Source organism: Canis lupus, chromosome 15 (assembly GCF_048164855.1).
Source record: "Canis lupus baileyi chromosome 15, mCanLup2.hap1, whole genome shotgun sequence".
NCBI lineage: Eukaryota > Metazoa > Chordata > Mammalia > Carnivora > Canidae > Canis > Canis lupus.
Window position 1 is genome coordinate 6,772,695 of NC_132852.1, and position 70,044 is coordinate 6,842,738.

Consider the following 70,044-nt stretch of genomic DNA (forward strand, 5'->3'; position numbering starts at 1 on the left):
AATAGGCGATATTATTACACTTGAGGTAGGATATTTATTCATTTGTTTTGATGAACAGAAACCTAGGGTTTGCTGAAATGTATGAAGTAGACACAGAGGTGACAACAGTGCTTAATTACCAATGGTAGTAACTCAAAATGGGGGAAGAGTAATGATGACGGTGGTCCTGGAGTTTTTTATTAACACACATTGCAGACTTATGGACAAATGGGGCACACTCTCTAGTCTCAAGGAACCTACTAGATCTTCAATGAAACAATTATGTATACTTCACTTCTATATTTTCTCCATATATAATTTTACTAAGCAAAGTTATTTGCTTTTAAAGAACCAAGGCCAATTGTGAAAACTGCAGCAAAGTATTTTCATCAAATGAGACAATGAAGTATGTAAGAAACATAGAGAATCCATAGGGGTTTCTCCAGTGAGATACCACCATACGACTATTAAAATGACTCATTGTAGGTTTTAGGCCTCCAAACCTGTAAAAAAAAAGAAAGAAAGAAAGAAATATTTTCTGTTGTTTTTAGTTACTAAGTGTATGGTAATTCATTACAGTGACAATAGGAAACTAGTGGAAAACTCAAGAGAACACTCTGGTGGGAATCCCAGGATGAGAGCCAAGAGACATCTCCATGCGACAGGGAGCAACATACACAGCTGGCAACAATATTGGTTGTGACACCTCAGAAATCTCTGAGACAGAGTTCTACAAGATGATGAGATTGATGGACATACCTGATCAGACTGAACTTTTTAAGAGGGTCGAACAAAAGGCAGAGAGCTTAGGATTGAAACACAGAAAAGGGGGAAACAAAATCAGATATATTAAAAAAGAGAAAAGAATGAGCCCTGGGGAGAATGTCACGTCGAGCAGGACAGGAACTCTGTAGCGCTCTCTAAACAGCACCAACTTCCAAAGCAAGCACTGACCACGGCTGTGCCTGAACACCCAGGGGATAAGGCTGGGGGCAGGGGTGAGGGGTGGGGAGATGTGCTTGTCTACTCTGACAGTTGGGGTTGGTGGTCCCTATTCATGGAGCTCAGGTTCCCTCCCCAAGTAGCTCTCCCTTCCCCTTTTATCTGCTCCATCTCTACTCCATCCTCATTTCAGGGAGTTAACTGGGCTATGCCTGGTTTTCCCTCTGAACGCCTCCTAGAAACCCTCTCCACATAGCAAGCTGCGGCCATTTCCGGGCATCCTTGGTCCACCAGAACCTCCACAAAGTTTTTAAAGAACACTTGGGGGCCCAGGGATCACTCGCCTCTGTGAAGATGATGGAGAAAGTTATCCTGAACTGAAGCATCCTCAGAATTATCTGCTTCAGCTCAGACCCTGAGAACTGATAGTGTCAAAACTTGAAATCCAACCAGGCTTCCCATGACCTAACTGAATCTCTAATAAAACTTTATGAGAGCTCCTGTAGGTCCAGATACCTCCTGTGATGAGCGGGAAGACATAGGGATTTTGTTCTTGGATGGCCAGAGTCGTCAAATGTTTTCGAGTCTACTTGGGAACCAAGGAGCAGCTCTTGTCTTCCTGGAGAGGTTTCAGCTGACACCTGCCCAAATATCCTTAGAATTTTGTACTTCAGCTCAGCGTCAGGGAACCACCATTGGACAATCTCAGCCAGCCTGAGTCCCTGGATATGTTTAAAGTCCTCTCGTTGTTCCAAAAAAGGGGAACTTGCCTTTTGAAGGCACCGGGTGGTGACTGCCCACCTACTCCAGCAACTTCAGCACTTCCTGGGTTCACCCAAAGGCAATATGAAACTCAGATGCTTGCCTTTGTCACCCCTGCTGGTCTGGTTGACAGAGGCTCACACTCCAACAGCCCAGAGCCTCTATATGCAAATATGGTTACCTGGACCTCCAGTGGTTGGATGGAAGAGGTGGAAGAAGGGCAATGGGATGCTAAGGCTAAGAAAATGCTGGGGTTTAGTGGGAGTCATAGCATGGTTCATGGACCCTGGCTGTGAGTCTGGCTCCTGCCTTCTCTGCATGCACCCTGGGCTGGCCAAATACTTGAAATCTGATGGGTATCATGTGGCTGGCCAGCCCCAGACAGCCCCCCTTCCACCTCCATTCTTTAAAGCTCCCCCACTGGTATGTGCACACAAGTTCCCAAGATCCCCCATTACCTGGACCTAGTTGGTTTGACTTTCTATGCCACAGGCTACCTGTTTTGGCCTTATGAAATAATTTTCTTGATCAGAACATGGGGCTCAGAGCCTGAGATACCCCAGGAAGAAGGTCCTGATATCTTGTGATTTGACAAGGAATTTGAGAAATATGTACCGGAATCTCCCAACTTCTTAGGTTTGTTGTAGGAGACTTGGCAGTATTAATTGCTTTAATAGCGTTAAAGTCACTGTGATCGTCCTCCAATCATTACATTGCTCTTGATTATTACTTTTACTATTATGTCTCTTATTATGGATTGTTCATGGGTGGTTGTTATAAAACACTGACTACATTTTCTATTCAAGAGGAGGGTCTGATATTTGGAGACCATTTCTGATTGTTCCCCAGAAGACTTTTACACAACGAGGCTACAGTTCTCCCACTCCACTGCTTGGTTTCCTTTCATGCGGAAACCCTCTCAGCATGTTCCACATTCCTCTCCTGAGGCATATACCCTCCATGAGGGCAGGGAAGCCAAGTGGATAATGTCCCCAGGTTGGCAGATCCTAGAAAAATGTACACGTTCCGTCCAGAGATCAGCACCATTCCCTGTAGACCTGGGAGAGTCACACAACCCTCCTTGCCTCACTAGAGCCCGCATAAAATTTCTAATGTCATTTGGGTGCCCTGCAACTGCTCTTGCAATCCAAAAATACTGGAAAACAAATTAGCAGGGGCCTGAGTACCCTCAAAATTTTGCCGCGGCCCGGCGGCAGGAGTGACCTGATGTCCTGTGTCCTCCCGTCCTCTGCCTTTCCCAGGGGAGCACCGGATCCTGGGCTGTGTCCCCCGGTGCCCTGGGCTCCGAGCCTGCCACACTGTGATTGACCTAAGTACAATGTAGCATTTAAAACCATCAGAGTCAATTTTGTGTGAAGTTAACTTATCCTTTATTACAATAAAACTCATAAGCCATTATACAGGTTAAAGGTTAAAGAAAAATGGAAAATATAGAAACAGTGAAATGCCAGGGGAGGGCAAGCCTCCGTTGGGCTGCAGCCACCACGAGCCCTGCGTTGGGAGCTGGGGCGAGCTCAGGGGTCGAAGCCAGTTGTTCCAGATGCAGGTGGCGGCTCTGGCACTCTGGGGACCCCGATTGCAGGTGCCGGGGCCTGCTCCTCCTCTGGGGTGGCCGTGGGTGCAGGGGGCTCCTCCAGGGCTGAGCAGTGAACTAGAGCAGTGACCACTATCTGCAGGGGCTTCACCTCCCCAGCGGGCGCTTCAGCGCGGGCCGAGCCCTCAGCCCCAGCAGCCGGGACGGCCTGGATCCCCGCAGGCCCCGACGGGGCAGCAGTCCCCACGGTCAGAGCTGGGACTTGCTCCTGAGCTGCTTCAGGGTGTTTTCCTTGGGCTGAAGCTGTAGCTCCAGGAAGGCAAAGTATCCCCATTAGGACGGACGTTCCACGTGCCTCCCAAGTCAAGACCACTCTTCCCACTGCTCCACGTGCGTGAGGGCATGAGCCCTGGGAGGTGTCCCCAGGCTGCAGCCCGTGGGGTGAAGTGTGAGCCCACCCCCTGCTCCCAGCCCAGCTGCATGGAGGCTGGATCGGCGGGGCCCACCCTGTCCCCAGCTCAGTCACCCCCAGGCCTCCTCACCCCCAGCCTCTGGCTCCACTGTATGGAGGCGTCTGAATTGCTGGAGGTTACGCCGGGCACGGAGTTCCACGTCTGAACCTGGCATGTGCTGTCTTACGAATTGCAGAATTTTCATAAGGGAGGGAAATTCGGGGAGCTGACAAAAGTCGTCCCCATAATAATCCAGCCATATTTCCAGCATGCAGGAGATGGCCCTGTGGAGGGACAGGCGGGCACAGGTGTCAGAAGACAGGGCTCTGTCACATGCAGGTGTCCCGGGGAAGCCGTGCAGGACCCGGGGACCCGGCCTCCCGTGCGGGGTGTCAGAGGCCAGTCCTGCTCCTTGTGCCCCTGCCACCTGGCGGACCTGCCTGCCACAGGCCTGCTCCCTGAGGAGGGGCTGATATGCAGCCTCTGTTCTGGGGAGCCCACGCCCAGCGGGGTGACCATCACCGTCTCTCCTGGGGAAGCGGGACTCCCTCCTCAGCCTGGTCCCTGCCCACCTGCCCCTTGAGTCCACCGGCAGGCGTCCGGGGACTGGGGGCGTCTGGCCTGTCATTGCCCTCACTGCACACACTGTCGCTCTGGGAAGCTCCAAGGCAGGAGGGCTCGGGCTCTGTGTCCTGCCAGGCCTTGCCAGGAGCCGCCCAGGACCGCCACCTTCCCTCCTGTGGCTCTGGCCTGCCTCCCTCCAGAGGGGCCCCCGGGGGTGTCCTTCCACTGACTCTAATCTCTCATCTCCCACAGGGTGGGGGCCGCCTGGTCTGGAGGCCTCACCAGCCCTCCTGAGCACCTGCTGTGCCCCCAGGTCCAGGTGCCACCAGATTGGGGAGTGCGATGCTCCCCACCCCCTCTGCTCTGGGCCCCAGGTGTGGGGCAGAGAGAGGGTTGGGGGGCATGGAGAAGTTCTCCTTAGGGGTCCCAGTGTCTCCCACCAAGACCGCACCCCATCCTGGCTCTCCTGCCCTCTTTTCCAGAAGGGGCCTTAGACCTTTACTCTGTCACAGGAATTGCAGATGTGTGAGGTGAGGGTGCAGCCGCCCCCCCGCCCCACAGCCCCTTCGCTGCCCTCCTGGAGAGGGAAGGCCCTCCTGCAGGAGCCAGAGTCACTCACAGTTTCCAACGCTGGACCGTGTCGTCGTCACCACATGCAGCTACGATGTACCCATATCTAGAGGAGGGCGGGGGCATCCCATGAATCGTCCTGTGGACGTGACCTCTCATAATGGGGGCTGTCACCCTCTGACCCCTGACTAGGCCGGAGCCCCGGGGGCCGTCAGCTCTGTGCGTGGGGCCACGGGCAGCTCCCGGAGAAGTGCCCGCACCTGCTGGGGCCTCCTGAAGGCTTGAGCATGAAAGGGCTCGGCGAGGCCCATGGCCCATAACCGAGTGGGCCCGGGGTGCCCCGGGGTCCCCCGGTCTGGTTGCCCGAGGACACAGACCCCCGATAGACTCTCAAACCTCCCTTTCAAATGGGAAACAGGCCGCTCAGGACCCTGGTGACGGGGTGGAGGAGGCCAAGGCCTCATGATGGGGGAGGAAGACAGCTGCTGAGCACAGGCACAGACCCTCTGGCTGACCCGGGGCTGCCCTCCAGGACCCCGCTAGGCCCTGGGGGACCCTGCTCCAGGCGGGGGAGCAGCCCGAGGCCGGGAAGCTCACTCCATCCCCAGCCTCCCCAGCAGCAGGTGGCACAGCCCTGGGCTGCGGAGGGGCAGGTGCTCACTCGGTGAACAGCAGGTCCAGCACCTCCTCCGTGGTGGCGAATCCACGATACTCGTCTAAGAAGCTGCAAATGGAGATGACGTCCCTGCGCTGCAAGGCGAGCAGCAGTTGTCGGTCTTCGTGCCCCAGCAGCTCCGTCCGGCTGAGCTTCTTCGGGACAATCTGATGCCCCTTCCCGGCCGCGGCCCCAGCACCCTGAGGTGGGACAGAGGGGACGTGCAGCCTGCAGGGAGCCGCCAGGAGACCTGGGATCCCGCCCCGGCAGGCCCTGCGCTGGGGCCCCGTGGGCTTGAGGAGCTGGGGCTCCCTCTCCCGCTCAAGCTCCCTGCTTGTCTCTTACACAAACAGGACCAACTATGCAATAGAGAAACAATCTCAGAGGATAAATGTTCAAAATATTTGGATCAATACGAGGACCTCAAGAGACACAGAGAGAGAGACCGAGAGAGGCAGCCACACACACGGAGGGAGAAGCAGCCCGTGCAGGGAGCCCAGGCGGGGCTCGATCCCGGGCCTCGGAGATCAGGCCTGGCGGAAGGCAGGCGCTAACCGCCGGGCGACCAGGCCTCCCCTGAGGGCTCTATTCTGATGTTCCCACAAATCTGTGCGCAGGGACTCTGCATCTGGCCCTGGCAGGGGCAGGGCCATGGGGGCAGGTGTGGGGAGGAGGGGATCCAGACTCATGTGGGAGCAGGAGTGTCGGGGGGCCCAGGGGGTAGCAGGCTGGCTTCTGGGACCCGGTGCCCTTCCTGCCACATCAGGGCCCGGGTGTCGGGGGTCCCAGCCCCTGCACTCACCCTGAGCCCGCGCTGGCCTCTGTTAGCTGCGCAGGGCACCTCCCTGCTCCTGGAGGCGGTGGGGCAGACGACCCCTTCCTCCCGCTCGCGCCCCATGTCCCGGGTGGAGCTCTGTGGAGACAGTGCCCCGCAGTCAGGCAGGAGGCCTCAGCGCCCGGTCTGGCCCCCTCGCCTGGGCCGCACCCCCAGCTGCCTCCACCCAGACACACCACAGCGCAGGCGGCACCCACCGCCCCTGGAGAGAGGAAAGGGATGTGGCTGCAGGGCCTCGGGGTGACTCCGGGGCGGGTAGAGGACCTCAGGAACCCTGTTTCCCCCCTGCCCACTGTGACATCAGGGTGACCCTGAAGGGATCCCCGGGGAATGTGCCGCCCTGCAGCGTCCCCCAGCCTGCATGGGACCTGCCCACACATTCCTGGTACCCTGAACCTGAGGAGGAGGGGATGAGGCTCCCAGGATGGTGGCACAGGGGGCCTGGCCTGGCCTGCGCTGTGTTACCTGACGGCGCCTCCGGATCACCGCCCTGACGCCTTGGTATCTATCCTGGAGCCAATGCCTACAGCATTGGAACAAGCGGCTCCCCCGGGGTTCCTGGGAGCCAGAGCCCCGAGAGGTGGGCCGGCAGCAAGAGAACATCCTCCAGTAGCAGATGTCTCCAGCCAAGTGAGCCTGAGCTGGGGCTGCACTGGATGCGGGTGCCTGGTTACGGGGGTTCCAAGTTCTGTTGGGCTCTGTGACACGGAAGTGACCTCACTCCCTGGGACCCCCTCCCTGACCCACTCCTGGAGGAAGCTGCAGGGGCAGTGCTCGTGCTGCCAATGCTTCCCCCCTCCCTGCAGGCGATGGCCTGTGCACACAGGGACACGACCGCAGCCCTGTCCACAGGCCCCAGGGAAGGACTGTGTGCACCCAGGACCCCAGCCTGGACACACGCCTGGGTTCAGACATGACTGTCCAGTCTTCCCCGGTTTGACACCAACAAGCCGTTGTGCCCATGGGGATGGTCGGCGTCTTGACTGTGGGACAGGGAGTATCCTAGCGGGTGCTTCCCCCAGATGTCCCCAGGCCACTGTGGCCTCATATCTATGACCTTGGAGGCGGGTGTCACCTGCAGGACATACCTCCACCCACACGTTCTTCCTTGGTGTGTACATGCGTCCAGGTCCACGAGGTCCTCTGTGCACACACGTGGGCACCGGTACCCTCATTCTGGAGGCCCAGAAGGTGACAATCGCCCCGGCCAGGGATGGGCAACAGCTTCCCAGGATCCTAGGCTCCTGAATCCAAGGCAAACCCTGCAGAAGGTGTCGTCTGGTCTCCTGTTGTGATTCTGAGTCTCGGGTTTTGGATTTGCTCCCGAATGGGACCCTCTGTGCCCTGTGACCCTGGGTCGGGTGTTCAAAACTGCAGCTATTTCAGAAAACCGATCTATTCCTCAACTTTCGATTCATGAGTTACACATCCAAGAAGACTGACTCCACACAAATTATTCCAAATTTAATGATATCTATGCTGACACGCATGTTCACTATCTCATGTGCTATTTAGAAGAGTCCAGAAGGGGGTGGTTGTCCTATGTCTTCTGGAACGCTTGCTTTCACAGAACTGAAGCTCCAGTGCAGCTCGTGTGCTGACTGTGTCACAGCAATGGGGAAGGCTATGGGCCATGGGGCAAGCGCTCAGGAGGACAAAAGATCAGGCTCTGGGCCAGGCCACGTGCAGACATGTTCATGACCAGGTTAATGGAGGACACTGTGGTGTTTGTCCAAATGGGGGCTCCTGTGTTTCCTTTTTCTCTTCTCTTGGACATGGAGCTATTCACCAGGAAGCAGCAGCCTTGCAGGCAGGACTTTCTAGGAAAGAGAGGAGTCAACATGCCTGTGCCAATGTCATTTTCAATGGATTTATTCACAGGCTAAGTCATTTGAAAACATGAGACAGTTACATTTAAAAACTACCATGTACTGGGCCAAGACAGTCCTGCCTTAGTAGTTTCTGTGAAATCAGGTGCAGAGCGGCAGGAAAGTCATCTCATCTCCTATTATGTGAAAGTGAATATGTGCATTGTGAGGAATGAGAAATTTCTAGGTGTATGATGGAGAGATGATGGAGGAGAGATGGATGACAGGGAGGCTCGTCAGCGATAGATGGACACACAGTCGATGGAGAAATAGATAGGGAGTAACATTGCTCTTGAGAGCTACTCCTCAGCCCTCCTTCCCTGCTTGGAAGGTCCTGGCCAGGGGTGAAGCAGGAGGACCCATTACTCGCAGGGCAATATTATCAGAAACTTCCTGGCACTTACAGGGTCACAACCTGATCTACTCTTTTCTAAACCAATATTGACCTCCCAGTAGGGCCCCCAGGCTTCCAATGAAAGCCATGGTTTCCCCAGGTGCAGGGGCTGCACAGGGGATGAGCAAGGACTGCGGAGCATTGGAAGCACAGCACAGGAAAGATTTTTCTCCTTTCCTCAGCAGGCAGTGTCCAGCTGTGGCAACATTAGAGTTGCAAGGTGGGAACCACGTCCCCAGACCTTCTGTCAATACTCATCGTGCCTCTGCAGCTCTAGCAAATGCACACGCTGCAGCCCAAAGTGTGGAGCTGCACACCTGCCAGCCTGAGCAGCTGCACAAAGTGGGGTCCTCCTGGAAGCCTAGGAACAACTTGGGCTGGCCAGCGTCGCCCTCTGCTGGTCTGAGCTCACGGTGCAAGGCTCCTTCCTGTGACCTCCCCTATGCAATGGGAATAGGTGGGTGGACTTGCTCAGGTGTGGATAGCACAGGTGGGAGAAGGTCATCCGGGAGGTGCTGGCCACAGCGTGCAGGGAGCTGAATGGATGATTCTGTGGGTTTTCATAGTGTGGGTTTGTGAGCGTGTGTGTGTGTGTGTGTGTCTGAATGCAGATGTTAATCCAGCAGAGGTTTGGATACAGAAATTTATACACATTGACTTGCATATGTGGATTTTTCTGTGGCTTTTTCCTTCATCATTCATGTGTCCTGCCCTATTGCCATTTCACTTAAGATTCCTGTCAGTTCAGATCAAATCAACAATAAAAGACACTTCATTGGATGTAGTCATTCAAAATCTAACTCCACTTTGTGAATTTAAACCCTTTAATTCCAAAAATACTTGTCAGTCTTCATTCATCTAGAATTCCTGGATCCAGGGCTGTAGAGGATGGTTGGTTTTCCAAAGCGGCTCCATCCAGAATGACTGACACAGGATTTCAGGGCACAGAGAGAACTATTTAGGAGGAGATCCACAGCCCAGGCTCAGAGTCACAACTCGACTTAGACATGATTGTTGTCGGAGAGAGAAAATTTCAGGAAGAGTGACAGGTCACTCATCACTAGAATTTTCAGGGTAGTTGGGGCTTTGGAGGACAGGGGTGTGGGATGGGCAAGGTCTGCTCTTCCTCCAGGTAGACCCTCTTTCCTGAAACAAACCTCCAACACACACAGATACTCAAAGAATACACACATCCATACATAAAGGAATGATTATAAATGCTGTATTAGAAAGTCAAATGGTTTTCCACATGTATTCATACCTCATTAGGTCTGGTGTCAATGTATTTTAACTTTTTGAAGCAAGTGACACATATTTATTTTACGTTATAAAAGAGAAGAGGATACTTTCTCTACATGTGTGTGGATTCCTCAGGATAGGAAAACCACCAGCTATGCCTGAGCATCCTCTATTAAATAAGCAAAGGTAGAGTCATCAGATCCTGCTACATCAGTTAAACAACAGTTGAGCAAGAAGCGTATTCTATATCCGATTTGAAAATTCCCAAATAGGATTCGGTGCATTTAACAGAAATTAGGAGGACGGTGGGCGTTCCGGCTTCCGATAAATGCATCCGTATCTACTGTTGGATTTGAAATAAGGTATTGTCATCCTCTAACCCTGTTCCTCTGCACATCATAAACTCAAAATTGATTCATCACAATACTTGTATTTTCATAATTACTTACTGAATATATTAGGCTTTGTGTATGTACCAACTCCCCGAGGAACCTGAGATAATTGATTATTGTTATCGCAAGAATAAATATATTTAAAAATTCAGTGAGCTCAACTGTGTAAAACACTGGCAAAATTACAATTGCAAAGAAATAAGATAGTGAAGGGGCAAGATTGTCGAAAACTGGGGACCTCCGCTCAGCTGGATCCTTGATGGTAGGTAGATGCTATCCGATCGTTGTGAAAAGGTAGGAATCCCACCTGACGTTTAATAAAAGAATTGCTGGAACTCTTCAGTAGAAAAGCGACCACCCTCTGCAAGGTGGGAGATGCGAGACGTGAATCCAAAGTGATATATCAGAAGGTGAATGGCAGGGCGGGCAGTTTACGCACCCCAGAATCGGGAAAGGGAAGGGCCACAGAGCCCACATTTCAATCTGCCTTAGCAATCTGATCCGGTGAGACACAACCTTGCCTGAAATGAGCTCAGGTGGTGAAATGGGCAGACACTACTCTGGACACAGTGTCTCAGAATTCTCAGAGTCCCAGAAAGAATGGGGGTGCCCACGGGGGTGGAGTTCCCAAGCCTTGGGGTGTGGACACTGGTCATGGCCAACAAGAGTGCAAGGTGCCTCACAGCTCAGTTGGCCCTAAAACTGGAACCACTTTGCCTAATCGGCTGACCACCCTCCACATGGGAATCCTGCAAAGGACAGGGAAGTGGGGACCCTGCCCCTTCCCCTGGGATAGGCAGAGAGTGTATGTGCACCACCGGGGGACAGCTCTCAGTGCAGAGACCCTGGAAGGAACAGTAACAGGGCAACCCTCTCTCTTTTGGCAGACTGGTCTGGGCGCCCACCACAGGCGTCTGCAGCATCTGGCACACCCCAGTGACTCCTGCTTGGCCCTGAGTGCTTACTGAAGAGCGGGACCCTGATCTTTCTGCTCTCAGGCTGGAGATCAGATTCCAGCCATTTCGTGTTGGTCTCCTAAAGAGGCACAGGGGGCTTTCAGGGAACAAAGCTACGCAGGAAAACCAGAAAGAGCTCACAGTGAGCCCAGCCCCGAGGCAAGGGGACGTGTAAACCGGACCAGGAACAGACCCTGAGCATCAGTGCAGCAGGCCCCTCCCCCAGGAGATCAGCTCACAAGATGCCATGAACACCATGTGTATGGACATCAAAGGGCTGCGTATTCCAGGTGGGGACAACACAGTATAGAGAATGTGACTGTTCATCTAATGATTCCTATATCTGCAGTTTAAAATTCCGTGATGCTTTTTTGTCTTTTTCCCCTTTTCCACTGGTTTCGTGTTTTCTCAACTCTTTGATTTTAAGACATTTGGTAACTTCAATTTTTTACACTCATATTTTATGGATACATTCTTTATGTTTGGTTCTTGTCACTGGAATGAATTTTATTGTTCTCCATATATAAGTTTTGCTTCTTGACAATTTGAGATTTAGTGTCTCAGGCTCATGGTATATCCATAACCTATGCCAGCTTGTCCAGATAACTCTGTCTTCCTCCATATCTGGATGAGAGTGGATTTTCCATTGGGAAGATAGATTTGGTCTGGTTTGCTTTGGTTTGGTGTTTTGATGGCAGGGAAGAAAAGACACGTGAGGTGACTAGAGGGGAGAGCACAGGCCTGCTCAGACCTTCTTCCGCTAGCCTTTCTCCCTGGTCTCCCTGGGCACATGGACCAAATCCCCTTCAAGCACATGAAGTGCCAGTTCTGCTGGAGAGCCCAGCCTGAAGGCCCTTTGCTCAAGCCTGCCTGCATCCTCACCCCTGTGCCCTATACACCTTCAGGTCCAAGGATCCTTAGGCTACTTCACTAGCTCCAATCCCGACATCCCCTGTGAGGATAGGCCTTCCTACCCTTGGACCCCTGGGATCCTCATAGGCTTCCAGAAAGTAGGGAATATTTCTGTTGTGGCATGCATCCCTTGAGTGCCCAGGAAGCTGCATTTTCCTCTGAAGCCATGAGGCAGCAATAGGGCAGCTTTCATGGAATGAGACAGGAGCCTGAGGCTCCAGGGACCAGAATCTGACCCGGGTCACATAATGATTGCATGAATGGGAGTTACTTAGGGCTTGAGGGTGGGAGAAGGATCCCACACCGTGGCTTCTCTACTGCCCTCTGACTTTTAAAAGCCTAGTGTGCACATCGAGGAGCTCCTCTACCCTCCATATGCACAGAGAGAGGGAACACCCTTGAACAGGAGCTCTGGAGTGAGGAAAGAGCAGTCAGTTGTTTTTCCTAAAAAAGAAATCCTCACGACACAACTATGGATGTGCTTTGGTTTGGTTTCGTTTGGGTTGGTTTGGTTTTGCTGAGTTTCATTTGGTTTGGTATCACATGGTGTTGTATTGTTTCCATTGGCCTACTTCAGAGATATGCCTGAGAACGAGGGACAGAGAGAGAAAGACAGACAGTCAGAGGGAACTACCCAGTCCTGGGTCCTGTGCTATTTGGACCATTACATGCCCACTAGTCAAACTTTGCCTTCTTAGGAAATCATCTGGAGAGAGATAAATCTCCATGCTCAGGCCTCTGAAAGGAAGCATCATTACCCAACATTGAAGTGGGTTTCAGGATATATAAAGAATGAAACTGTCAACTCATCCCATTACAGACCATGTGCGACCGCGACCCCATGTGGAGCACATGGCACCCATACTGGATGCTCAGGGATCCACATTGCCTGGCTAGTACTTCACGCAGAACACTGGGTGTGCAGGAGACCCTCAATGTCTACGTATCCCCTGAACCTATCAAGGAGCATGAGAGGCAGCAGGCTGTGGACCCAGGATTCCCATGCAAAGGAGCTGAGCAAGTGCTGATTCCCCATATCAGTCCAGGAGGGGCCACGTCCTCAGGTCCACAGTCACCCCCTCAGGGTGCTTGGGGTGGAGGATAATGTCCGAGGCCAGGAGCTGGCTCATTCGCTCTCACTGTCTTCTGAGGATGAGGACACCTGTAGGTCACCGTGGAGGACACTCCAGGAGCCACAGACACAGGCTCCGTCCGACAGGTGGGGGGCAGGAGGGCCCTGAGCAGGGCCTGGCTTCTCGGGAGGAAGGAATGAGGGAGCTGCGAGGAACCGGGAGCTCCAGCAGCTTCTGTTCAATCTGGTGAAGACCATTCTCAGGGGCTGAGTGGGGGCCCGCGCAGAGGGCGGCCGTGGGGGCTCGGTGCACGGCTGCAGCGTTCCCAGGTGAGGTGTGGCAGGTGTGGGCTGGGGGCCCTTGCTTGGATGGAGGGCAGGTGTCTTCCTGGTCTGCGGGGGCCGGGCTGTGCGTCCATGGGCACGTCTGCTTCCTGGAGGACACAGACTCCCCAATATCCCTAGAGGGGCTTCCTCAATGATCCTGCAGGTGTGCTGGGAGGGCCTCCATCCCGGTTTTTTTCGGGAGTTCTGGGACCTGTCTAGGGGCATCTGGGCACATTTCTTGCCTGGCGTCTGGAGGGGCATTTGGGAATTGTCTGCCAATGCGTTGCTGACAGCGGGACAGGTGTTCTCCTCAGGATACTTGGGTGGTTCCTGGGTGTGTCCCAGCCCATGGCCCTTGGAGCCAGCCTGGGGACCCTCAAGGGAGACTCTGCAGGGCCTCTTGGCTCTCTGCTGCACAACCAGGCTGTCAGCCCTGACACAGGGTTGGCGAGCCGGCAGAGGGGTGTCAGTGATCGGCACTTGCTGGGCACCCCGAGGTCCACCAGGTGGGCTGAGGCTAACTTTAGGGCTTCTGAGATGAGAGGTGGAATGGGACGGGAGTCTTATGTCAGGGGGCTGAGTACGTGGTTCCATCAGCAGGGCAGGCTCAGGGATAGAAGGCCTCCTGGTGGTGTAGACGGGCATTGGCATGTGTGGACACTGTGGGAAAAGAGAACACACAGGACTCCATGAGTTTGGCCCCGGCACCAAGGCAAAATGAACATTCAGGAAAGAAAGAAAGAAACCAACAAATGGCCAGGACCCTAGTAACCACCCCCTCCCCCGGAACAGGGAAAGAAAGAGTTGGGATCTGTTGACCTAGGAGTAGGGAATCTGGCTGCAGGGCTCGTCCAGAACAAAGGCCTGACAGGATGCTGTTGATGCCCTTGAGACATGGGGGGGACACGCAAAGTCCTGCCTCACAGCGATGCTTCCTCCATTGGACCAGCGCTTCCATCCTCTCTGCTCATGAGGAGATAGGAGTCCTGCTGCTGGAGAGTCATGGTGGGAGCTCCTGAGTGGGGATGGGCAGTGTGGGATGATGTGTCACAAAGGACAGCGGCCTGTTCTTCTCTGAGGTTGGTATGTGCTCCAGGAGTGCCCGCCAATGACCTTCACACGTCAAACAGCCAGTGTTCACACACATAGAAGGTGGGAGGCAACATCATGGGCACCAAGGGAAAACTGGGTGCAAATCCACCCTACTCAACTGCCACTGGTCAGAGAGGAAGTGGAGCCCCGCTTCCACCAGGAGGCCCATGGAGCCCAGGGAGTCCCCAAGGGCACAGCCCGGGAAGCAGCGCACACTCACCCTCACATAGTCACAAGATTCCGTGTCTTCCTTCCAGGTGTGCTTCTGCCCCTCCTGGGGTCTCCTGGGGAACCTGTGGAGCAGGGCCTTCCTCTGCTCGGCTTCTTGCCTGCACGAGAAATCAAAGCAGGGAAAGGAGTAGGAACTCCCTTCCCTGGCTTCCAGCCGGACACCTGCTTGGGGCTTGGGCCAACCTGGTCCTTTCCGTCCTCAGCCAATCTACGCCCACCTCTGCCCCTCGTCCTAACTACAGGGAGCTGAACAGGTCATCCAGGCAGTTTCTTACATACAGAGTCTGAAAGGGTCTGCCTTGGCATGTGCCAAGCTCCATACATTCACTGGTGCAGGGACACTGCTCCAGCCACAAACCCCACACCAAATCAGCAGGGACAGCTCCATCACCCAAATGTGGACCCTCTTAGCCTGGGAGCTCCTCTGGCTGCCTCGCCCTGCCTGGCTCTGCCCGCAGCCGCCCTGCACACTGTGCATGCACACGGACTCGGGGTCTGTCGTATCAGCCCTGGCGTTGGGGTCACAAGCCCCATTCCTCACCTTCGTCTCCCTGCCTTCTCCCTCTCAGCCTGGTTCAACAGCCCAGCCTGGTGCCGCTGGTCCCGCTGACTCCCCGGCTCCACATTCTCCTTCAGCCTCCTGGAGCCCAAGGCAAGGGGAAGGAAGGTTGCACCCCAGTGTGTTACCGGGCATCTGGTGCTTGGTGCCTTGTGTCCAAGGTCCCGCGGTCTTGTACAGGTAAAATGAGGCATATAAACACTGGATTTAGGATATAGACTCTTGTAGGAAAGGGAGTTTCAAAGGAATGTTTCCCAAAAACATTAAACCAGTGAGAGAATTCCTGTTGTGGTGGACCCGGGCCACACCAAGGCAGAAACTGGTATTCATCAAAACATTCACAATCTTTGTAGATTGGAATCATAGTCCAGAGAGATAGAAGTGGAGAAGCCAAGCAATGGATGCCATATTCCCAAATAATTGGTTTCAGCTACAAACATTCTGCTGGTGAGGAGAACGAGTTCCTATGTGATACCTGAGCTCCTTTGGGAGAGTGATCTTCCCTGTCCTAGAGCACTAACGTCTAACACTCCTTGGCTCCCTTGGGGTTACTCAAAGGAAAGGACATTCAAAAAGGTTTCCTCTGAACATAGAAACTCTGAACAAATTCTGTTGAGAAAGGTGCAGGGACAGTTGAGGTGGTTGAGAATAATCTGAAAGTTGCCTGTTGTGGGAGGCAAGAATAGGAGCTGGGCTGACCTGAATGGTCTCCGTCAGGGAGGGACCACACCCAAATCCCGTAATCCAATCAAGCAATTAGAGTGGATTAGAGGACTTTGTGCCTTATCCCAGGGCCCAAAAGCCATAAAGGTGGAGGTGAGGTTCACTATCTGCCATTTGAAAACGGCTCAGTGAGAGGAGCATCCCTTTGCGACCTGAAGCTCCTGGTTGAATGTATCTTGTGGACACTGTTTCTGCAGACATGGAGGCTGCCCACCTCCACCCCTCAGAGGAGCCTCAGTTCAGCGCCTCTCCCAAACCCCAGTCATACTGGTCAAGGAGAGGCGGTGCTGAAGTCCACCGAGGACCCTCTGTGCCCGAGAGGACATCTCCTGCATCAAAGACGCTCTCCTCCCCGACTGACCCGTTGGCTCCCGCATCAGCAGGGCTGCCTCTCACCAAGACGCCTCTGAGTTGGAAGAGCCTTTCCCAGGTGGGAGCCGGGCTTCAGAACATGGGCAACACTTGCTATGTGAATGCGACCCTACAGTGTCTGACCTACACAGAGCCCCTCGCCAGCTACATGCTGTCCCAGCAGCACGGGACCACCTGTAGGAGGCAGACATCCTGCATGCTGTGTACCCTGCAGGCTCACCTGATGCGGGTTCTCTGCCATCCTGGACGTGTGCTCCGGCCCCTGCCACTCCTGCTCGCCGCCTTCCACAGACACAAGCAGGAAGATGCCCATGAGTATCTCATGTTCATTCTGGATGCAATGCAGCAAGCGTGCTTGCCTGAGGACAAGCTCTCAGACCCTGAGTGTCCTCAGGACAGCACCCTCATCCAGCAACTCTTTGGGGGGTACTGGAGGTCTCAAATCCAGTGTCTCCACTGCCAAGGCATTTCGAGCACTCTGGAACCTTACCTGGACATCAGCCTGGACATCGGGGATGCTCACAGCGTCAGCCAAGCTTTGGAGCAGTTGGTGAAGCCCGAACTGCTGGAAGGTGAAAATGCCTACCATTGTAGTAAGTGTCTGGAGAAGGTGCCTGCGTCCAAGGTGTTGACTTTGCACACTTCCCCGAAGGTCCTCATCCTGGTCTTGAGACGATTCTCAGACTTGACAGGCAACAAAATGACTAAGGAGGTGCAATATCCTGAGCGCCTTGACATGCAACACTACCTGTCTGAGCAGAGGGCAGGACCCTTGGTTTATGTGCTCTATGCCGTGCTGGTGCACGCTGGGAGGAGTTGCCACAGCGGACATTACTTCTGTTTTGTAAAGGCAGGAAATGGCCAGTGGTATAAAATGGATGATGCTAAGGTCAGCGCCTGTGATGTGACTTGCGCGCTGCGCCAACCTGCCTATGTCCTCTTTTATATGCAGAAGACTGATCTGGAGAGAGACCTTGGGAGGGAGTCAGTCGAGGAGGGAGGACTCGCATCTCCCGAGGCAGACCCCACAGTGGTGGGTGAGGCCTCAGGAGAGCCGGCAACGGATCCCTCCGTGAACCTTCCTGAGTTGGAGGAGCGTGGGGAAGAGACCTCAAGGCAACAAATGACATTAGACCAGTGGAGATGCCGCCAGGAACGCAATCGACCTAAGCCTGAACTCAATGTCAGGGGAAGAGAAATTGCTCTTCCTGCGAACGCAGTCATCCTTCACCACTCCAAATACAGACCTGAGATGCCGAAGAATCATCCTCAGCAGACCGTCGACCTGCTCACCACTGCGGCTGGGATGCTCCCACCTCAGGTGGCCGGGGACGTGGCCAAAGTCCCGCGTGTGCCAGGGAGAGCCCGACCTACCAAGAGGACGAGCAAGAAGGGACAGAGGTCTGGGGAAGCAGTCCAGGGATGTGTCTCCTAACTTTGGTGCACATGGGCGCACACACCCACACACACAGCGTCACTCACTCACTCCAAACCCGAACACAGTCCCATACTGGAAATATTTTGTGTTATGTGAAGTGTGTGTTCTATATGTATGGAAGAACCATCTATCTGGTGTGTTCATGGGATATGGCCTTCAACTGAAACTTGAGGACACTGATATTTAAACCTGGTTCATTGTCATGATCTTTTATTGGGATAGTGTGGATTTCATATGGGGTGTATCGAGGAACCTGCCTCTCCTTCAGCCTTGGGGAGAGTGGGGGCCACTTGCAGGTGAGAGGCAGTGAGCAATCAGGGTTGAGAGTGGATATGATGCTGAGGACCTGGGGTTGAAGTCAGTATGTTTGACCCTTTCGTCATGCTCCCCACTTCCCAATGCTTTTCTTCTATTTATATTGAAAGAATATTTCTCCGAACATAAGTATGTATTGGGTCTTGCTAGCGATGTGTCTTGGTCATTGCTTGGAAATTGTAAGATGGAAATTAAGTGCTTATTTTTGGGGCGATAACTGCATCCAGACCTGATTGAACCACAGTGATTTTATTATGTTCCCTTCACTCTCTCCCACATTAAGACTGAAGAGAAGCAAACTAACAAGGACTCTTATTCCAAAGGGAAATGCCCAGCCTCCCACTGAACATAACTTTTTATGACTATTTTGCTACCGTCTACTCTGTGGCATCTCTTGACCCAGAAGAAGTGGACTCTGGATTTCAGACCAGTTCAAATTCAAATTTGGACCTGGGTTGATACCTCTGGAAAACAGTGCCAAGTTCATGAGTCTACCAAAGCATTTTGAGGTCAGGTTATAGGTGTTCTGTGTTATCATTGCATTTCTTTAGAAGAGTTTGACAAGTTCATTGTAGAATGGAAATTATTGCATGACCAGCAAACGCCTCTGAGTGTGACCGTAGATGTGCAGTTGTAACATCACATCATAATGTTATTTTCACTCTGTATTCAAACTTGGACATGCCACCCTTACTGGATAGTAAGGGACAATAGGATCTGTGCAGAAGAAATCAGGCTTTTTTGGAGATTTTCATGTACCTAAGACAGATTAGAGATCTAAGGTGTCAGGGTTTCTTTCATGTCTGGGAATTGTGTTTCTTATGGCCAATACAGTTTATTGTGTCGTAAAGAGTGAGGGAGCCTGTGTGCATGTCTTGCCAAGAGTTCCGTAAGAGGATCTGCAGGTATCCCCGTCCTCTGAAGACTGTCATAGGGAATGAGACAGCTCATGGACTCGGGGACTTGTCCTCCACAGCAGAGTACACTGAGGAGGTGTCTGTGGGAATGAGGATATGTCCCCACCTGGACTGATGTGGTGAACCAGCAATTCCCCCGCTGAACTGGATGAAAACCATCAAGTCCACCACGTGCTGAGTGTCCTGCTTTTGTGCGCCTACACATACACTCCCCCCACTACACAGATGTTGCAGTTTTTCTTTAGGTAAATCTATAAGAATGTCAAATCGTGCTTCCCAGTTGGAATGTCAGTTTGTCTTAGTGAAATCCATTTTCTAACAAATGTAGGGAAATCATCCTGGCAATTTGTAACTTGGTTGTAACAGAAATTAACAAGTTAATCTGAAATAGTTTTATAAATGTCTGAATTTCTGATTTAGAAAAAGATCCCATCCAGAGTTTTGCAAATTACACCATGTTTTCTCCTAGAAGACATTTTCTGTACTTGTTGATATTATTTCTCTGAAATTGTTATGTAAAATATTGCATCTGCTTTGTTTGTTTTTGCTCTAAAATGTTATTACAAAGTTGTGTGTTTTTTTATTCTTAATAAAAAATTCCCACATACAATTTGGTGTGCAGTCTTCTGAGGATGAGGACACCTGTAGGTCACCGTGGAGGACACTCCAGGGGCCACAGACACAGGCTCCGTTCAACAGGTGGGGGGCAGGAGGGCCCTGAGCAGGTCCTGGCTTCTCGGGAGGAAAGAATGAGGGAGCTGCAAGGAACCGGGAGCTCCAGCAGCTTCTGTCCAATCTGGTGAAGACCATTCCAGGGGCTGAGTGGGGGCCCGCGCAGAGTGCGGCCATGGGGGCTCGGTGCATGGCTGCAGCGTCTCCAAGTGAGGTGTGGCAGGTGTGGGCTGGGGGCCCTTGCTTGGCTGGAGGGCAGGTGTCTTCCTGGGATGCGGGGGCCTGGCTGTGCATCCACGGGCATGTCTGCTTCCTGGAGCACACAGATTCCCTGAATTCCCCACAGGCCCTCCTGGATGCTCCTGCAGGTGTGCTGGCTGGGGCTCCACCACGCTTTCTTTCGGGGGTTCAGGGTCCTGTCTAGGGGCATGTGGGCACATTTCTTGCCTGGAGCCTGGGGGGGGCATTTGGGAATTGTCTGCCAATGCGTTGCTGACAGCGGGACGGGTGTTCTCCTCAGGATACTTGGGTGGTGCCTGGGTGTGTCCGAGCCCATGGCCCTGAGAGCCAGCCTGGGGACCCTCGAGGGACACTCTGCAGGGCCTCTTGTCTCTCTGCTGCACAACCAGGCTGTCAGCCCTGACACAGGGTTGGCGAGCCGGCTGAGGGGTGTCAGTGATCGGCACTTCCTGGGCACCAGGCGGTCTACCAGGTGGGCTGAGGCTAACTTGAGGGCTTCTGAGATGAGATGTGGAATGGGACCAGACACTCATGACTGGATTGTCAGTACGTGGTTCCATCAGCAGGGCAGGCTCAGGGATAGAAGGCCTCCTGGTGGTGTAGACAGGCATCGGCATGTGTGGACACTGTGGGAATAGAGAACACCTGGGACTCCATGAGTTTGGCCCCAGCACTAAGGCAAAATGAACACTCAGGAAAGAAAGAAAGAAACCAACTAACGGCCAAGACCTTAGTAACAACCCCCTCACCCGGAACAGGGAAAGAAAAAGATGGGATCTGTTGATCTGACTCACCCTGGGAGTAGGGAATGCAGTTGCAGGGCTGGTCCGGAACAAAGGTATGACTGGATGCTTTTGATGCCCTTGAGACATTATGGGGGGACACGCAAAGTCCTGCCTCACAGCGATGCTTCTTCTATTGGACCAGCTCTTCCATCCACTATGCTCATGAGGCAATAAGAGTCCTGATGCTGGAGAGTCATGGTGGCAGCTCCTGAGAGGGGATGGGCAGGGGGGTAATGTGTCATGAAGGACAGAGGCCTGTTCTCTGAGGTGGTATGTGCTCCAGGAGTGCCCGCCAATGACCATCACATGCCAACCAGCCACGGTTCACACACATACAAGGCACAAGGCAATATCATGGGCACCAAGGAAAAAAAGGGTGCAAAGACCACGCTGCTCAACTGCCACTGGTCAGAGAGGAAGTGGAGCCCCACCTCCCCCAGGAGGCACATGGAGCCCAGGGAGTGCCCAAGGGCACAGCCCGGGAAGCAGCACACACTCACCCTCACATAGTAACAAGATTCTGTGTCTTCCTTCCAGGTGCGCTTCTGCCCCTCCCGGGGTCTCCTGGGGAACCCGTGGAGCAGGGCCTTCCTCTGCTCGGCTTCTTGCCTGCACGAGAAATCAAAGCAGGGAAAGGAGAAGGAACTCCCTTCCCTGGCTTCCAGCCAGACACCTGCTCGGGGCTTGGGCCAACCTGGTCCTTTCCCTCCTCAGCCACTCTCTGCCCACCTCTGCCCCACCCTGACTACAGTGACCCACCAGGTCATCCTGGCAGTTTGTTTCATGCAGAGTCAGAAAGGGTCTGCCTTGGCATGTGCCAAGCTCCATACATTCACTGGTGCAGGGACACTTGTCCAGCCACAAACCCCACACCAAATCAGCAGGGACAGCTCCATCACCCAAATGTGGACCCTGTTAGTCTGGGAGCTCCTCTGGCTGCCTCGCCCAGCCTGGCTCTGCCTGCAGCCGCCCTGCACACTGTGCATGCACACGGACTCGGGGTCTGTCGTGTCAGCCCTGGCGATCGGGTCACAAGCCCCATTCCTCACCTTCGTCTCTCTGCCTTCTCCCTCTCAGCCTGGTCCAACAGCCCAGCCTGGTGCCGCTGGTCCCGCTGACTCCCCGGCTCCACATTCTTCAGCCTGCTGGAGCCCAAGTCCATGGGAACAAGGGTCGTGCCCCAGTGTTTTATGGGGCATCTGGTGCTTGATGCCTTGTGTCCAAAGGCCCCACAGTCCCTGCACTTTACCTGGGGGTGGAAGGGGCAGGGGTCAGTGCATCCACTCAAATGCCAGTGAACCTGCCAAGCACATGAATGGGAGGCGGTCCTCATGGAGTGGCACATGGGATGAGGACAGGGGACATCCTATCTGGCTAGTGAAGTGTCAGTATAGTGAAGACCTCAGGATGCATCCTCTCACAGCCAGTGGGAGGGCGGGGCAGGGAGGAGGGATTGCAGGTGTCAGGTTGAAGACAGGTGGAAACATCATTAAGATTCGGGACAAACACAAGCGTGGATCTAATCTTATGGTGCCCTGAGACTGATGCTCAGAGTCTCTGAGTGTCCTAATGTGTAGACTGCTGGGATTCCAGCCCATGTCAGGATGGACAACAGGGTCCGGTCAATGATCTTCTGTGAGCCTAGCCTGTCGCAAGACTCCTGGCAGAGCTCCTGCTTCAAAACCCATGCCAGCCTCCCCACTCACCCTGGGAGGCGGGACAGGGGGTGGGGGGTCCGCTACATGAGAGGGGGTGCTGGCTGCAGATGGGGGGCCCCGGCTGGAGGATAGGTCCTGTGGCTGAGGGTCTTCTCTCTAGGGACTCCTGACGCTGTTGCTCTTTTTACAGGTTTGCTTTTATGTCCAACTCAGCCCATTGTGAGACCCTGGCACAACCTGGATGGCCCCAGGACCCTGTGGAGCGCTGCCTCCCTGTTGCATCCTGGACACAGCCACACTGGCCCAGGCACACGGGTCACACGTCCTTGAGGGGAGACGGCTTGGCTGTGCACCTCAGGAGGCCGAGGGGCCACTGTGGCCGTGCACGAGAGTGTGAGCAACAAACACTGGTGGCGTGATTTTAAAAACCCCAAACAAGAAAAAACTTAAAGTAGTGCCTTCCATCCTCCACGTAGGAGTAGCGCCTTCCACGGACCTTATTTCTTTGCCCTTTTGCAATGTGCAGGAATGAGTGAGTGGCTGCCTTCCGATGCTCTCTAGGGCAGACTCCTCCCTGGCACAAGAAATTACAGTCACGTGAAGCAAACTGCCCTTTGTCCTCAAAGAAATTGTTTCAAAAGAAAAGTTTTTTAAAAGATTTGCTTGATATTATCTGCCTTGTTCTTATTGACTTGAAATGTTGGCATTTTCTAACTGTGCCTTGTTGGCTACAGTAATTCATTATTCCTGTCAAAACTGAAAAGTGCCCTAATTGAATGTGTTTGAATGTTATCCTTGCAGAGTTCTTTAAATTGAGAGACAAAATGTTTTACCTCACTGTTGGACATACATTCCAAGCTTTTCAACTTTAGGAGAAAAAAAAAATAATCATGTTTTCCGGTATTGTAAATTTTAGACTATTTTGTATACATTGTATTAAAACTGCCACATCAATTTTAATGTAGAGATTTTGCAAATCCTAGGGGAGGTGGTGGCCCTGGTGAGCCAGAGCCTGCAGGAGGGAGAACGGGACTTCAAGGTGAAAGTGAGGTCCATCCTGTGCCACCTGCGCCACCAGCCCAGTTGGCCCCTGGAGGTGGTGGAGCTGTGTCCGAAGTACCAGCAGACTGTGGTGGCCATCGACCTGGCAGGAGACGAGACCATTAAAGGGAGCAGTGTCTTCCTGGGACACGTGAAGGGCTACCAGGAGGCTGTGAGGAGAGGCATCCACCGCACTGTGCATGCAGGGGAGTGGGCTCAGCGGAGGTGGTCAAAGAGGCTGTGGACACGCTCAAGACGGAGAGGCTGGGCCATGGCTACCACACGCTGCAGGACGAGGCCCTTTATGACAGGCTGCAGCAGGAAAACATGCACTTCGAGATCTGCCCCTGGTCCCGTTACCTCACAGGCCCCTGGAACTCTGACACGGAGCATGCAGTGTTCGGCTCAAACATGACCAGGCTACCTACTCCCTCAACACGGATGACCCACTCATCTTCATCCACCCTGGAACGGATTACCAGATGCCCAAACAGGGCATGGACTTTGCCGAGGAGGAGTTTAAGAGACTGAACACCAATGCGGCAAAGTTTAGTTTCCTCCCAGAAGATGAAAAGAAGCAGCTTCTTGATCTGCTCTCTAAAGCCTATGGGATGTCATCTTTGGATGCTTCATGGCAGCATCCCTGAAGACATTATGGCCACTTCTCCAAGCCCTCCCCCTGGGGATGGAGCCTCAGTTCCCTGGGTTGAACGACACTTACCTTTACTCTTTCAAGGAAGACGATGATGCCCATAGTCAACTTCTGCTGCTCTTGAAGCCATGTGCCTGTTTCTAGACACAGGAATACCTCAGCACACCACATCTCTCCTGACTAAGGGCCAGAGTCTGGTTGAATCTGAAGCCTCCCTCCTATAGTGATGCATGTGAAAATCTGGTGCTTAATAAAGAACTCAAAGGCTGGTATTGTTGGGGGAAAAAAAAGGAGATGATCATATTTCTTTCTTTTTTTTTTTTTGGAGGACTGACTTTGTTTATTAAGGGAACCGAGAACAGATCACGTACCCTGGAACCTGAGTTATGCAGGAAGGTAGAAAATATCTACAGTGACTGGGTGACAGAACGGAGCACAACACAAGGTCCCAGGCCAGCCCACCATGGGACACTGCCCCACTCCCTGCATGGAATACTAAAACCGAGTGGTTTTAGCAGCTGCCCCAAGACTCCAGTAATGATGCAATGGAACAAGGATTCTATACGGCTCCCCTCAGCTTCCCCGGAGAGAGTGGATGTGAACAGGTCAGAGGCCTGTCCGCGACAAAGTGGGGCAGCCAAGGCTGCCTCTGTCCTGGCCACTTGGGGCTGGAGCAAAGGCAAGCCTGGCCTCCTGCCCAGGGCAGATGGCAAGGCCAGTCGAATCCACAAGCTGCCTCATGGGCTGGGGGAGGTTGGAAGATGTGGCATCAGGGAAGCATTCCCACACCAGGCATCCATACCTCAGAACAGCTGTGGATCCACGGTGACCCCACTCACCCCACTGCCCCCACAGGGGTACGGAAGCAGCCCCCGTAGCCCACACTGAAAGTGTGGCAAGGCTGGAGGGGAAGGTGGGAGGCCAAGGAAGCCTGGGTGGTGGACCCACCGATAGTAGCAGAGCTCTGGAGGCTTCTGTGAAATGGGCCGACAAGTGTCCCCATTTCATGTCCACCCACAATCCCAGAACAGGCCCTTGTTTGGAAAAGCAATGAGGGTGACAGTGATGACACGGACCTGCAGATCTTCTGCGTCTCCTGCGGGCACCCTATCAACCCACGTGTTGCCTTGCGCCACATGGAGCGCTGCTGCCAAGTACGAGAGCCAGACGTCCTTTGGGTCCACGTACCCCACACACATTGAGGGAGCTACACGACTCTTCTGTGATGTCTACAACCCTTAGAGCAAGACATACTGTAAACGGCTCCAGGTGCTGTGCCCCGAGCACTCCCGGGACCCCGAAGTGCCAGCTGATGAGGTATGTGGGTGTCCTCTTGTGCGTGATGTCTTTAGCTCGCGGGTGACTTCTGCCTCCTGCCCAAACGCCAGTGTACCCGCATTACTGCAGGGAGAGGTTGCGGCTGCTGGAGTGGCCCTGGAGCGTGTGCACGCGTGGTACAAGCTGGACGAGCTGTTTGAGCAGGAACGCACCGTTCGCACGGCTGGGACTGACGGGCAGGATCACTGGCCCTGACGCTGCACCTCACGATCCAGCATGACCCGCTCACTCCCGAGCCGCGCTCCAGTGCTGACCGCTGAGCCTCACTGGCCCCGAAGTCCCCACGCTCTGCATTCCAGGCCCGGGAGCCGCCCGAATCCCCCGTTTGGCTGCTCTGCCATTCATCTGTTTCTCCAGTGGTCCCTGAGTTTCTCCCTGTGCCCACCCACCATTTGACTACCCCGCTGCCGGTATCAGAGGGTCTCAGGATTTTCTTCTGTCCTTGTCTGTCCCTCTGTCTCTCCATTCTCTGTGCCTGGGTGGGACTGTGCAGTTTGCTCACTGTTGCCTCCCCTCTCCCTGGTTTTGTTAATAAAATTTTGAAGAACCAGAAAAAAAAAATTTGATCTCTACAGGGATAAACTCTGTAAAGCCTGAAGCTCAATCAATTGATTTTGAAAACTCTCAAAGGGAGTAAAGGCTTGATCTGAATGGTCTAGAACATGTGCTGTAATTTAATAGAAGAGATGGTCGTCTTAATATTTAATGATTTAAAAGAACTTCTCAGTCCATGCGAAGAGTACAGTCCAAGGATAAATCAAATTTCTGAACGCATTTTATGCTACATATGTGTATACTTTGCAATCCTCAGGTGTTCGAGCCAAATATTCTCTTTCAATAAGTCCTTCTATAGGTTTCTTAATAACAACTGTACTTGGGAAGAATCGAGCCTTCACCTGCTGAGTTACCTCTGCTACTAACACACTGTGCTGCATCTTCTTTCTGGATTTCATTATCTGCAGGATAGCAGCTTCGATCTCATGTTTCCTGTCGTCATCTACTTTCTGCCTCGTTTCTTTCCTTTCTGGGTCAGATTCACCTTGTTTGGCAGCAACTGTTTGAGTCTTGACTCTGTGTACTTTGGATGTGAACTGATCATTAACTGTGAATCTGTGGCCATTTTCTGTTCCCTTGGACTTGGGTTCTTTTGTAAGAACCCGCTGTGTTGGTTTACCACAGGCGAGGGACTGCAGGGCTCTACCAAGTTCTCTTTCAGGGATATCTGTTTCTTGTTGAATTTCCTCAAACGTGTATTTTTCTCTGTATGATTTAATTCATACATCTTTTATTCTTCTTTTGGCAAACATCAGATAATATGAGCAAAACTATATTTCTTGCTCACTATAGTTACCTACATTCGTTTTTGCTTTATGTAAGTTTGTAAATATATGTTAAGTGGATAAAATTCTTGGCTAAGGACATACTCCAAAACTCTGACATATACTTTTCTGAGTTAGGGGAAAAGAAAGCTTATGAAACTTCCATTAGACCATAATCACACAGCAAACTAAATTAGTATATGCTGTTTTTAAATTAACATCTGCCATTTTTTAAAGACTTCAGGTTTTGGTTACAGCTAAAATGATTTTTATCTGAAGTTTATGAAAGAACAGAAGCTGACCACACAAATCTTACTCATAAGCATATTGGCCTTTTCAAAATAGAAAATAATAAAAATAAACCTATAATCAAGGAAATTCCACTCATCTTATTAGAAAAAAATAGCTACCAATGTTATTATAAATACAGATGGCAATTTGTAATAACTAGGTTTCATGATATTTGCTTTATTTCTTTTTTTTTAAATTTTTTATTGGCGTTCAATTTACTAACATACAGAATAACCCCCAGTGCCCGTCACCCATTCACTCCCACCCCCCGCCCTCCTCCCCTTCCACCACCCCCAGTTCTTCTTCTCTTTTGATTTTAAAGTAACAGATTGGGATCCCTGGGTTGCGCAGCGGTTTTGCACCTGCCTTTGGCCCAGGGCGCGATCCTGGAGACCCGGGATCGAATCCCACGTCAGGCTCCCGGTGCATGGAGCCTGCTTCTCCCTCTGCCTAGGTCTCTGCCTCTCTCTCTCTCTGTCTCTCTCTCTCTCTGTGTGACTATCATAAATAAATAAAAAAATAAAGTAACTGATTACTTCATAATAAAGGCAAGCCATTTAGCATTTTATAATTTAATTCTTTTATAAATTTCAGACCCCAAAAATTTCAAATCAAGTATTACAAAACAGCCAGCCTTCAGAATATATTTTGTTTGGCAGACAGAATGGTTTTTCTTCTTTTGAATTGGAATACATTCATGCAGTACTTAACTTGCTCTAAGCTGACCCATCCCTACTAGCTTCCCACATTGTCACCAGCTGGGCATGTGAGGCTGACACCCGTTTTTAATATTATAAAACTCAGTATTAACTTACAAAAATTAAGTTGCATGCATGGAGCAAAAATTCAAATATATCATAAACTTGATGCTAAATCTTAATACTCATTCCTAATTTGGGAAAAAGAGATCAAACCAAAAAGGACTCATCTTCATAATACTTAGTTACATAAAACATTATCAATAAGAAATGTTTCTATATATGGATACTGTCTTTTTAGAATAGTGTTAACAGTAACCTGAAATCTGAGATAGATAAATCATTCATATCACAAAGTATTATATACTGTCTTTCCTATACAGTCTTGGCTCCCAAACAGTGGGCTTCAACTTCATCCCTACATATAATATAAACATTCTCAAATATTTGAAATAAAGGAAAGGTGTCATTAATAAGGCTAACTAAAATTACAACAAAGGCTTTCTTCTAATCCTAGAGAATGAAACAAAAAGAGAGGTCTTGTAAGACACATTGGAAATGAGGAAGAATTTGAAGTCAAGTTGGCCCTGGACCCTTTTACATTGCTACTCCTTCTGTTTGTTCAAGTTAAAGAATAAGAGAGGCCACCAACTGCTCCTTAGTGGAACAGGCTGCAAAGAAAACAAAGCAGCTAAGTGATGATGAGGAAAACAAAGAATATAAAAAGTTGTAGTTATGAAGATGATCAATAAATAATGGAGCTCCTGGCTGGCTCAGTTGGTAAGGCATGCAACTCTTTATCTATCTCAGGGTCATGAATTCAAGCCCTATGTTGGGCAGAGAGATTACTTAAAAGAATTAAAAATAAAAGACATTAAAAAAACTGTAAAAAAATGATGGTAGTAATTCTATTCTGAAGTTTAAGAAACAGCAAGGAGTAACAAATAAATTAGAGAGACAGTAATCTCCCTATTTTTTTCTTCCATTCCCTTTTAATTTGAATACAAATACAGAAAGAATCATGTCGTCTGCTCATAACTCACTCTTTGACTATAGAATAAGTCAAAACTTGTAAATGCGTCATTGAAAACATATTAACACTCCATCTGCAGCCTTTGAGGTTTCAGCCATACTTCACTACCAGCGTTGTGTGAGCAAGCCATATAATTTCATGTCTCCTTGTGTCTCTTTATGCTGCTCTGCCTCAGAAACCCCTTTTTTCCTCTCCTGGGTAGCTCAGTGGTTGAGCACCTGCCTTCGGCCCAGGGCGTGATCCTGGAGACCCGGATCGAGTCCCACATTGGGCTTCCTGCATGGAGCCTGCTTCTCCCTCTGCCAGTGTCTCTGTCTCTCTCTGTGTCTTTCATGGATAAATCAATAAAATCTGAGTTGCTCAGTCGGTTATGCATCCCCCTTGATCTTGGCTCAGGTCATGATCTCTTGGTTGTCGGATAAAGCCAGATGCCAAGCTTTGCATGTTCGGCAAGAAGGCTGCTTGGAACGCTTTGTCTCTCATTCTGCCTTTCCCCCTGCTCGTACTCTCCCTCTTTCTCTCACTTTTTTTAAGTGTTAGAAACGTTTATTTGTCAAAATATTTTTTAAAAAGTGGGAGGAGTGAAATAAAACAAGGCTAAATTTCAGCTAATGCTGTACCACGATCACAGGTCAGACATAAAGCAAAACAAACAAAACAACAACCCCCACCCCCAAAACCCCAATGGTCCTAGCAGTTTCAGAAGATTAGCCTCAACGTTAGGGCCCAGAGCTAACAGAAGAGTAAAAGGTCTTGTGCCACTACATGGTCATTTTAAAGGGAAAGGAGATGTTGCAGGTAGACAGGGAGAAGGGCTCAATTCCTAAGGAAAGCAAGATAAGAGGGGGATCCACGGTACAGGAAAAAGGGGATGTCAGCATAATCCTTACCTAGGGCTGCTCAGAGGCTGAGAATATAAGGAACGGAGTGAAAGGCTACAGGGACTAGTATCAAGAGGAAAGAAAAGTCAACTTATAAGAATTAAATTAAGAAAGAAAACACAGTTGGTCACAAACTCCTTTGTTTACTCAAACATGAAGCAATGGAAACATCGTGGCAAGGGGACGCGCGGAGCAGGTTCTCATATATGACCGCAGCCCAGGGTTCAGTCCGCAATGATCCTACCTCCAGTTTCAAAAGGCTGAGCACCGTGCTCGGTCCACATGTGCTCCCGCTCACACTGGACCATGCCATACAGAGAATCCGTGCAGCTGCTGAGGCCTGCGGCAGCTCACTCTCTGGCCCATAACCATGGGGAGCACAGCTGTGGCATGACAAAGGGGGCTCCTGTCCCTTCCATAGTAGGACGAGGTGTTGGCAGCGGCAGCAGCCACAGAGCCGAAGTGGCAGCAGCCCCTGAGCTCGGCAACAGGTGTCTGTCGTAGGGATCAACAGAAGTGGGGTTGGGGTGACTGGTCCCAGCTGTGCTCTGGTCGTGAGGCAGATGGGACATGGACTGCTCCGCGCTTGTATGCAGAGGCTGCTGCTGCCGCCGCCACTGCCTCATAAGAGCAGACCCGGTAGCGCTTCTAAGAGTCGATGCTCCATATGCATCGTTGTAACATGTGGGTTCCCCGCAGCCCAGGGTGTACGGCGTGCGCACTGCTCCATACTGTCCGTTATGCTGCTCAGTAAAGTCCGCCACACGACCTGTGCGATCTACTGGACACTCTTTGGACCAGTGCCCCTCTTTCCCACGCCGATAGCAGCCACTCTGGTCTCCCATCCCAGGGGCAGTCCGAAGTCGGCTTGTGGATAACTGCACGTGCATCCTTTTGTCTTGAAACTCTGTGTTGTCAAGGCCCCTGATGGCCTCCACTGGAGGCCCGTTTGACACCTTGAAGCTTAAATAGGAGTTGTTTGAGGAGACCAGTGTGTGCCTCTCAGTTCCACTGGCTGCTTGTGGTCTCCAGGGGAGGTGGGATTTTACTTATTGAGTACCTCCTGTAGGGCCAGCATTATGTATCCTGAGAAGCAAAATGAGCGTCTGGCCATGATCTGTAATGTTGGAACACCAAGGAGGACAAGTGGTGTCCCAGGGAGGCCTTGCATTGTGGCCTTACTGCATGTGGGGACATCTGTGATTTTGATTTATATTTGGGGTATCTCTGAGGCAAGAGTGCCCTGAGTTCCTTACCCTAAAAGGAACAACTCTTAGACAGTGGCCCAAGAGTTTGTAAGAGGTGCTGATGGAACCATTTGCTGACCAGGGCATCCAGAGCTAAATGGCAGCCTAAAGCTTGGCTTCTACTGCTGACTGTTGGGTGGGTTGTGTCCTTTATTAGGGACATAAATATTCCACATGAGCTCCCCCCCTGTAGCATGGTGCTCATACCATCCATAAAGTAGACAAACTCCATTGCAGTTCACTCAGTTGATGTCATGGGGGCTCCCTACATAGCCAAGGGGACTGGGGAAGGCTGACCTTCTCTGGTATGGTGGCATCCAGCAAGGGACTGAGGAAGAACAGGGGAGACCTCCCCTGCAGGTGGGATAAGCCCGCGGCCTCAAGTTCGACTCTCTCCTGCATTGAGGAGACCTCAGTAGCTATGCCTCCCAAGGCTCAATGGACAGCTGGATGTGGACGGTCACACGCCAGTGTCTATAGGAACCTCTCTTTCCAGGAGAGCCCAGGATGTGGCAGCAGTTGTTACTTGGTTGGTGTATAACATAGACAAGGACGATATTTTCTTGCATCTGAGGGCCTTGGGCACTGTATGTCCATTATGGATATGTGGTCCAGAAAAAAAAAAGGCAAGTCCATTGCTTGTCATGGGAAACAAGTCCGACCTAGAGGAGCGGAGGCAGGTGCCCATCGAAGAGGCAAGGACTAAAGCAGAGGAGTGGGGTGTGCAGTACGTGGAGACATCAGCTAAAACGAGAGCCAATGTGGACAAGGTATTCTTTGACCTAATGAGAGAAATCAGAGCCAAAAACATGTCCGAGAACAAAGACAAGAACGGCAAGAAAAGCAGCAAGAACAAGAAAAGTTTTAAAGAAAGATGTTGTTTACCGTGAAAGCCAAGATGGCGGATGAAGTCAGTCGCCACTAAGGACATGGGGCGGGCTCATTAAGAGAAGAGTATAGTTGACGCCTTGATGTGTTCCTTGCTCTCCCCAACCTCATTCACACATACTTCTTTAAAAGGGGAAAATATTTGTGAATCAGTGGCTGGCAGGAGAAATAAGCCCTTGTCCATGCATTGGAATGGCTACTTTGTTGGGAGGCTTTGGAATTTCCTTCTTCCCTTCTCCTTCCCAAAAGTTTTATCACATACGTAGTGCTATAGGTAAGAAATAAGTGTTAACTAAAAAGAAGTGTACTGTCATAGCATCTTATTTCCCTCCCTAGTTTTATAATATCACCATCTTTTGTTTTGAAATAAAAATGTCTAATTAGGTTTGGGGAAGGGAGTAGGATAAGACTCTCCCTAACTCTTATCAGCTTAACAGAAGTATTCAAATAAATCCATTAAGCTCTAATAAAAACTGAGAGATTTTTGGGATAAGTTTTTTGGCAATACCCCATGGATCTGAAGCACGGTGGATAAAATAAAAATAAATATGAATTGGGCCAAATAGGTCAGTAACAAGCTCACAAACCTTTCACACATATGAAAAATGAAAGTTGAATTCTTTGTATTTAAATATTAGCCAACTATAGCCTGTGTTAGCTATTTCTCTCCTGTAGCATCCTGATTTTTGTGTAGAAGCTTCTTTTTAGCAAGTAAGTGAAGACTCAAGAGTAATATACTTTACAAATGACACAGTTTTCTAACCAGGTCAAGACTATATCTTTGGATACACCATCTCCTAATTGCCAGATCGTAGGCTCATCCTTCTCTGTTGGTAACCAATGTATGTCCTTCTGGTCAACCTCTGCATGCAGAGGTGAAGAGAGCCTCTTTGTGTGTTTCTTTTAAGTATAATGAGTTCTTCTGAAGAATGTGATGAGTTGAAATTGTATTTTCAAATCATGAAGCCAGAGCCTGTGCCAGACCTTCTGCTACCTCTCATAGATTTGCTCTAATTCTAAATGTAAAATTAGGAGAAGTGGAAAAGGAGAAGATAAGCCATTGCCTTTTTACCTCTAGGAATTGGCTGCTATTTCTATGTAATTTTCTTCTGAGACAGCCATAGAGTTGGTTAGAAAAAGGCTTTTACTGATGAGATATTGTTAAGCATTCTTGTATCAATATTCTCAATTTAGCAACCAGAACATTTTTCCTCACGAAAGGAGTACTGTGTGATGAAAACCCAGTATTCAGCATATTTTCCCCCTTTTTTTGGAAGTGACATTTCACACACAGGTGCCAAAAGTGAATTGGGGTGGGGAGAGTGAGAAACTTTCAAATTTATAGTTATTACAGAAATTGTGGAAATTATGATCTGACTGGAAAGCAATCTTGTATCACCTCCCAAAGAATCATGGTCATTTTTAAAATAAAAAGCAGACAAAAAATTGTTGTTTCCTGCCTTGTTAATGTTCTCCATTCTCACTGGTGTGAGGTGGGATCTCATGGTGGTTTTGATTTGTATTTACCTGATGGCCAGTGATGTGGAGCATTTTCTTATGTGCTTGGTGGCCATGTCTATGTCTCCCTCTGTGAGATTTCTGTTCATGTCTTTTGCTCAATTCATGATTGGATTGGTTGTTTCTTTGCTTTTGAGTTTAATGAGTTCTTTATAGATCTTGGTTTCTAACCCTTTATCTGGTGTGTCATTTGCAAATATCTTCTCCCGTTCTGTAGGTTGTCTTTCAGTTTTGCTGTGCAGAAGCTTCTTATCTTGATGAAGTCCCAATAGTTCATTTCTCCTTTTGTTTCTCTTGCCGTCATGGATGTATCTTGCAAGAAGTTACTGTGGCCGAGTTCAAAAAGGGTGTTGCCTGTGTTCTCCTCTAGGATTTTGATGGAATCTTGTCTCACATTTAGATCTTACATCATTTTGAGTTTATCTTTGTGTATGATGTAAGAGAATGATCCAGTTTCATTCTTCTGCATGTGGATGTCCAGTGTTCCCAGCACCATTTATTGAAGAGACTGTCTTTTTTTCCAGTGGGTAGGCTTTCCTGCTTTGTAGAATGTTAGTTGACCATAAAGTTGAGGGTCCACTTCTGGATTCTCTATTCTGTTCCATTGATCTATGTGTCTGTTTTTGTGTCAGGACCACACTGTCTTGATGACCACAGCTTTGTAGTACAACCTGAAATCTGGCATTGTGATGCCCCCAGCTATGGTTTTCTTTTTCAATATTCCCCTGGCTATTCGGGGTGTTTTCTGATTCCACACATATCTTAAGATGATTTGTATCAACTCTCTGAAGAAAGTCCATGGTATTTTGATAGGGATTGCATTGAATGTGTAAATTGCCCTGGGTAGCATTGGCATTTTCACAACATTAATTCTTCCAATCCATGAGCATGGAATATTTTTCCATCTCTTTGTGTCTTCCTCCATTTCTTTCAGAAGCGTTCTGTAGTTTTTAGGGTATAGATCCTTTACCTCTTTGGTTAGGTTGATTCCTAGGTATCTTATGCTTTTGGGTGCAATTGTAAATGGGATTGACTCCTTAATTTCTCTTTCTTCAGTCTCGTTGTTAGTGTACAGAAATGCCACTGACTTCTGGGCATTGATTTTGTATCCTGCCACAATGCCGAATTGCTGTATGAGTTCTAGCAATCTTGGGGTGGACTCTTTTGGGTTTTCTATGTAAAGTATCATGTCATCTGCGAAGAGGGAGAGTTTGAATTTTTCTTTGCCAATTTGAACGCCTTTTATTCCTTTTTGTTGCCTGATGGCTGAGGCTAGGACTTCTAGTGCTATGTTGAATAGCAGTGGTGAGAGTGGACATCCCTGTCCTGTTCCTGATCTTAGGGGAAAGGCTCCCAGTGCTTCCCCATTGAGAAAGTTGCTGTGGGGTTCTCGTAGATGGCTTTTAAGATGCTGAAGAATATTCCCTCTCTCCCTACACTCTGAAGAGTTTTGATCAGGAACGGATGCTCTATTTTGTCAAATGCTTTCTCTGCCTCTATTGAGAGGGTCAGATGGTTCTTGTTTTTTCTCTTGCTGATATGGTCAGTCACATTGATTGTTTTACGTGTGTTGAACCAGCATTGCATCCCGGGTATAAATCCCACTTGGTCATTTTGAATCGTCTTCTTAATATATTGTTGGCCTCTATTGGCTAGTATCCTGTTGAGAATTTTTGCATCCATGTTCATCAGGGATATTGGTCTCTAATTCTCCTTCTGGGTGGGGTCTTTGTTGGGTTTTGGAATTAAGGTGATGCTGGCCTCATAGAAGAAGTTTGGAAGTACTCCGTCTCTTTCTGTCTTTTATACAGCTGTAGTAGAATAGGTACGGTGTCTTCGTTAAGCGTTTGATAGAATTCTCCAGGGAAGCCATCTGGCCCTGGACTTTTGTGTCTTTGGAGGGTTTTGATGACTGCTTCAATTTCCTCCCTGGTTATCTGCCTGTTTAGGTTTTCTATTTCTTCCTGTTCCAGGTTTGGTTAATCGTGGTTTTCCAGAAATCTGTCCATTTCTTCTAGATTGCCTAAGTTATTGGCATAGGCTGCCCATAATAAGTTTTTAAAATCGTTTGTATTTCCTTGGTGTTGGTAGTGATCTCCCCTTTGTCATTCATGATTTTATTAATTTGAGTCTTTTCTCTCTTCTTTTTAATAAGGCTGGCTAATGGTTTATCTTACTAATTCTTTCAAAGAACCAACTCCTGGTTTTGTTGATCATCGCACAGTTTTTCTGGTCTCTATTTCATTGAGTTCTGCTCAAATCGTTTTTAACCCTCTTCTTCTGCTGGGTGTAGGATCTATTTGCTGTCTTTTCTCCAGCTCTCTGACAATTGGCTTTCTGACATTGAATTGTAATCCAGATTTTGTAACTCTGTGGGAGAGAGGACTGTTTCTGATTCTTTCGAGGTGAGGTTTTCCTTCTAGTCATTTTGCTCAGTGCAGAGTGGCCAAAAACAAGTTGTATTGGGAAAAGGAGAAAAAGAGAGGAGAGAAAGAAGGAAAGAAAAGAGAAAAAGAAAAAAAAAAAAAGAAAAGAGAAAAAGGAAAAAGAAAAAAGGAAGAAAAAAGAAAAAAAAGAAAGAAAAAGGAATAAAGGGGAAAAAAGGTGGGGGAAGCAAACAGAAATCAAAAAGCAAAACAAGGAATCCCTGGGTGGCACAGCAGTTTGGCGCCTGCCTTTGGCCCAGGGCCCGATCCTGGAGACCCGGGATCGAATCCCACATCGGGCTCCCGGTGCATGGAGCATGCTTCTCCCTCTGCCTGTGTCTCTGCCTCTCTCTCTCTCTGTGACTATCATAAATAAAAAAAATTTAAAAAAGGCAAAACAAAAGAAAACAAAACAAAGCAAAACAAAACCACGGGGTAGTATCTTCTGATTCTGTATACTTTAAGTCCCTTGAATTCCCCTGGAAGTTGTCCGTCTAGGTGGTCTTCTGGGGGAGGGGCCTGTTGTGCTGATTCTCAGGTGTTAGCACTTGGGGGAGCTGCTCTGCCCCCTGCCTGGTGCAGGGCTCAGTGGGGGTTGTTTACCCCGTGAGGCCCCTGGAGTAACAACCGCAGGGGCGGAAGCAGGTCTGGAGCCCTGGAGTCAGCTCCTGCAGTAACTACAAAGCTCTTGGTCTGCAGGGCCTTGAGGCTCCAGGGCGGGGCCGCTGATCTGCTCAGCCTGGGGCAGGAGAGTCTTTGCTGTCCTGGGCCCTCCGGGCCTCTGCCTGTCCCAGGGGAGGCCAGATCCTGGGCTGTGTCCTGGCGCCCTGTGCTGTGGGGCCTGCGCTGTTGGATTTGCGCTCCGGCCCCGCAGACCCCTCCGCGGAGCCTCTTCCTCTGCCCTAGCCCCTCCAAGCTGCTCCCTCCATGCAGCCCCCTCCGCGGAGCCCCCGCCGGAGCCCCCCCAGCTGCTCCCGCCCCGCAGCCCCCTCCGTGGAGCCTCTTCCTCCGCCCAAGCCCCCGAGCTGCTCCCGCCCTGCAGCCCCCTCCGCTGAGCCGCCCCCAGCCCCTCAGAGCTGCTCCCGCCCCGCAGCCCCCTCCCCGGAGCCTCTTCCTCTGCCCGAGCCCCTCCAAGCTGCACCGCTGCGCAGCCCCCTCCACGGAACCACCGCCCGAGCCCCCCCGAGTTGCTCCCGCTCCGCAGCCCCCTCCGCAGAGCCTCTCCTCCGCCGGGGCCCCTCTAAGCTGCTCCAGCCCCGCAGCCCCCTCCCCGGAGCCTCATCTTCTGCCCGAGCCCCTCCGAGCTGCTCCTACCTCGCAGTTCCCTCCGCGGAGCCGCCCCCAGCCCCTCCGAGCTGCTCCCGCCCTGCAGCTGTCTCCCTGAAGCCTCTTCCTCCGCCCAAGCCCCTCCAAGCTGCTCCCGCCCCGCAACCTCCTCCCCGGAGCCTCTTCCTCCGGCCCAAGCCCCCCAGCCAGCTGCTCCTGCCCCATAGCCCCCTCCGCAGAGCCACTGCCTGAGCCCCTCTGAGCTGCTCCCGCCCCCGCAGCCCTCTCCCCGGAGCCTCTTCCTCTGCCCTGCCCCGACCCCAGCTGCTCCCGCCCCAGCAGCCCCCTCCACGGAGCCGCCCCCAGAGCACCTCGGAGCTGCTCTGGGTCCCGCCCTGTGTGCTTCAGCACTTAGGGAGCTCAGCGCACTCTCCCGGGGTGCAGGTGTCTGTTAGTGTCTCAGGGAGCCCGAGGGCATCCCCGACCTCCTGGGTCTTGCTCTAACTCCCTGCGAGCCCCTTTCCTCCCGGGAAGGTTGGTGCAGCTCCTGCTCCTCCAGGACGGGGCTCTCCTGTCCTGGGGACACTCGCCCCGGCCTCAGCCCGGCTCCTCGCGGGGCCCCTCCCCCTTGGAGGCCTTTTGTTTCTTTATTTCTTTTTCCCCGTCTTCCTACCTTGATAGAAGCCGAACTCTTCTCACCGTAGCACTCCAGCTGGTCTCTCTTTAAATCTCAGGCCTAATTCGTAGATTTTCAGGATGATTTGAAGGTTATCTAGGTAATTTGGTGGGAACAGGTGATTTGGGGACCCTACTCCTCTGCCATCTTCCCTTCCTTCGATTTTTTTTTTAATTAGGAAAAAATCAGGCAATAATGTGGGGTGTGACATACAAATGTCCCCACCCCCCGGGAGCTGAAGAAGCAGCAAGAAGGGCCCCCCACCCCGCTGTGCCCCACTTAGAGGCCTGCGCCTTGCTCCGCTCTATCACTGTCTGCAGGGCAGAAAGTTGGGGCGGGAGGAGCAGGACGGTGCTGCAGACGGGACATCCCACGTGGTGGCGGGACAGGCTGATGTGCGCTGAGGACACAATCCTGCGGCAAGGCTTTGGGGCTATCCGCGCAGTTAAAACTTGCTTGAAAGGAATAAAAAGCTTCTGGCTTCTTTTTTTTTTTTAAGATTTTATATATTTATTTGGCGGAGACCAAGCATGAGCAGGGGGCGGGGAGGGCAGAGGGAGAAGCAGACCTTCTGCTGCGCGGGACGCGGGGCTCGATCCCAGGACTCTGAGGTCACGGCCTGAGCCCAAGGCAGACGCTTCCCGCACTGAGCCCCTGGGCGCCCCAGCTCCTGGTGCTGAGGGGGTCCCACGTCCCGGAAAAGGCCCCGATGCAGCCGCGCCGGCAGGTGCCCGCGGCTCACCATGGAAACTGCACGGTCTCCGCCTCCATGTCCTCGTCCCACAGCGGCCTTGAGCTGCGGCTCCATTTCGGGGCAGCGGGCGGCCGTGCTGGCCACAGGGTCACCTGGCATCGTGGGCCCCTGCAGGTGGAGCAGACCCAGGTGGACACACCTGCCGAGAGCAGCCTGATGCCTCCAGGAGCCCCAGGCCCACGTGCTCCTCTCCTGAGTGGCCCGGCACGTCCCCGGGCTAAGCCCCGCCGGTGCCTGAGCTCGAGGGTGTGGGCCTCTCCTCGCCCCGGGGAGCTCCCACGCCTGCACCTCCCTGGGCCGCTGCCCCAGGTCCCGCCGACCGACCCTGGAGATCGAAGGCTGGACCCACGTCACGCTCATTTCTCCTCTGCGGATTATCCACGGTTCTTTGCTGCGATGTCCTTAACCGAGGGATTTTAAAGGAAGGCCGTCTCGAAGGCCACTCGCTGGGATTGTCCCCGAGGACCAGGATGTGCTGGTTCTGCTGCCCCTCCGGCCCCTCTCGTTCTCAGAAGCGGGTTCAAGCCTCAGCCGTGCCCTGTGGGTCCCCGCAGCCCCGCCAGCTACCTCCCCACAACGGCGTCCTGGCCACGGGCCTGGACTGTGGTCCCCCCCTCCACCCAAAGCCTGTTGCAACCGCTCTCTGCACCTCACCCCTTCTGCTTCTCTCCGTGTCACTTGTGCGGACCCTTGGTGCTCAGACCCGGGGGCCCCAGGAGCCTCCTAACCGCAGGAGCTCCTGCAGCATCTCGTCAGCGCTCGTCCCCCCGCGGACGGGATGCTCTGTGCTCTCGCTCTTCTCCCAGGCGAGCCCTTGAGGGTGACACCTTGTCCCCACATCCCCGTCCTCCCTGTGGTGGGCACAGCTCCTGCCCGGCCGGCGGCTCCCTCCTCGGCTGAATGAAGGCACCACCAGCCCAGGCTGGGGCCTGGTAGAACCTGTGCGGCTGCGATAATTCCACTGCATGTCCCCTTTCATGTGCCTAATGAGGCAGTGCTGATGTTTGGGCTCCTAAGGACTCAATATCCATTCTCGGGTGTCATTTAGCTTTTGATTTATTGTCTGTCTCTCTCTCTCAGCGTTTTCTTTTCTTGCCATTTCCTCTCTCTCGAAGGAATGGGAAGCCAAGTATTTTCTCCACCTGGAGCTCACCTGGGGAAGCGATCCCATCTTATCTGTTAAACATCTTCAGCCTCGAAGAGGTTGCAAATTGCCAACTGTCCTCTCCAGCTGCAGCGGAGCCACAACACTTCCTTGCAACGGGGGACCGTCTTTCTATGATTCCCTCGCATCCTATCATTACAAGTGCCTGTGCTCAGATTCAGTATCATTATGTCATTTGCAATGCGGCAGCATGATGAGAACCAAATGAGAAAACACCACTTCCCGTCAAAACCGCAAATTGTAAACATGCATTTCTCTTTGAGTCTCGGAGATTCCGTGTATTTACCACCTGAAAATCCATACTTTGAGAGCTCTTTCCCCAACTTGTTGGAAGGTTAGAGAATATAAGAATGTTGAAATGTTAGGTTTAGTGATGGCACGTTTGATAAAATGCCACAATGTCCCCAATGGCTGGGTTCAGAGAAGAGCAAAACAAAAAACACAATGAAAGAAAACAGAAACACAAGACTTCTGGCAATTCTCACAGCTCAGTGCACATTTTCCACGACTGTGGGACCACAGCCGGGTCGTGAGTTTTGCCCTCTGAGCATTCATGGCGCTTGATGAGGGGTTCCATTTCCGGCGGTGGAGAGACGGGGATGACAAATGGACAGTCGTGTCTTTAGCTGTAGGCATCTTGGCGTTCGGTACGTCCATTCCCAAGAGGACTGCAGGGCAAGAGGAAGCCCCCTCCCACGGGAGCCTCGGTGATGGGAGAACAGTGAACAGGAGGGTAGCAAGGGCTCGGCCGGGAAGTCTTCTGGAAAGAGAGAGGTGATGTTTCTACAAGACCCCGTTTTAATTCACGTCCCGCCCGAGGAGTGTTCTGTGGACCCACTGATTTCTGGTAGTCAGCCCAGCTTCTTCCCAAGAGAGCCCCCGCTTCCCTCCTCAGGTTCACACGACCCCAGAGAGGAAAGCCCGACTCTTACACGCGCCCCTGGGAGTCAAATGCATACTCAGGACGGGATGTGCATCCTTTCCAAACATCGAGCTTCTCCACGCACGTCAACCTTATAAAGAGGACATCGTGGGAGAACCCAACGCCCCCCCAAGTGTACCAGCAGCTACTCAGACATGGTGGCAGGGGCGTGTGGATACAAGCCCCAGATCACACCATTCCCAGGCGTCAGCATGGAATTGGAATGACAACACGGCCGGAGGACAGATATTACGAATACGAATTTTGAGAAGTTCTCTTTAGGGATGAAATGTCCCCATCTTTGTACTTGTTCACCGATACTGTATTAGTCCCGGCGGAGGCAGCGAGAGATCAGGGCTCTAGGCTGGTCTCTGGCCCAGGGCAGCTGTCGCACACCCGCACCTCGGACCGAGGGTGCAGGAGATCAGGAGCGCGAGCTGCAGGATCCCTCCAGGGACCCCGTGGCCGTCCCACGATGCTGGTCTCCCGGGAAGATGCTAGGCGGGGACTTTCCCTGGGCCCCCTCACACCTCGGTTCAACCAGGGGCTCCGGTGCTTTGGACGCACGTGAGACAAGCTCAGCTGTCCCTTGTCTCAGACGACCCGCCTTGGGAAATCCCTGCGAGGATGACACAGGATGATGAATATAAAGCAGAGGACACTTATTAACTCCACTTCTGCCAGTTTCCTCCTGCCGTCGCTGACCGCCCTTGTGGCTCCTCGCTGACTTGGGAGCTGATATGGAGGCGTTTTACGGGAGGACAGACCGACCGTGGGCAGGAAGCGCAGGCCGGGGTTCCCCGATCGTGCACACACGCTTCTTCCCTCCAATGGCAAAGGACAATGTTTGCAACAAGGAACACATCCCCCTCCTCGGTCCTGGCCACCGTCCTTAACGGTAGTTTAAGAGTGATTTAGAAGGACGTCCAGGGTCTTGTCCTTGCACGGCAAAGTGGTTTTCAGCAATAAGAATGACTCGATGTTTCAGGGAATAAAGATGAGTTTTTTGTTGTTGTTGTTCTTTTTGCTTTTTGTTGTTCTTTTTGTTTTTGTTTTTGTTGTTGTTGTTTTTTTTTTTTTTTTTTTTTTTTTTTTTTTTTTTTTTTACCTCTTCGTTTGGTAATAAAGGCAAAGATGATGGTTGAGAGGGATTTTTTCAGTTTTTTTTTATATAAATTTATTTTTTATTGGTGTTCAATTTGCCAACATATAGAATAACACCCAGTGCTCATCCCATCAAGTGCCCCCCTCAGTCCCCGTCACCCACTCACCCCCACCCCCTGCCCTCCTACCCTTCACCACCCCTAGTTCATTTCCCAGAGTTAGGAGCCTCTCATATTCTGTCTCCCTTCCTGATATTTTCCAGCATTTTCTGTCCTTTCCCCTTTCACTATTTTTTATATTCCCCAAATGAATGAGACCATATACTGTTTGTCCTCTGATTGACTTATTTCACTCAGCATAATACGCTCCAGGTCCATCCACATCGAGGCAAATGGTGGGTATTTGTCATTACTAATGGCTGAGGAATATCCCACTGTATACAGAGACCACAGCTTCTTTATCCATCATCTGTCGATAGACACCGAGGCTCCTTCCACAGTTTGGCTATTGTGCACATTGCTGCTAGAAACATTGGGGTGCAGGTGTCCCGGCGTTTCATTGCATCTCTATCTTTGGGGTAATGCCCCAGCAGTGCAATTGCTGGGTAGGGCAGATCTATTTTTAACCCTTTGAGGAACCTCCACAGAGTTTTCCAGAGTGGCTGCACCAGGTCACATTCCCAACAACAGTGCAGGAGGGTTCCCTTTTCTCTGCATCCTCTCCAACATTTGTGGTTTCCTGCCTTGTCAATTTTCCCCATTCTCACTGGGATAAGGTGGGATCTCATTGTGGTTTTGATTTGTATTTCCTTGATGGCAAATGATGCGGAGCATTTTCTCATGTGCATGTTGGCCATGTCTATGTCTTCCTCTGTGAGATTTCTCTTCATGTGTTTTGCCCATTTCATGATTGGATTGTTTGTTTCTTGGGTGTTGAGTTTAATAAGTTCTTTATAGATCTTGGAAACTAGCCCTTTATCTGATACGTCATTTGCAAATATCTTCTCCCATTCTGCAGGTTGTCTTTTAGTTTTGTTGACTGTATCCTTTGCTGTGCAGAGGCTTCTTATCTTGATGAAGTCCCAATAGTTCATTTTTGCTTTTGTTTCTCTTGCCTTCACGGATGTATCTTGCAAGAAGTTGCTGTGGCCAAGTTCAAAGGGTGTTGCCTGTGTTCTCCTCTAGGATTTTGATGGAATCTTGTCTCACATTGAGATCTTTCATCCATTTTGAGTTTATCATTGTGTATGGTGCAAGAAAGTGGATGTCCAATTTTCCCAGCACCATTTATTGAAGAGACTGTCTTTTTTCCAGTGGATAGTCTTTCCTCCTTGATCGAATATTAGTTTACCATAAAGTTGAGAGTCCACTTCTGGATTCTCTATTCTGTTCAGACTTTTTGGTAAAACTAGAATCTGCATTCAAAGCTTTCATATTTGCATCTTTACCTAAATTCACTAGAAATGGGTTCCTTCTGCAAGCACTTGCTTCTCCTTTTATATAAAGAAAGGGAGGTGTAGCAGCCTTGAGAGAAATGCTACTGTTAACTCATCACCAAAGAAGAGGATCTTTATCACATAAGCAAAATAATAGCCCCAGAATGGCCTAGAACAAATCTATGCACAGAGGAAAATAAATTCTCAAATGGTAAGTCAGGAAAGTTTGGGGAACACTCATGGATGGATCTTTTCTCCCCTCTTTTTTATAACCTTTATCAAATGGGAGACAAAGCACCTTCGGAGGTCCCTAATTTTATCCTGGTGTCTATCAACCCGCACATTTTCAGAAGCTAGGAGAAGAATAACTACCTTGTTGTCCATGTTAACCATTGCATCATTGGGGGGGGAGAGATTTTTAAATATGGTAAAATATAAACAACACCAAATATGCCATTTTATCCAATTCTAGCTGTCAGAGCTTCCATGATAGGGATAGACCATGTTTTGTTTATACATTCATCTGTGGGCGGACACTTGAGGTGCTTCCACCTTCCTGTGAATGGCACACAGTTACTTTTCAGTGTTGGTCGACAGTCCAAGTCCTGACAAACTAACGAATTTAAAGCAATGTATTATATTAATCTGATTAAAATCTGAGAAAGAGGGCACCCCGGGTGGCTCAGCAGTTTACTTCCGCCTTCAGCCCAGGGCCTGATACTGGAGACCCGGGATCGAGTCCCACGTGGGGCTCCCTCCATGGAGCCTCCTTCTCCCTTTGCCTGTGTCTCTGCCTCTCTCTCTCTCTCTCTCTCTCTGTGTGTGTGTCTCCCATGAATAAATAAATAAAATCTTAAAGAAAAAAATGAGAAAGAGACAGACTCTGTGATGCACGTGAGACCTTGGCCCCCAGTCTACCACTGAAGAACATGCTCCTCTCGCTGGATGCAGGGCACAGCCTGGGGTTCTCCACTGGCTCACCCAGGAAGCACCTCTCATCCCCGTCGGGAGCACCCTGCTTCCTCCAGCCACATTTGCTTGACCTCACAACGACAGCACTCGGCACTCTTTGGATTCTTTTTCGTTTCCCCAGCACTTCTGGGAACTGTTGTGTCCAGGGGCTCCTGTCTACACATGGAGACGTGGAGAGGATAAGTGGCTGGTTTGGGGCTTGGATGGATGCGAGGCCTCTTCTGTCTCTGTGTCCTGGGCCAAGAGCCCGTTCAGATTGCGCTTCCTCCGGGATGTCCTCCCTATCCCAGCCTGTGACCCCCCAAGAAGTGTGGCTCTCACCTCTCCTGCCCATGTGCAAGACACCTTTAAGCTCTTTAAAGGAGAAACCATCTTTCATACACGTTTATTTTTTTTAATTTTTATTTATTTATGATAGTCAAACACACAGAGAGAGAGAGAGGCTGAGACATAGGCAGAGGGAGAAGCAGGCTCCATGCACCGGGAGCCGATGTGGGATTCGATCCCGGGTCTCCAGGATCGCGCCCTGGGCCAAAGGCAGGCACTAAACTGCTGCGCCACCCAGGGATCCCTTTCATCCCAACTTGGAAAAAGGGAGATGTGTGTACTGCAAACAAAGGACATCCAAACATACACTTTTCTCCTCAGAAAAGTGCGAGTGCACGGAAGGGTGACAGAATGCCCGTTACCCTCTGACCCACTGCGGCATTTAGCAAAAAGCCTTTCACACACACACAATAATAAAAATCTGGTAAATTAAGATGTTGAATGAGACAATAACTACATACACACAGTTCCCATCTTTGTGTCTAACCCGAAGGATTGGTGCGTTACAGAGTGCTCAGGCTAGGTCAGGCATCCCAAAAGTCAGACAGACGAGGTGAAATTCTGTGCCCTAGGACCGTCTGCATCCTGCTTGCATGTAAAGAGAGTGCATTTGAGTTCCCAGAGAGGTCAAGCTTGCCTTTCTATGTTTCTGTGGGCCACCAGAAAGGGAATCCGTGAAAGGTTATGGTGAGCGACCCTGGATTTAAAGAGTTGTGCCATGTGGGCGGGACCATCCCGGGAGACATTATGACCCTCTCCGAGGGAAATCACACAAAATCACAGAACGTGGGTTCTGGAGCACCGAGGGTGCTCTCCCATGATTCTGGTTAAACAGCAGCGCTCCCGGGATTGTCGGGGAGGTGGCCACACGCAGGCAGGGGAAGGAGCCAGGCATGCCTGCTGTTCGTGCAATGCTACCTCGTCACGTTTCTGTCCTCATTTGGATGGAAAACATCACAGAGTTGAAAAAGACACCCAGAGTTTAAACAAATGTGAAAAAGAAAACAAAGATGTGACATCCATGTTTCTTTTTTTGGGTGATAAATAAGACAGGCAGTCAAGATACTTTTGCTACTTCAGGAAAGCAAAAAAATAGTAATAATATAGTAAAAAAAAATACCTGCCACTCATGACTGTGAACAGAAATTCATAAACTGTTCTGCATGTAACCACAAGGGTCCCAAATCAAGGGAGTGCCCACTCTGGGGCGGACCCAGACAGAACAAGAGATACACGAGGCAAGGGCAACAAGGACCCGGGACCAGAGAGCGTCATCCAGCACCACCGATGAAGTAATCTACTAGTTAGAATCATATCATCCTTTAAGACTTTTCATATTTATGTCCTTTGACATATCAATTGATACTAGAAACCTCTTAAACCACATGTAATGATGTCTCCTCCAGATCCCTATATTTAAGCACCTAGCAGGCTTATCTTAATGGATATTCTTAATTGATCTTGTTGGGTTGTTGTAAATTCAGTGAAGGAATCACGTGCACCCTCTGTCTCCCGCGCTTTACGTGAACACGAGGGCCAGTTGATAAGCACTTGCCGAATAACAGAGTGGATCCGAGTGGCTCTCACGCATAAGGTCCATGTCCCCTTCCTCCCAGATTTTTGCAATGATTAAATGATATATATGAAAGTGCCAACCCAGGATTGGGCACATGAAAGTTCATTTTGCCACACGAATGCTCAGGATCTAGACTAAACGTCAGGTACCCTGGTCCTGAAGTTGTAGGCCGATGGCGCTGAGTCTCCTGCTGGTTGTGGCAGCAGGTAGCACGGCAGCCCAGGAGAGCTGTCCACCTGTCATCTCCTGGTGCAGAGGAACAAAGTGGCAGGCGTCAGCGCCCGTGGTGGAAGTGGGACAGCGTCCACACCGCAAGGCGCTGTCGCAACTGCGTGCCACAGGACACTTGCATATGTTCCTATATCTACTTTAGAAGTCTCATCCAAATGAATTCTATCAGCAGCATTTATCAGATTCAAAGAAAAGGGGTCTGGTCCACGTGGGCTGTTAAGTATTGATGAAAGACATTCCTCCTCTTGCAAGCCAATCAACATCAAGGGTGCTTATTTTCTCTCCGACTTCAAAATAACTGCATTCCTTTGTGGGTTTCACGTATATGTCAGGGCACTTTTCCTTTTCCCTAAGAAAAGCCTTCTTTCGTAAAATAAGCTGTATTTATCCTGTTTCAGTAAGGTTTGTCTTCACTGAATAAAATATTACTTTGTTCTCCTTTAAACTCAGTGAGATGGTTGTGGGGAAGTCTCCAAGCAAATAGCAGAAGCTGAGACTTGAAAGATTACTTCTAGGTAACTAGGTCAAAGAGCCCATTATGGGAAGGGGCGAGGGTGCGCTCCCGAGGGAGCAGCATGCACGCAGACCCCATGGTAGGAAATGGTGTAACTCAATCAAGAAATAGAAGGGCCACGGGACTGTCCCATGAGAGCAAAGCCAACACCAAGAGTCAGCTGAGACAAGGCTGAACAGATGGCTCAATTCCATTTAGGGCATGTGAGTCCTGCGGAGGACGTCAGTACCCATCCGGGGATGGAGCAGGGTGACTGAGGAGTACGCAGAAATGCAAGATGCTAAGGTCTTCATCCTGATGTGGACTCTGGCAAGCGTGGCGAGGAAGCCAAGGCAGGGGTCACACAGTAGACGCATCCAGGGATAAACGTCGTTAAGAGTCTGTTGTCTGGTGTGTCAAAACGGAGAGAATAGAATCCGGTGGAAAGTCAGAATGCAAAATGGAAAGTCATTTGTAATGAACCGGATGCTGTGGTGGGCAAGAGGGAGAACCGTTCTTCACATCTGAGGTACAGAAGTGACTCAATAAAACAGAAAGCCCTCAAGAGGACCCGAGTTGGGAGGGAAGATGAGGCATTTGGCTGTGGAGAGGGTGCACTGGAAGGAAGCTTCAGGATAAGTGACTGATATCAATCAATGAATTCCTTTTTTCTTAATCCAGTTTGACTTACGTGCTCGGGTTGTATTTCTGTGTGATGCACCACCCCGGAGTCCGGACAGTGAAACAGCAACACTAGTCGTGCTCACAGACTCCGTGTCAGGAAGCCAGGGGGCTGCAGCAGGGTGGCTTGCTTCAAACCCACAATGCCTAGGGTCTCGGGCCCAAAGAAAGCCCAGAAGTTGGGGTCCCGGACCCCTCCAGGGGCACATGGGCTGGAGGGACTCAAGAATGGCCTTCCTGCCTTTATAGAAGCCTATAGTCACAGGGGCGGGCCTCGGGACACTGGGACATCTTTTCTCTGGCTTTCAGGCCAAGTGCTAGGATCCCAGGGAACAGGTGCCACCCGCATTGCCATCTCTGTCATAGGCCCAGGAGTCAGACAGCATCTCATAACATTTCTTTTCCAGAGACTCACGAGCCCTCTGTCCCAGCTCCGCTGCCGGAGGCACAGCCCTCACTTCTTGGTTGAGGAGCATCAAGGCCATGTCGCCGAGGACCAGGAGAGATGGAAGGTGCTGCAGGCATCTGTGGGAACCACCAGGGGCCACTTTGCTTCTGTGCCTCTTGCAGCCAGAGCCTGGGCAGCCGGAAGGGCAGTGTCTCCTCTCGCGCATCTTTTGTTTGGCGCCGTCCAAGACGCTCTCTTTCATACCAACGAAGCAGGTGTTTGCAGAAACGCCGAGCCTGTCCTCTCTCCCCTTCTGGTTTGTTTCTTGTTCTTTTTCAACTGTGTATCACACGGTGCAATTTATAGGAAAGAAGCATAGGACAGAACATCGGCAAAAAGTAAACATGCAAAGAACTCATGTAAAATATTTCAATCTAGAGCGAATCGCTACGGATAATTTGATGGACATTGGACCTTTGAGAGATCCCTTCTCGGGCTTCCTTCTGAAGTCAAATTCGGTTTCCTGCAGTGGTTACATCCTTCTCCTCTCCTTCAGCGGTAGGTGAATAGTCATGCGTGTCATTAAAATGGCTTCATGAATACGATTTTTAAATAACATGTGGTCAGAGACCTACAACAAGAAGAGTTCCTTACATACAGAATTAAAACCATAAAGAGGGAATCGGTCAAATGCAGAGAGAAACACCTCTTGCACGCAACGCATGAACGGAGAGGGACGTCCAATCCCGGATGCTTGGTGACCGGATCATGGGGAGGATGAGAATTGAACTTGCTTCCTTTCCTGCAGGTGCAAGAAGGGGTCACGCTGTGTCCGAATGCTGGTGGTTGATTTTGGAGACACAGGGGATCGTCCCTTCTGTTTCTTTATTTCAACCATCAGAAATACACATATTTAGTACCTTTGTTTTCTGAAAGAAGCCATAAAGTGAATATCCACTTTTTTTCTAGAAATCATCCATAATAATGAAACAGTTGCATGAGCCAATCTATGCCGCTGATGTGCTTTTGTTACATCTGATTTCTCTCCCAAGATTTCCCTCTGAGCAGAAACAATGCCTCAGTCCCAACGTCCCTAAAGACCACATGGCCTCAAGGTGCAATCTGCTGCAATCTGTCAGAGGCGTATTTTTCATCTTGTTGTAAAAAAATCCGAACATTACATTTTTCAAATCTTTAGAAAATACATTAAATAATAATTTAAAAAACCCTCTAAATATGAATTGGGGAAGAAAAAAGTTCTTGATCACAAACAGATACCTGCTCTTGAGAAATACGGGAAATTCATTTTAACTAGAAGAATGTTAATTTAGTTTCATTAGAAGAAAAACAAAACAAAAAAAAGAAAAGAAAAGAAAAGAAAAGAAAAGAGCATTCAATTTCTTTAAGGAAAGTAACTTCCAAAGAATTTAACGAACACAGAAAGGGAATCGCTTAAGATTTTAATGTATTGGAGTTGTTAGGGGTTGAGTGGCGTCCCCCACAATCCTTATACAGGAGTTCCAACCCCCTGAGAGCTCAGAGATGAACTTGTTTGGAAACAGGGTCATGGCAGGTAGAGACCCAGGCAGAGGGAGAAGCAGGCTCCATGCAGGGAGCCCGAAGGGGGACTGGATCCCGCGACCCCAGGGTCACTCCCTGAGCCAAAGGCAGGCATCTGCTCAACCACAGAGCCACCTGGGCATCCCAATTTTACATCTTTCTAAAGGGGCTTCCCTTGGTCAGAATCAGAGACCCTGCAGGGTCCAGCCAGACCCCAAGAAGTGAGCAAATAAAGGGGAAAGTAAGGTCATTAGAGACCGAAAGCTGACGAGACCGGACCGCGCTGGGTCTCGCGCTGAGCCTGCAGGATGACCCACCTTTCCCGCACCCAGTGCAGCACCCACAGCAGCGGGACAGATGCAGGGTGGGGGTGGCTTCGCCTCCATCTTCCTTGTTTCTCTTGCTCCCTCCCGTGGGCCGATGTCGGGGAGCACCAGCTCCCCGTTCCCCGCGGGCATCGCGAGCACAGGGAAGCCCCCCAGTCTCAGTCGCCTGCTTCCCCCAGTACCTGGGTGGCAAGACCTTGGATCAGGCGACCCCCACTAGAGCTGAGTGCTGGAAGGAACATGGGGGACGAGGCCGGGCCAAGGCGACCCAGGAGGATGGAGGCGGCCTGGTCCACCCCGAGCGACCCCTGGAACGTGGGGCAAGGGCAGCCGCCGCTCTCAGGGCCGCGATAGGTGTCCCGCACCCAGCACGATGCTTCTCGGCCCTGGCGTGGAGGCGGCACGAGGTTCCCGGGTCTCTCGGGAGCACCTGTTTCCTGTGAGCCCCACGGGACCCGCCTCCACGTCCCCGGAGGCCGTTCCCCGGCCTAGTCCCTGTGGGGCCCCCGACCCTGGGCTGCGGCAGCTTGGGCGGCCTGCCCCCCGCCAGCCCCGCGCTCCCACAGGCAGCCCGGAGGGGGCCGCACCATCGTGCCCTTGAACACGAACTCAGCTCCGATCTCTTCCTCCCTGCGCTGCTGACCGGTGCAAGCAGCAGCTCCTGATTCTTTTTTTTCTGGAATTGTTTCTTAAACTTCTGCTTCTGCCCACCAGGCCCCCTTTACCTAAGTTTAGCAAAGCTGAAAAGGAACCTGGAGCAATATCGTTTTCAACTGAATAAATTCTTGGTGCATAATGGTGACACTTTCTATGGTTTGTACGTGTCTCTAAGTGTGTGTGTGTCCAAGTCACACGTGCGTGCATGTGGGTGTGCGAATGTAGCACGGTCACGGCCGTGATAGCGTGCCCTTTACCCGCTGGGTGAACGGACTAATCAGCAGGTGGTGTTGTCTGGAGAAAATGAAACATCGCTTGGTTGCAGAAAGACCCTAGAGCCAGGAGGTGTGTCCTCTGGAGCAATCCCCTCCACAGGTGCAGAGGGGCCCGGCTCCAGGCCCGCGGCCCCCACGACCCCTCCTCCTTCCCTGGGACACGAGGCCGCGCTGCCCGCTGCTTGCTCAGCATTGCCTCAGGGCGCGGGAGCACCTGTCCCCTCCTCACGCACCACCCGGGACCCCAGCTCCTCCGAGGACACTTGTCCGGGGCTTTGACCCCATCATCTGTTTGCTGAGCCTCTGTGTGTGTCGTGCCGCCAAACTCCTCTGGGTCAACGATGCCCAAAGGAACGTGATCCGCACCCCCGCTCCCTGCACGGCCCGGGTGGGGACCGCCTCTAGTTCTTGGTCCCTGCGGAGACTCACCGGGCACCGGGCGCCGACTGCCACCACGGGGCTGTAGGGGAGATCTGTCAGGGTTAGGGGGAGATCTCATAGTCTCCCATTTTTATTAACAGTCTTTCATTTCTATCGATTTTTTTTATTCTGTGAATACCAAAATCACTTCAACATGAGCCGGAATCCAGTCTCACTACGATAGACAAAGCACAGCAAAGTCTCCAAAGACGCCAACTGTGCATGTCGTGCCTTATGCACAAAACGAGTTTTCTCCGAGGTGATGCTGTGAGCAGCCTGGCCGGGTGGGAGCCGTCCCCAGTGGCGTGCGCATCTGTCCATGCACTACGCTGCCTGTGTCCACGGGGTGATAAACTTGCTGTCAAAAAAAATGTTTTTTTGCCTTCCCAAGATCTAGAAAGAACTTATTAAACTCAAAAGCAAAGAAACAAACAACCCATTCAGGAAATGGACAAAAGACATGAACAGAAATCTCACAGAGGAAGACATAGACGTGGCCAACACACACATGAGAAAATGCTCCACATCACTTGCCATCAGGGAAATACAAATCAAAACCACAATGAGATCCCACCTCACAGCAGTGAGAATGGGGAAAATTGACAAGGCAGGAAACCACAAATGTTGGCGAGGATGTGGAGAAAGGGGAACCCTCCTGCACTGTGGGTGGGAATGTGACCTGGTGCGGCCACTCTGGAAAACTGTGTGGAGGTTCCTCAAAGAGTTAAAAATAGGTCTACCCTATGACCCAGCCATTGCACTGCTGGGGATTTACCCCAAAGATACAGATGCAGTGAAATGCTGGGACCCCTGCACCCCGATGATTCTAGCAGCAATGTCCACAATAGCCACACTGTGGAAGGAGCCTCGGTGTCCATCGACAGATGATGGATAGAGAAGCTGTGGTCTCTGTATACAGTGGGATATTCCTCAGCCATTAGAAACGACAAATACCCACCATTTGCTTCGACGTGGATGGACCTGGAGGGTATTATGCTGAGTGAAATAAGTCAATTGGAGAAGGATAAAGATTATATGTTCTCATTCACTTGGGGAATATAAAAAATAGTGGAAAGGAATAAAGGGGAAAGGAGAGAAAATGTGTGGGGATATCAGAAAGGGAGACAGAACATGAGAGACTCCTAACTCCGGGAAACGAACTAGGGGTGGGGGAAGGGGAGGAGGGCAGGGGGTGGGGTGACTGGGTGACAGGCACTGAGGGGTCACTTGATGGGATGAGCACTGGGTGTTATGCTATATATTGGCAAATGGAACTCTAATAAAAATATACAAAAAAAAATGACCGATGCTAATTGTGAAGTATGCGTCAAACCCACAAATATGTATATTGCGCTTCAGCAGATACCTGGTGGTTTTCACCGGGATGATTTGACACAAGTATGGGCTTTTCTTACTGTTGACAAGACAGGTTGGATTCGGATTAAACAACAGCCCCCAAATCTTTGGCCATGAGACATAATTTAAGGCATTGAAACTCTCCAATTTGACAAATTGCGATGTCATGGGAGACAGCACAGGACAAAAACAGCACATGACGCTTGTTTCTGATCGTCCGCCGCTGGGCTGGTGGCGTCTGTGGATCCTCACTGCTGCAATCACCAGTTACCCAGGGAGATTTCAGTGTTCCTGTCAAATAGTCTGTACTATTTTGCAGACTTTGTTCATTGTTCGGGGGCATCGATTCTTTTTTTTTCCAGTGAAACAGACCTAATGAACCATTTGCTCTAAATCCTATACATATGCCCAGTGTGATTATTTCCTAACCCCTTATTTACTATAAATCAGTGTAAAACAGTTTTTTTTTAATCAGAAATACACCAGAAATAAGGCATTTCCCCTTTAAACACCAACCAAGTGACTTTGCTCAGGTCAGATCCATAGTCACTGCACCAAGGAATTTGCCCTTCGCACCCGTTCACGCACGTTGACAGTGGTGGCCGGTTTTGAGCTCGTCGTTATTTGTGCACGTCAGATGCTGGGCTCGGATATGCTTCTCATTTTAATTAACATCTTTATTAAGATGTGATCGAGAGAGAACAGTGTGGCCCATTTTTAACGTGCGCGGTGGGTGAGCTTGGGTGGGTGACGACGCGGGACAAAGCAGCAGCACCATCAAGGGAAAGAGCACCCCGTGGCCGCAAGGGTTTCCTCCTGCCGCTGGGGGGGCGCACAGCCTCGAGGGCGGGCAGGGCTGTCCAGCTCTCTGAGCAGCAGCAGCGCGAGCAGGAAAGCCTCCTGGACGGCATCCTCCGTGGCTGCTGCCCGCCTCTCCCGTGGGCGCCCACTGGCAAGATCCGGGCTGTCTGGTGCCACCTGTTGGCTGTCGCCTCCGGGAACAGGGCTCCGGGTTGTGTGGCCCCTCCAGCCTCGAGGTAAAGACCTGCACCCCCTCACCAGCTTCACCTTGGTTACCGTCCCTCCATCCCTGCACGGGAGCCACGGTCCCTAAGAAATGTGTCTCGACTCCTTGCACGCGGCCTCAGCCCCGCCTCCTCGAGCGGGTAAGTGCTGGTGCTTTGTGCGTGCTCTTCCCCGTCGCCTCGCACGAGGCCCTGTTTCACAGAGAGGAGCGCGCTGGGTCTGTGCGAGTGTGCGGTGTGTGCGGGTGTGCGTGACGTGGGGAGGAGACCGTAACGATGCTCACACGCACAACCAGAGACCAGACCGCAGCGGGATGTCAGTCATCCCTCCAGATGCCTGAGTCTATGCGGATCATACACAGGTCCCCGTGACTGCACGGAGGTGACACGCCCGGGCTTCAGCACACGCGCTCCCCAGGATGCCCAACACGCAGCGGTCCCTCGAGAAGTGCTCCTGGTTGACAGACACACCGGCTCGCCCACCAGATAGACAGCTTCCCGGGGCCGGGGTCACCCAGTTTACGTCCGCGGAATATCTCAGGTCGCGTTGGTGGCCTAGAACTAAGGTCCCGACTGATGTTCATAAAACTTCCCAAGGGACGCCACGGGTCACCATCGCTTTATGAGCGTGACGGAAGCCCCCGGCTTGTCCATTAAGAACTCTGCACTGGCCTCCGTCCCTCACAACAAAAGTGGCTTCTTTACGGCGTCCACCAAGGCCCCCCCTCCGCTCGGCTGCCCCCAGGAGGCAGGTCCCCTCCCCGGGGCTTCCCGCAGGTGGCTCCTCTGGGCCAGGGCCTGGGGTGGCCCTCGACCTGCCACTCCCTGCCGCCCGGGAGGGTCTGACCACTCTCATCAGCGCAGAGGCCCATTGCGACCATTTCCCGTCTTTCCTTTTCTTTCTATTTCCTTTATTTTTGCACATCGTAGTCATTGCCCTGCAACGTGCTATAAACTACAATTTTACGATCTGCTCCTTGTCTCCCCAAAGAGAACGATGTGTCCGTTTCCTTTACTGCTCTCGTCCCGGATTCGGAAAATGCATCTCCTCCGCAGGGCAGAGCAGGTATCTCAACAAATATTGGACCAATAGCAAGAGGGGTGACCGTGCTAAGGACTGCTGGGCCGGGTCGCCCCGTGGAGTGCGGCGGGCGTCAGCTGCCGATACAGGCCGCCTAGGCTGTGAAAGAAAAGTCACAGCATGACTGAAATTCTCAAACTGCGGTGTAGGAATGAATGAGGATCCCAGAGAGGTGGAAAACACCTACTATTCAGTTTTTCCACGGATGGACCCGACGACGGTCGTTTTGTGCGTAAGGCACGTCACACACAGTTAGGGTCTTTGGAGACTTTGCTGTGCTTTGTCTATCGTAGTGAGACTGGATTCCGGCTCATGTTGAAGTGATTTTGGTATTCACAGAATAAAAAAAATCGATAGAAATGAAAGACTGTTAATAAAAATGGGAGACTATGAGATCTCCCCCTAACCCTGACAGATCTCCCCTACAGCCCCGTGGTGGCAGTCGGCGCCCGGTGCCCGGTGAGTCTCCGCGGGGATCAAGAACTGGAGGCGGTCCCCACCCGGGCCATGCAGGGAGCGGGGGTGCGGATCACGTTCCTTTGGGCATCGTCGATCCAGAGGAGTTGGTGGCACAACACACACAGAGGCTCAGCAAACGGATGATGGGGCCAAATCTCTGGAAAAGTGTCCTCAGTGGTGCTGGGGCCCCGGGTGGTGCGTGAGGCGGGGACAGGTACTCCTGCGCCCTGAGGCGATGCTGAGCAAGCAGCGGGCAGTGCGGCCTCGTGTCCCAGGGAAGGAGGAGGGGTCGTGGGGACCGCGGGCCTGGAGCCGGGCCCCTCTGCACCTGTGGAGGGGATTGCTCCAGAGGACACACCTCCTGGCTCTAGGGTCTTTCTGCAACCAAGCGATGTTTCATTTTCTCCAGACAACACCACCTGCTGATTAGTCCGTTCACCCAGCGGGTAAAGGGCACGGTATCGCGGCCGTGACCGTGCTACATTCGCACACCCACATGCACGCGCGTGTGACTTGGACACACACACACTTAGAGACACGTACAAACCATAGAAAGTGTCACCATTATGCACCAAGAATTTATTCAGTTGAAAACGATATTGCTCCAGGTTCCTTTTCAGCTTTGCTAAACTTAGGTAAAGGGGGCCTGGTGGGCAGAAGCAGAAGTTTAAGAAACAATTCCAGAAAGAAAAAGAATCGTGAGTTGCTGCTTGCACAGGTCAGCAGCGCAGGGAGGAAGAGATCGGAGCTGAGTTCGTGTTCAAGGGCACGATGGTGCGGCCCCCTCCGGGCTGCCTGTCAGAGTGCGGGACTGGCAGGGAACAGGCTGCCCAAGCTGCCGCAGCCCGGGGTTGGGGGCCCCGTAGGGACTAGGCCGAGGAACGGCCTCCGGGGACGTGGAGGCGGGTCCCCTTGGGCTCACAGGACACAGATGCTCCCGAGAGGACCCAGGAACCTCGTGCCGCCTCCATGCCAGGGCCGAGAAGCATCGTGCTGGGTGCGGTACACCTATCGCGGCCCTGAGAGCAGCAGCTGCCCCTGCCCCAGCCTCCCCTGAGCGCCCTCTTGCTTGGGGCGCCCACCTGCCATCTCAGTGTCCTTGTCCCACCAGGGGGCTGGGCCTGCACAGGCAGGGGCCCCTCCTCGGGTGACCAGCAGGCCCGGGGCCACAAGCAGGTCCCGCGCGGGGGCAGATGCTGTCAGGAAAGCCATGGGTGGTGGGGTTCAGGCAGAGGGGTGTCCTCTGAGTGGGAGCAGCTGCACACAGGCCACCGGGTGTCCGGGGAGGACGGCAGCCCATGGGCACTGGATCCTCAGTCCCACAGTGCTCACCCCGCAGTCACGGCATCTGGGTGATGCTCCGCCCTCCTGCACTGGGGCCCGTCCTCCTGCACCTGCTGCCTGTCCTTGGCTCCCGTCCCCACACGCAGGAGCTGGGGGATGGACACAGCCAGGCCGTAACTTGGGAATGGGGACAGCCCCAGGGGCCAAGGGACAACCTGCCCAAAGGGTTCAGCATCACCCAAACCCAGACAGCCCGCTGGTCCCTGCACCCCGTGCCCCCAGGAGAGGCCCAGGGACCTCGCAGGCCTTTCGGGCCAGCCGGGCCCTCTCCCTGGCAGGCGCGGAAGTGGCCCCACCACAGCACTGGGGCCCATCGTGTCTCTGTCCTCCCTGCACCAGCCTGTTGCTCCCTCCGAAGAGGGTCTGGTCGTTAGAATGGTCAGAGGACCCAGGGAAGGAGCCCCCGCCCCAGGTGACTGTGCTGGTGCAGGCGGGGTCCACCGATCCAGGGATCGCTTGGGGCTGACCAGGCCGCCTCCATCCTCCTGGGTCACCTTGGCCCGGCCTCGTCCCCCGTGTTCCTTCCAGCGCTCGGCTCAAGTGGGGGTCGCCTGATCCAAGGACTTACCACCCAGGTACTGGGGGAAGCAGGCGACTGAGACTGGGGGGCTTGCTTCCCTGTGCTCGCGATGCCCACGGGGAACGGGGAGCTGGTGCTCCCTGACATCGGCCCACAGGAGGGAGCAAGAGAAACAAGGAAGATGGAGGGGAAGCCACCCCCACGCTGCATCTGTCCCGCCGCCTTCGGTGCTGCACTGGGTGCGGGAAAGGTGGGTCATCCTGCAGGCTCAGCGCGAGACCCAGCGCGGTCCGGTCTCGTCAGCTTTTGGTCTCTAATGACCTTACTTTCCCCTTTGATTTGCTCACTTCTTGGGGTCTGGCTGGACCCTGCAGGGTCTCTGATTCTGACCAAGGGAAGCCCCTTTAGAAAGATGTAAAATTGGGATGCCCAGGTGGCTCTGTGGTTGAGCAGATGCCTGCCTTTGGCTCAGGGAGTGACCCCGGGGTCCTGGGATCCAGTCCCGCGTTGGGCTCCCTGCATGGAGCCTGCTTCTCCCTCTGCCTGGGTCTCTACCTGCCATGACCCTGTTTCCAAACAAGTTCATCTCTGAGCTCTCGGGGGTTGGAACTCCTGTATAAGGATTGTGGGGGTCGCCACTCAACCCCTAATAACCCCAATACGTTGAAATCTTAAGCGATTCCATTACTGTGTTCGTTAAATTCTTTGGAAGATACTTTCCTTAAATAAATTGAATGCTTTTTTCTTTTCTTTTCTTTTCTTTTTTTTTTTTTTTGCTTTTTTCTTCCAATGAAAATAAATTAACATTCTTCTAGTTAAAATGAATTTCCCGTATTTCTCAAGAGCAGGTTTCTGTTTGTGATCAAGAACTTTTTTCTTCCCCAATTCATATTTAGAGTGTTTTTTAAATTATTATTTAATGTATTTTCTAAAGATTTGAAAAATGTAATGTTCGGATTTTTTTACAACAAGATGAAAAATACGCCTCTGACAGATTGCAGCAGATTGCACCTTGAGGCCATGTGGTCTTTAGGGACGTTGGGACTGAGGCATTGTTTCTGCTCAGAGGGAAATCTTGGGAGAGAAATCAGATGTAACAAAAGCACATCAGCGGCATAGATTGGCTCATGCAACTGTTTCATTATTATGGATGATTTCTAGAAAAAAAGTGGATATTCACTTTATGGCTTCTTTCAGAAAACAAAGGTACTAAATGTGTGTATTTCTGATGGTTGAAATAAAGAAACAGAAGGGACGATCCCCTGTGTCTCCAAAATCAACCACCAGCATTCGGACACAGCGTGACCCCTTCTTGCACCTGCAGGAAAGGAAGCAAGTTCAATTCTCATCCTCCCCATGATCCGGTCACCAAGCCGCCGGGATTGGACGTCCCTCTCTGTTCATGCGTTGCATGCAAGAGGTGTTTCTCTCTGCATCTGACCGATTCCCTCTTTATGGTTTTAATTCTGTATGTAAGGAACTCTTCTTGTTGTAGGTCTCTGACCACATGTTATTTAAAAATCGTATTCATGAAGCCATTTTAATGACACGCATGACTATTCACCTACCGCTGAAGGAGAGGAGAAGGATGTAACCACTGCAGGAAACCGAATTTGACTTCAGAAGGAAGCCCGAGAAGGGATCTCTCAAAGGTCCAATGTCCATCAAATTATCCGTAGCGATTCGCTCTAGATTGAAATATTTTACATGAGTTCTTTGCATGTTTACTTTTTGCCGATGTTCTGTCCTATGCTTCTTTCCTATAAATTGCACCGTGTGATACACAGTTGAAAAAGAACAAGAAACAAACCAGAAAGGGAGAGAGGACAGGCTCCGCGTTTCTGCAAACACCTGTTTCGTTGGTATGAAAGAGAGCGTCTTGGACGGCACCAAACAAAAGATGCGCGAGAGGAGACACTGCCCTTCTGGCTGCCCAGGCTCTGGCTGCAAGAGGCACAGAAGCAAAGTGGCCCCTGGTGGTTCCCACAGATGCCTGCAGCACCTTCCATCTCTCCTGGTCCTCGGCGACATGGCCTTGATGCTCCTCAACCAAGAAGTGAGGGCTGTGCCTCCGGCAGCGGAGCTGGGACAGAGGGCTCGTGAGTCTCTGGAAAAGAAATGTTATGGGATACTGTCTGACTCCTGGGCCTATGACAGAGATGGCGATGCAGGGGGCACCTGGACCCTGGGATCCTAGCACTTGGCCTGAAAGCCAGAGAAAAGATGTCCCAGTGTCCCGAGGCCCGCCCGTGTGACTATAGGCTTCTATAAAGGCAGGAAGGCCATTCTTGAGTCGCTCCAGCCCATGTGCCCCTGGAGGGGTCCGGGACCCCAACTTCTGGGCTTTCTTTGGGCCCGAGACCCTAGGCATTGTGGGTGTGAAGCAAGCCACCCTGCTGCAGCCCCCTGGCTTCCTGACACGGAGTCTGTGAGCACGACTAGTGTTGCTGTTTCACTGTCCGGACTCTGGGGTGGTGCGTCACACAGAAATACAACCCGCGCACGTAAGTCAAGCTGGATTAAGAAAAAAGGAATTCATTGATTGATATCAGTCACTTATCCTGAAGCTTCCTTCCAGTGCACCCTCTCCACAGCCAAATGCCTCATCTTCCCTCCCAACTCGGGTCCTCTTGAGGGCTTTCTGTTTTATTGAGTCACTTCTGTACCTCAGATGTGAAGAACCGTCCTCCCTCTTGCCCACTGCAGCATCCGGTTCATTACAAAGGACTTTCCATTTTGCATTCTGACTTTCCACCGGATTTTATTCTCTCCGTTTTGACACACCAGACAACAGACTCTTAACGACATTCATCCCTGGATGCGTCTACTGTGCGACCCCTGCCTTGGCTTCCTCGCCACGCTTGCCAGAGTCCACATCAGGATGAAGACCTCATCATCTTGCATTTCTGCATACTCCTCAGTCGCCCTGCTCCATCCCCGGATGGGTAGTGATGTCCTCCGCAGGACTCACATGCCCTAAATGGAATTGAGCCATCTGTTCAGCCTTGTCTCAGCCTCCTCTTGGTGCTGGCTTTGCTCTCATGGGACAGTCCCGTGGCCCTTCTATTTCTTGAATGAGTTACACCGTTTCCTACCATGGGGTCTGCGTGCATGCTGCTCCCTCGGGAGCGCTCCCTCGCCCCTTCCCATAATGGGCTCTTTGACCTAGTTACCTAGAAGTAATCTTTCAAGTCTCAGCTTCTGCTATTTGCTTGGAGACTTCCCCACAACCATCTCACTGAGTTTAAAGGAGAACAAAGTAATATTTTATTCACCGAAGACAAAACTTACTGAATTTATGGTATATTGAATAGGGAGGACAATAGGAAAACTCTTCAACCGCAGAAAACCTTAACCGCAAACAATTCTGCACATGTGGAAAGAGTATTGGGGGGCACTAATTAGGGATGGGAAGATGGAATTCAACAAATGCTTAGAAAGGAAGTCATGAATTCAGAAGGGGCCTGTGAGCCATGTGAGCCCCGTGACACTGACTTCCACGTAGATCCCAGAGAGCAGGGAGCGGGCTGCGCTGGGCGGGTGCAGCCGGGAAGCTGGTGGGGTCGCAGGCCGGAGCATCCCGTGCTGCAGCCGGGCCAGGTGCGGGCACCTGTGCAGCAGGCGGGGCAGGGACAGGTGCAGGTGGCGGCCACCTGGGAAGGGCCGGCTGGCGGGTGTTGGCCGCCGGGCCCGGATGGTGTGGGCCGCCGGGCCCAGAGGAGGACATGGCCCGGGATGCAGGTGGTGGACACGCAGGTTCCCAGGAGGCCGAGGACGGGAGTGAACCCGCAGTCAGCAGACTGGAGAGGGAATCGGGGAGACCCCGGGCGATGAGCCGCAGTCGACCTGGGACGGGCCGGCAGTCCGCGGACATCAGCGTGGGCACCGTGTGCAGGCCAGGCTGCGTGGAGTCCCGACCTGAAGTCAGGACGGTCCTCGCTCGGCCTGGCAGGCCTTGGTGGCACAGCACATGCTTGCCGAGAGCTTTGCAAGCGTGAAGCAGGATCTGAAGCATTTTGGAAGGCTTTTCGCATTGATTCCTCCCACAGACGTAGGGAACAGGTGCTGTCCTTATTCTCAGTTTTCGTTTGTGGACATTAAGACTGAGAGCTTAAATAAAATGATTTTCCAAAAACATGCAGTGTATTGGGCAAGGGCTATGTCTGCTTTCCCGATGACAGACATTTTTGTTGGGAGGGACCCCGGGGTGCCACTGCAATACAATTTAAAATGTGTCTAGATTGGGATTGTTAATGTTTCTAGGGCATTATTTCCCAACCATGACTAAGAGCCAGACACCATGTATCTAAGCGAGTATTTATCACATGTAATTTTGATCAAAAATATTTTGATTGAAAAATCAAATCTTAAAAAAGAAATCGAATCTTACCACGAAAAGAATTTTATAAATCTATTACATAAAAAGAAAATCAGATGCATAAGTATGTTGGATATTAAGAACGTTTTTGGGTGCCTGAGTGACTCAGTCGCCTAAGCGTCTGCCTTTGGCTCAGATCACAATCTCACGGTCCTGGGATCGAGCCCAACACCTGCTCAGCGAGGAGCCCGCTTCTCCCTCTCCCTCTCTCCTTCCATCTACTTGTGCTCTGTCTCTCTCTCTGTCTCTCAAATAAATAAAACAAAAATCTCTCAATTTTTTTTAAATAAAAGGCAAAAGCAAGAACAAGCAAATGAAGGAGAAATATAAATATGTAATAATAGAGATTGATGGTTGGCAAAAAGTAAGGCGTGATTGGCAATACCCGCTGCTGATGACAGTGAGAGTAAAGGCGCTCATCATATTCCTAGTGGGAGTTTAAATTGCTCCTGGGAAGAGACAGCACTTTTTTTAAATTAAGCTCTCTATTTTGAGAGCATTACAGAAGCACATACGGTTGTAAGAAACACTACGTGGAGGCTCCGAGTGCTCACTCCCCATCTCCCCGCCCGTGACCTCCTGCGGCTCTCCTGCACAACACCTCCACGAGGCTGTAGGTACTGACGCAGTCCAGAAGCAGGACATTATCACCACGCACCTGTCTTCCTCCCTTCCCTGCTCCTTGACCCCCTGGGGCCGCGGAATCCTGGCTCCTTTCCCATGGTCTCCTCACTCAGGAGCCTTAATGGGATGGGAAGACCTGCGGCATTTGGGGGTTGGATTTTTCCCCTTTCCTTCCTTCCTTCCCTTCTTCCTTCCTTCTTTCCTTCCTTCCTTTCTTCCTTCCTTCCTATTCCTTCCTTCCTTCCTTCCTTCCTTCCTTCCTTCCTTCCTTCCTCTTCCTTCCTTCCTTCCTTCCCTCCTTCCTTCCTTCTTTCCTCCCTTCCTTCCTTCCTTCCTTCCTTCCTTCCATCCTTCCTTCCCTCCCTCCCTCCCTCCTTCCTTCCTTCCTTCCTTCCTTCCTTCCTTCCTTCCCTCAGAGCAAGTCTCTAAAGGTCCATCCACGTCATGGCGTGCATTACTGGCTTAGTCCTACGTGCTGCTAAGCAGTGCCCCTCGGAGCTGATGTACGACCTTCTGTTTACCTGCTCATCATTGAAAGGCAGCTGGGCTGTTCCCAGTTAGGGCTGCTGTGAACAAAGCTGTCGTAAATACTTGCATAGAGTTCTGCTGGTCTATGTCTTGGTTTCTTGAGGAACAAGAGCCCTGGTTGGATGGACTGGGTCCTAGGGTAGGGGCATGCCTTGTGCTTTAAATTGCCTGGCTGTTTTGCAGAGCGGCTGTACCACTTCTGATAAACAGCGTTTCTGGGATCCCATTTCTCTGCATACCCACCGGCATTTGGAACCATCACTATTTGTCACGTTAGCCATTCTCATTGGTGCACTGGGGTGGCTCCTGATTATTTTAATCTGCATTTCCCTGAAGGCTGATGGTGTCGAACATTTTTTCTTTTTTTTTTTAAGATTTTATTTATTTATTCATAGAGATGCAGAGAGAGAGAGAGAGAGGCAGAGACACAGGCAGAGGGAGAAGCAGGCCCCATGCAGAGAGCCCGATGCGGGACTCGATCCAGGGTCTCCAGATCACGCCCCAGGCTGCAGGCGGCGCTAAACCGCTGCGCCACCAGGGCTGCCCAACATTTTTTCGTGTCATTTGCCTTCCATGTACCCTTTGGGTGAAATACCTCTTACCCATTTTCTACTTGGAATTTGTTTTACTGTTGAGCTTTGAGATTCTTCACATGCTTTAGATACTAATCCTTTGCCAGGTATATGGTTCACAAGGATTTCCTTTACTCTGTAGCTGTTTTTCTATCCTATCAACAGTCACTTGAAGCATAAAAGTGTTTACTTTTGATGAAGTGTAGTGAATTGATGTTGTCTCTTTGTCTCTTACAGGTCAAGACCTGAGCTGAGATCAAGAACCAGATGCTTACCCGCCTGAGCCACCCAGGTGCCCCATAGTCAATGTATTTTTGAACTGACCGTGAGACTTCCTCTTTGACTCATGGAATATTTAGATTCTGATCAGGACTCTATGGTCATTTTAATTGCTGTTCACCTATAGGGTTTTTCTGTGATTTCTTTCAAGATTTTAAATCTTTCTTTCATTTTCAAAAAAAAATTAATCATGATATCTTGGCACAGATTTACCCTGTTTGGCTGCCCACAGCTCTTGAATCTGTTAGTTCATGTGTCTTGTCAATATTTGCCAAGATTTAACCATTGACTGTTTCCAGGCCCCTCTTCTATTTCCTCTCCTTCTGGAACCACAGTGACACAAATATTAGATATTTGTGGTCGGTCTCCAAGCATCTACGTTCTGGAAAAATCCTCAAGGGTCACTTGGCGTGGCTCCAATCCCACTTCTATCCCCAGCACGCCAACTGACACACCAGGGGCATGAGGCCCCACTAGGCTTCGTGTTGCCCATTTACAATGCTCGGCTGTCCTTTCTCCTATGGACCCAGCCTGCATATTACATCACCACGTGCCCACCTCCGAAGATCCCTTTCCTCATTCGCTTTCTAAACTGAGCTTTCCAGAAAGTACACCGACACCTGGTTTGCTTCCTTCTGCCCAGGGTCTTCCTCTTCAGTGGGTTTTCATGCTTCCAATTCATTTTCTCAGTTTCGAGATGGTGACATATCCCATCTCGGGGTGGTCAGAAAGACAGAGCCTTTCTGTCTTGTCTCTGCTCAATTTCTAGAAGATCTAATCTGGACCCGGAGTCTTTCTTCTGGATCCATGATCTCAGAGGATTAGTGGATGAAATTATCCAGCTGTGTAAAGTTTATTCTACTGGGGTACCCGTGAAGCTCAGAGTTATATTGTGTGACCTCCTGGCCACTGGTCTGTGACATCAGTGTCAAGTGAGGCAAGCAGAGTGAAACACATTTCTTCTCTCCACACTCCTGTTTGTGATGCTCCTCCATTCACCCCCGGAGGGCCCGCGACCATCGCAACACCACATGTGTACCAGATTCCTAAACAAACCCTATTTGCAATCAGAAGTTAGAATTTTTTTCATAAACTCTGGAACTAGAAATCCCACACACGGCATACATATTTATTTCAGACAATAATGTTTGCTGCAATAAAAATCTGCTTATCAGTAAATAGAACTTCTCTCTTTTTCATTTCAAATCTTTAATCATTGTGAGTCAAACTGATTTATTCATAATTCTTAAAACAACATAATGTTTGGACATGTTTGCTATAATTTAAAGCAGCAATGTAGATGGAAAGAAAACACTTCTCTTTATTCTGCGTTTTAGCATAGAAGTAAGCAATTAATCTCGGTTTGAGTTTATATGACTGTTTAGTAGTAATGCCTTCCTTTCCATTTATGCATTTAACTCAACACGCATTCCGTAATTTTTATTTCCTGTTTTTGTTGTTGTTAGAAATTTAGCCCTTGGGCAAAATAAAGGAAGTAATTACTTTTTGTCAAAAGGTTGCAAGACCGTAGCTCACGGGTTATAAAGGAGACTTCATCAAGCCTGTATGTCTTCTATGCCTACTGTTATTTTACTTATCCTGACGCCCTCAGAAGACAAAGCTCTTCATTAATGGACTCAACTATTACACTTCTAATTTTAACAGATGGTTTTGGATATGTGGTGGTGTAAATGGGATATTATTTGAAAAAAAGTGTGAGTGAAATCCTTTATAAATGTTCTCCTTTAATATATTTCCATTTAAATGGCCAATTTTATTAAAGTGCAAAGGGACCCTAGGCATGCGCATTTGGTCATGAGTAGCCATGTCTCTTAACTCAACACAAGAGAAATCTTAGATCTAATGAGAAAACAGCCTTTTAAGGACAGCTCTTCAGAAAGCGGCTGAGAGTCTACTCATGCATTTAGATTTATTTGTGGGTATAAACATGCATATTATAGAGCATCTGGTTTTTACCTTTTCATAGTTTATCATCATTTAAAACTGCTGAATATGTTACTCCTTGGACAAGTGATTTTGTCATGATTTTTCATGGAATGACTTAGCATAGAAGAGCGAAAATTACCTAGTTCTCATACAAGTGATTCGGAACACGAATGAATGATGATGCTTTTATTTTAAGAAGGATGTGACAATTTAAAATAATAGATTATCACTTTTAATATCGATAAACTCAGGATCTACCTTGGTAAAGATCTTGCACGAACCTACTTGGAGCAAGAATGGATTGGAATAGGCCAAAATGTGGAATTAAGAAAAAGATATTAAACTATTTTTTTTTCTTTTTCTACTAGACTCTTTCTACTTTATTTTGGTACTTATCATTTACTCTAGGTATTAAAGAGCAAACCAAACAACAAACAAACAAACAAAACCCATACATTAAAAAAAAGAAAATGGGAGTTTGAAGTCGTAGCCTCTGATGTAGGGACTACTGTACAAACATTTCCTACTGTGCATTCAGGTCAGTACATGTGGAGGCAGAGACGGTGCAGGAGCCGGGTCAGCAGAGGTCGGGGCTGTGGAGGGCTGACAATGCCCTAGGGGTCTGGGCAGCACCCCTTCAGTGGCGGCCCAGGCTGGGTCATCTCAGCCAGTTTCTTCAGATCCCTGCTGGTCATTCCTGGACGTAGCTGCTTCAGGTGGGGGCACGGTCTGGGACAGGTGGTGGTTTCGGGTGGGGTGATACCTGCAGGGCCATCTGCTAGAAAGCACTGCCAGTAATGGGGGATACATCTTTATCCTCAAGGGTGTGGGTGGCACATATGACAAGCTTTGTTCCCCTGGAAGAAAGTCCTTCCTGTCCTGAGAGAAGCCCCACTAAGATCCCAGTGAAAGGCCCTGTCTAAGAGGAACATGGCGGGGGGCGTTCTAGGGTACAGGAGCAGCCCCCCAACTCCAGAGAGAGGCTGATTTGGCAGCCACTCTGGGTATCTCCCACTCCCACCATCCACTGTAGGCTCCTCATCTTCAACTGGCACCTGTTGGCTCATTAGCATGAGCCAGACTCTCATCCCTGAGGGTATGTGCTGCTGAGGCTGAGGCTGCTGTACGTGTTCATTCACCATCCAGTGTTGGCAATGGGCACCTAGACACATCCAAGTGTGTCACCTGTATGCCACTCGGTGACAACATCCCCCTATCTTCCCCTTGGTCTCAGGCCATTATTATACCTGCTGGAAGAGAGATTCTGCTTGTCCGCAGCTCCATTGGCACAGAATCTAAGGTGAACTTTCTTCTCATGAGACCCTGCGTGAAGTGTTCTCTCTTAATGAAGACCTCCAAACCTACAAAGCCCAGAGTTTCAGGGACAGAAGGTCAGACTCCCTAAGTGGGTCCCTGGGGGTGACAACGAGGAACCCCTCCATTTGCACCTTGGCCAAGACTCTTATCATGTTCTTGTTGGAGACATGGCACCAAAATGTGCACTTCATCCTGGAGCCTGGTGTCCCATCTTTGTACAGTGTAGGCTCCTGGTGGACGGTATCACCTGTCACATTCCCAGCTCCTCCTGATGCTTCCACAGGCCAGCTGTTTCTGGGATGGTATGGCTTGTGATCAGAACAGTGGATGTACTGGGCAGGACCCATTCCCCTCTCTTGCTGTAAAATGGGTCCTCACTGAGTTAATGTTACTGAGTTAATTGAATTAATGTTAGTCCATTCTTGTAATGGAGGAACAAATATTCCAAAGCCCCTCACAGAGTGGAGATGGCTAAGCCCCTGAAGGTGAGAAAGGTAAATTCACATGCACAATACGTATCATTTCTAATCAGGATGGACTGCTTTTCCCTTCTGATGTAAAAGGGGATTGATTTAATCAGTTTACCACCACCGGGTGGGTGGTCTCCTAAAGAAATGCTTCTTAGGATCGACTCTGTCACTGGCAAGCTGGGAACTCCATAGTTTCAGCAGCTACATGCCCTTTGCTAGGTGAGTCTCACACACAGTGTCCTTTCTTGCCAGCAGGCTCACCTCATGTGACCCTCATGCCAGCACTTGTGTGGCCAGTGATAAAGGCCAGATGTTGTCATAAGTAATTTTGTCCACCTTGTTGCCTAGTGCTTCTGCTGGGGTGGATGCTTTCTGGGGGGCATGCCGTGCAATGCAAAGATCTCTACCTTCTAGGTTTATCCCATATGACCGCCACCATGTCTACACCAAGATTTCCTGTCCCCACCCTCCTGACCGTTCTCCTTCTCATCCCAGGATATGTTAGCCAAGCCCTTCAACGCAGATCACATCTCTCTATACAGTCCAACCTGAGTCTACTTCTATTTCCACATGCATGGCCCACCAGGTGCCCTGCTTGAAGCAAGGTAGCCTTACCACTCTCTGGTAGTACCTTCTCTGGGCTGGGCTGTCATTCATTTGTGAACTGACATTCATTTCTAACTCACACCCAAATACTGAGCTGGTCCATCATGAGCCAAGCTCAAGCTTTTTCCTCCCATGTCAGCTCGTCACAAAGGATCACCCATATGGGTGTATGCTGACTGGCAGGCCGAGTGCAGTTAGTGATGGGTGACATGGGGCCACTCGTTACCTATGTGTGAGACTTAACCTGTGATTTGCTTAATGCTCACCTTCCATCTTGCAATAGATTGTTTCTGGACCACACACACTGATGGTTGAATGGGTACATGATAGCCTAGTTCACAGAGAGTAGCAGTGGCCATATGGTTACTTTTTGCCCGTGGGACAGGTGCTCTGTCCCTATCAAGACTCAGTAGCACATCGGGAGTTGTTCTACAAAAGACGTACATGCTCATAGAGGACAGCATGCGCTTGATCCACAGCCTGAAGCATCCACGTTGTGGGCTCCTCAATGGGGCTCACACTAATTCATCACTGATATCTCCGGAACTAGAATGTGCCGGGTCCTATGGCCCATGTGTCACTGTAGCTCAAACCTTCACCTGGGACCACAGCAGGATCCTTCCTGTTTGGAGCCCCTTTAGAGCAACCACCTTGGGAGTCAACTGCTGTCTGAAATGAAGCGGTATTCTCAGGTGTAGAGCACACTGTGGCCACAGCCTGGCCTACGAGGCACCGTATGAGTCAGGATTCTTTAGAAGGATGGAAATTGGGACAGAATTCTTGCTACTTTGGGAAATCCAAAAAGATCTTACTCGTAAGACCTCAGACTGATTGGGCGGAGCTCACCCATAGTATGGAAGGTCCTCAAAGTTGACTGAACATTTGAGTTCAAATGTTTCTGAACATTAATCTTATCTGAAATATACCCTCGTCAGAGCATCTGGCCTGGGGTTTGACTGGTCAGCTGGTCACTCTAGCCTACCCAGGTTGGCACATGGGATTGACCTTCCCAGGCAGTGTTGAGCCTTCTTTGTGATGGGAGCTGTGTGATCAGTGATTTCTCCCTTAATTTTGATAATGTGTTTCAGCACCCCCCAAGCTGCATCTAAATATTTCACATAACATGGTGGGACTCTGAACGTGCATGGAGGACATCCCCATCACACGGAACACATCTGTCTCTGCGCGGGTACATGATACATTAGCACGATGCCACCGATTTAGTGGATTAACGCGGTATCAGCAGGATGTTCAGATAATTCAGGCCTCTCTGGAGGATATTATGGCAGAGGGTAGGATATTTAACCCAGCCTTGGGGCCAAGCTCTAAATGTACCCTGTTTTTTCTGTGTTTGGGGGGGGGGTGTTTTTTTTTTTTAATCCATGTGGATATGAACTTGTTCTGATCCCTTTTCTGATTATCACCAGCTAACCAGTGTTTACCCACTCTGCTAAGGCCACAGCCTCAGGCATGGACACTGATGTCTGATTAAGTGGTGAGAAGCCTCTTTTCACCCTCCATGGCCAACATGGGCTTCGCAGGACACTGACTGGCAACTGAAATGCTGAGATGACGGGCACCACCTCCAGACCCTTTATGTTTGTAAGGGTGGCTCCTAATCCCCAAGAGATGGGGTATTGCCGCTGATGTGAGGTCTTGGCCACATGGGGACGGGGGCAGTTTCAGAGGCTTCCACATGACCATGTGTATACGACAGCTTCTCAGCCACTAGGTGAGGCCCCGGTATGGGACCGGTGACACATTCAGACATGCCCACTCTACTTACTCATTTAAGAACTGAAGACATAGCCATGGGGTGGGTCTGTGGACTGAGTGGGCCCGTTACAGACAGATTTAGTCAGGAATTCATTTGTCACCTGGTCCCCGTGTGCTCCCAAGTTAGTCAGGGAGCATGAAAATGCTTCGAGTCTCTGAACATGGATGCTGGCACAGACCAATGTACTGCCCTAACCAGACACCAAATATTGGACATCCCCTCCCTAGTGTCAGTGACTTTGTCTATACAAATTCTAGACTGTGTTGGTACTGTGAGCGAATTATGAAAATTTGCAGTATACCCAAGCCCCGGTCTCATCATTAAGTAAAAGAAAATATTGGAGCAAGAAAATGGGCAGATTTCTTATGAGTCTAACCCTAAGCAATCTGATGATTATTGTCTCCTTTCTTGTAGCTAGATTAATATAAATCGCAGAGAATGCATGTGATAAAGTGTGATATCCCAAGAATTAAGTTGTTATGAGTTGCATTTAACTGGGTGATACCCCGACAAGCACCGATATCCCTGAAAATATATAAAATGGATGCTTCACATCATCATGGAATGTTGAAGTATTTAAGATCACAGCATTCATGTAAGACAAGATCTGTTCTTGCTAGAAAAAAAAAGTGAAGTCTCAGTTCTCTGAATTTCCCAAAGATATGGGACAAATAATACCTCAGATATGCAATTCATTGGCATCAAGTTCTCCAGGTAATTTCTCT

General features: G+C 50.7%; 3 protein-coding genes and 3 pseudogenes across 4 annotated transcripts; 3 read left to right on the forward strand and 3 right to left on the reverse strand.

Moving 5' to 3' along the window:
* Window positions 1–3,050: 3,050 nt before the first annotated feature.
* LOC140605451 (uncharacterized) lies at window positions 3,051–5,049 on the reverse strand. Of its 2 annotated transcripts, XM_072777693.1 has the most exons (3): window positions 4,874–5,049; window positions 3,781–3,974; window positions 3,051–3,541 (listed from the first exon to the last, which is right to left on the reverse strand). In XM_072777693.1, exons 1-3 carry the CDS (start codon window positions 4,981–4,983, stop codon window positions 3,219–3,221), a joined length of 627 nt encoding a protein of 208 aa, XP_072633794.1. In that variant the 5' UTR covers window positions 4,984–5,049; the 3' UTR covers window positions 3,051–3,218. The 2 variants fall into 2 exon arrangements, with proteins under 2 accessions (XP_072633794.1, XP_072633791.1); XM_072777690.1 differs by lacking the exon at window positions 4,874–5,049 and having other exon boundaries at window positions 3,781–4,832.
* A 432-nt stretch (window positions 5,050–5,481) lies between these two features.
* Window positions 5,482–6,985, reverse strand: LOC140605418 (ral guanine nucleotide dissociation stimulator-like 1). The gene is made up of 3 exons (XM_072777676.1): window positions 6,780–6,985; window positions 6,282–6,392; window positions 5,482–5,679 (listed from the first exon to the last, which is right to left on the reverse strand). Exons 1-3 carry the CDS (start codon window positions 6,915–6,917, stop codon window positions 5,482–5,484), a joined length of 447 nt encoding a protein of 148 aa, XP_072633777.1. The 5' UTR covers window positions 6,918–6,985.
* Window positions 6,986–16,278: 9,293 nt separating this feature from the next.
* LOC140605419 (ubiquitin carboxyl-terminal hydrolase 17-like protein 6) lies at window positions 16,279–17,886 on the forward strand. Its single transcript, XM_072777677.1, has one exon. The coding sequence runs from the start codon at window positions 16,279–16,281 to the stop codon at window positions 17,884–17,886; it is 1,608 nt and encodes a 535-aa protein (XP_072633778.1).
* A 2,461-nt stretch (window positions 17,887–20,347) lies between these two features.
* Window positions 20,348–24,164, forward strand: LOC140605420 (adenosine deaminase pseudogene; annotated as a pseudogene).
* Window positions 24,165–24,709: 545 nt separating this feature from the next.
* LOC140605421 (CXXC-type zinc finger protein 1 pseudogene) lies at window positions 24,710–25,767 on the forward strand (annotated as a pseudogene).
* Window positions 25,768–29,981: 4,214 nt separating this feature from the next.
* On the reverse strand, window positions 29,982–30,916 carry LOC140605422 (RNA-binding protein 4B pseudogene; annotated as a pseudogene).
* Between the last annotated feature and the right edge of the window lie 39,128 nt (window positions 30,917–70,044).

Bases quoted from the DNA above. Each gene is read 5' to 3' on its own strand.
- LOC140605451 (XM_072777690.1), bottom strand. From the start codon at position 4,318: ATGACAGGCCAGACGCCCCCAGTCCCCGGACGCCTGCCGGTGGACTCA. The intron at 3,542-3,780 runs GTGAGGAGGCCT...CTGGAGCTACAG, and splicing joins AGTGGAGCCAGAGGCTGGGG to CTTCAGCCCAAGGAAAACAC.
- LOC140605418 (XM_072777676.1), bottom strand. From the start codon at position 6,917: ATGTTCTCTTGCTGCCGGCCCACCTCTCGGGGCTCTGGCTCCCAGGAA. The intron at 6,393-6,779 runs GTAACACAGCGC...CTGTCTCCACAG, and splicing joins TGATCCGGAGGCGCCGTCAG to AGCTCCACCCGGGACATGGG. The intron at 5,680-6,281 runs GTGAGTGCAGGG...GTCCCACCTCAG, and splicing joins GAGGCCAGCGCGGGCTCAGG to GGTGCTGGGGCCGCGGCCGG.
- LOC140605419 (XM_072777677.1), top strand. From the start codon at position 16,279: ATGGAGGCTGCCCACCTCCACCCCTCAGAGGAGCCTCAGTTCAGCGCC.